The following is a 72,089-nucleotide window of genomic DNA, read 5'->3' on the forward strand; positions in this document are numbered from 1 at the left end:
TGTATCTTCGAGGTATCAGATCAACAATAGAAATGAAACAATAGGGGACAACGGTGTAACGATAGATATATTTGTTCATTTTTGTTTCAGAAACACCTAGCTTTTCAACATGGTACCTAGACTAATGTCATTCATTCTGTTACTTTATGTAGCAGCCCATGAAATCTCAGGATCCTATAGTAAGTAGACAATAATATAACAAGCATTTAAACTACTACTCAAAGATTTTAGATGTTATGTTGTAACAGTATATCTCTTCCTATCATATTGTTGATATAATATATTGAATGTATATCTGAATATCTAAGCATCGTAATAAGCATTTTCTGCATTATGTTTCAGTGTGTTGTGACTTATATATAAATGTTTAACTGTTGTTTATTTTGAAGTTCGGTTATTAAGTTAATCTACCATAAGATAGCAATCACAATTGTGTAGAATTATCAATTACTGACATATACAATACAGTATTGCATGGTCAGTAAGCTTACTTTTCTGGAACACATGGTCTTGTTATCCACCTACGTTTTTTATGGATTTTCGACTAATTTTTTAAAAATTTTTATATGAATATGAGTAAGAATTAAACTCGTGTTAACATGCCTTTATTTGACATATTTGAAGCAATTTCTATGAAGTGTTATATGTCTTCATTTATTTTCAGTTGATAACTTAAATTTGGACAACAGAACTTGCAACTACAAAATCTACGAACTGGATGAGCACAAAATGATTCAAGTTAAGTGGGACGGGCTTAAACTTCCATCTTTTTGTAAAATGTCCTTTATCGGTAGCAGTGACTCCCATGTTTTAAACAGATATGAAATCTGTGCTGAAGCGAAGACGTATGATATTAACAGGTGTGATTTCTCAATGAAATACTTCAATGGATTCAAGATTGAACCAACGAAGGTAATCATTTGACACTTGCTTCACATTTCTGATAAATATTAGACATGGTACCAGATGTTTAACGGAAGTGATATATCCTTCTAGATTATGCAATTTGATAGTTAAATTTAAATTTTAAGCATGATTCATTTCATTTCAAATAAACTTTTAAAGTATTTAATCAGAACATTCACATGATGAAAGAAAAAAAACCCGCTGTGATGGAGGCATGATCATGGTCTTTATAGCGACATTTCCGTCAGACTGCAGTACCGACTATGATGTAATGTTAAAGCTGATGAAACTGGTTCCCGAAATCTTTTTAACAGTATACCGGGAAAACCACGCTTCCGATTAAAAAAGCAATAAATGATTACTAATATGTTCTATTTATATTTATTTATTAATTAATATTTTTGTGAAAACAGTTTTGAATAATATCCGTACAATATAATTGATAATATTATGATCGACTTTGTCATTGAACTTATTTATACATTAAGAGATATAAAGAATATTTCAAAAACAATAAATAAATAAATGCCAATAGATATTATGTAATTAAAAGTAGTATTATGTTACCTGTTTAACATCGCTTTCTATAGCTTAGATTTATAATTTTATAATCATTTCATTTTATATTTCTTTTTTTACTTTATGATTGAGTACAGAAGTTTTTCTGTCGGGCTAAACATTTTTGATCTCTTATATTAGTTCTGGTTAACTAAATACATTTATTCTGCCATTATTAAGGAATACAGGTGCAATGGCGGATTACCTCCAAAATTCTGTGCTGGCGAAAACAACTATTTCGAAATCCAATTCGAAGCAGGCTCGTCCCCTACCTCTTCATTGATGCTGGAAATTACTGCAAAGTTGACGTGTAGGTACAATAAATAGGCTAAACCTTCCGTATGTGCTCATTCATGAGAAGTAATAAAACTGCACTTTATGAATCTTTAATATGACATCACCATGCATATAAAGTCACTACTATAACAATTCGGTCCTCCATCAGTCCAAGCTCTGTCAAGGTTTTATAACCCATGGTCATAATGCACTATAGGAAAAGGATGTTATTACACTGATGACAGTGTAGTTATGTGATAAATGTATAACATTTCCTCCTATTGCAAAAAGAAAATAATTGAGAGGCTAAAGCTATAAAAAATAATAATAAATGTCTGGGCTCCGAAATATGTTGAGACCCGTTCAACAAAACAAATTCTCACGACATCAACATAAATAGATATGCCTTTATTTGTTCTTACAGTAATTGTGTTGCATTTATTGAAATGTCTGTCTTGATAATTTCCGGTGTTTGTTTTACAGATGAAGAAAACAATACATTATTGTATGTCGGTTTAGGAATGGGTGCTGTTTCCTGCTTAGCAATTGTGTGTGTGATCCTGCTTCTGGTGTTTCGTAGGAAGAAACAACAAAGTAGCGAAGATGTGATCATGCGGCCACCCACAACTTTACCGCAAAGACCAACCGTAATGGCATCTGCTCCACCTCCGCAACCATACGGTCAACCTGTTCACGGTAAGGAACTTTGACACGTATAAACGAGTTCAAGAAATTTCAAAGGCGAGCTAAGATAAAAAATCAAAAGATAAATCACCTTTTAAGTGGAAACGAGTTGAAAACCCTTTTTATCACATAATTAATTATTCGGGAAACAGGGGATATTGAATGGTTTTCCTTATTATAACATAGATATTTCAGAAGTATGACATAATACTTTTTACTAGAGCGAAGCAGGATTAGGGCTGAAGTGATGGTAAGAAATATATTTCACCGTCAAAAATTAAATACAATATTGTAGAAATTTTTCAAAGCAATTTCAGTTTTGTATCTATGGTCACCATTGTTACGTCACAATGCAATCTGTGTGTAATGTCATTTCCTAATCTAAAGCTGATGTCAAAGTTAGTTACATAACACAAATGTAATGAAATTTATATAGATATATTGAATGAGTAACAATGCATTAAATATATCAAAGAAGATAAGGCAAAGACGCTAATGTACAAGATATTTAAACGATATAGTTATTTTCACTTTTGAAAAGTGAAGCAAAATGTTTATTGCTTCATATTTTTAGAAGTTTTGATGGAACAAAGTAACATATTAGAACTTAATTATTTTGGTTTTCAGGTATATATTCAACACCTATGGCTCTGCCGACGTATTCGGAGTCGCCCTATGCAGATCCCAAGTTTCCAGCATCGCAATAGAATCTATGAAAAACCAATCAGAAAACTTAAATGTTATGTAGAGAAATGAACATATTGATACCCTTTGAAATTTTTGCTTTTACATATATTATTTCTACTTTAGAAACAAGATTCTTCATTGAATCGGAGATAAATTTCCTAAAGGTTTTTTTATCATCAATGATCAGATAAAGCTTATATTTAAAGTTTAAAACAGCCTTGCAAGATATATGTCTTTGTATAGTATGACTAAGAAAAATTCGCTTTTAAAATCAGTTTTATTAAGTAAAACAAAAAAAAAAAAAAAAACAAAAAACAAAACAAAACAAAAACACTAAAAAACACCCAAGCTTAGCACAAAATTTAAGTGACAAATTAGCCATATTGAGGCGGCTACTGCATCGTTATAAAACGTAAAAAAATGATATGGCTATGGTAACATAGCTGAGATAGGCACACACGAGAGGTTTTACTGTATTTATCAAAACCTCCTGATAACCACATCGCCAGTGTTTGTGGAACTTGACGGAATTACTCAATCATGCACTGTTGTTTGGTATATCAGAGCAGCTTTATTCTTCTTCTAATAAATACGCTTTCCGTCCTTGCTATCTTTTATGGAATCCTCTGGAAAATGTTCCTTTTTAAGGTTTTGATCATTTCTATTAGACTGCTAGCGTCCGCCACCAAAATTCCAACTCCTACCAACACTAGAATCGTGCAGCCAACACAGCCCACAGCCTCAGCGGATGGTCGGCTGTCCTTAGCTGAAGTCTTGGTGCGGATATAACTACTTGTGGTATTTTTCAGGATTAGAAGTTCTGACCGCAGCTTTGTTATGATGGCCTGAAGCTCTTCAGTTGTATAATTAGAGGCACTGTAATTACCACAGCCACACTGGGATGACATCGTTACTTCAGGAGATTGTGTTGACGCCGTCAATGTAGCTGTACATTGGGTTGTTAACGTCAATGCGACTGTGGGAAGGGTTACATCCGTTAGAGGTGTTGTTAATATTTCGTCCGGCCATAACTGTTCTTGTTCGCTGGCCGTGACTGTCGCTGTCGGTGTGATGTTAATCGGCACTGTAGAAGAAATGTCTACACTTTATACTTGATATGTATGGCTAGCACTTAATTATTGAACACCAAGAAATACCATAAATCTATGCATATGAAATATATATGTATATGAAAATGTAATTCATGTATTTTATATAGAACGAACTAATATTCTATGGCACAAACATGGTTTGTGTAGAATCAGGGTGCACATTTCGTGTTAGAAATGCTCCAAATGAAAAATAAATCTTCCAAATGGTTGCTAACCACAAGTTACTCTGTGTAATTAGAATCTGATATATCCTGTACTAAGAAATGATCAGTTCCGTTTGCGGGTAGTTTGTCCTGAGGTGGACCTTCCACAGACGATGTACATTTTATTTTCATAATGTTTCCTGCTATCTACTTTATCTTTCTTACTCTGAAATTAAAACTGTGGTGTTCTGCTGACTCCGGTGTTTTCTTCAAATTATCTTCATGGCAATACATTGACTTACATCCAGATCTACAAGTTAATATAGACAATCGTCTACTCTCTTCCAAGTTATTTTTTTTCAGTCCAAAAGGATGATTGTTTAAGTAAGAAACAAATGTCCGCAACATATTTAAGAGAAGAATAATTCCCTAAATACAGACGAAGGATATCTTTTTGCGACATTAAAGATATGTAGTGTAAAACGGTACTTAAAACGTCCTGTGAACCTTTCATATTTCACAACAGGAAAAGAATGACATATTCAGGTATGTTTGAGTGTCCTCTAGAATACTACAAAGTTAAACAAAAAATGAGAAGGTGGCTGTTCTGGTTGTTTTTTTAACCAGATGCAATATAGCTCCATTATGACGTAAAATCCATCACACTGCTGTTCCGTCGTTCTAGGATTCCTCAATGATGCAAAGGGACTGTATTGTTGAATCCTGAGGAAAATACAATTAGTCAAATAAACGTCAAAACACAGACGGGGAGATGTAATAATTCTATTGGTCAATGATTTTTTGTATTCAAATAACTTAAAAGGGCATCTTATTTAGGGATTTATTACTTATCATTATTCAAATTAATAAACGTACATGCAGGTCACGGCAGATTTGTCCATCAACAGGTTCTAACACTTCAACACTAACAATTTCAAAGGATTGTGAAAGAGATAAACAGGTAAATAATACCTTTCAATAAATATTTAGAGTTATATATCAAAATTACGAATCTAACTATAATATATAACAACAATAACTTTCACTAGCACAAAATAACATAGTCTTGAAAGTGCTTTTTTGGCCATATTGACGTCAAATTCGTCCTTGTTATAATCTTGATATACCATGTGAACATTAACCTCGTATCGAATCCGGGAAAAATAAAGGAAATAAATGCTTTGTCATATACAGTATATAATGATAAATCTGCATCGAACAGTACTATTCGCTTAGGGTCTTTCAAACAATCCTAACAGTCCATAGCATTTGCTATAATTTACAGAAAGAACAAAATAATGACAGACTTTCTTTTCTGTTGATATATAACCTTCACCATAAGGTTGGATATAAAATGTATCTTCGAGGTATCAGATCAACAATAGAAATGAAACAATAGGGGACAACGGTGTAACGATAGATATATTTGTTTCAGAAACACCTAGCTTTTCAACATGGTACCTAGACTAATGTCATTCATTCTGTTACTTTATGTAGCAGCCCATGAAATCTCAGGATCCTATAGTAAGTAGACAATAATATAACAAGCATTTAAACTACTACTCAAAGATTTTAGATGTTATGTTGTAACAGTATATCTCTTCCTATCATATTGTGGATATAATATATTGAATGTATATCTGAATATCTAAGCATCGTAATAAGCATTTTCTGCATTATGTTTCAGTGTGTTGTGACTTATATATAAATGTTTAACTGTTGTTTATTTTGAAGTTCGGTTATTAAGTTAATCTACCATAAGATAGCAATCACAATTGTGTAGAATTATCAATTACTGACATATACAATACAGTATTGCATGGTCAGTAAGCTTACTTTTCTGGAACACATGGTCTTGTTATCCACCTACTTTTTTTATGGATTTTCGACTAATTTTTAAAAAAATTTTTATATGAATATGAGTAAGAATTAAACTCGTGTTAACATGCCTTTATTTGACATATTTGAAGCAATTTCTATGAAGTGTTATATGTCTTCATTTATTTTCAGTTGATAACTTACTCTTGGACAACAGAACTTGCAACTACAAAATCTACGAACTGGATGAGCACAAAATGATTCAAGTTAAGTGGGACGGGCTTAAACTTCCATCTTTTTGTAAAATGTCCTTTATCGGTAGCAGTGACTCCCATGTTTTAAACAGATATGAAATCTGTGTTGAAGCGAAGACGTATGCTATTAACAGGTGTGATTTCTCAATGAAATACTTCAATGGATTCAAGATTGAACCAACGAAGGTAATCATTTGACACTTGCTTCACATTTCTGATAAATATTAGACATGGTACCAGATGTTTAACGGAAGTGATATATCCTTCTAGATTATGCAATTTGATAGTTAAATTTAAATTTTAAGCATGATTCATTTCATTTCAAATAAACTTTTAAAGTATTTAATCAGAACATTCACATGATGAAAGAAAAAAAAGCTGCTGTGATGGAGGCATGATCATGGTCTTTATAGTGACATTTCCGTCAGACTGCAGTACCGACTATGATGTAATGTTAAAGCTGATGAAACTGGTTCCCGAAATCTTTTTAACAGTATACCGGGAAAACCACGCTTCCGATTAAAAAAGCAATAAATGATTACTAATATGTTCTATTTATATTTATTTATTAATTAATATTTTTGTGAAAACAGTTTTGAATAATATCCGTACAATATAATTGATAATATTATGATCGACTTTGTCATTGAACTTATTTATACATTAAGAGATATAAAGAATATTTCCACAACAATAAATAAAATAAATGCCAATAGATATTATGTAATTAAAAGTAGTATTATGTTACCTGTTTAACATCGCTTTCTATAGCTTAGATTTATAATTTTATAATCATTTCATTTTATATTTCTTTTTTTAATTTATGATTGAGTACAGAAGTTTTTCTGTCGGGCTAAACATTTTTGATCTCTTATATTAGTTCTGGTTAACTAAATACATTTATTCTGCCATTATTAAGGAATACAGGTGCAATGGCGGATTACCTCCAAAATTCTGTGCTGGCGAAAACAACTATTTCGAAATCCAATTCGAAGCAGGCTCGTCCCCTACCTCTTCATTGATGCTGGAAATTACTGCAAAGTTGACGTGTAGGTACAATAAATAGGCTAAACCTTCCGTATGTGCTCATTCATGAGAAGTAATAAAACTGCACTTTATGAATCTTTGATATGACATCACCATGCATATAAAGTCACTACTATAACAATTCGGTCCTCCATCAGTCCAAGCTCTGTCAAGGTTTTATAACCCATGGTCATAATGCACTATAGGAAAAGGATGTTATTACACTGATGACAGTGTAGTTATGTGATAAATGTATAACATTTCCTCCTATTGCAAAAAGAAAATAATTGAGAGGCTAAAGCTATAAAAAATAATAATAAATGTCTGGGCTCCGAAATATGTTGAGACCCGTTCAACAAAACAAATTCTCACGACATCAACATAAATAGATATGCCTTTATTTGTTCTTACAGTAATTGTGTTGCATTTATTGAAATGTCTGTCTTGATAATTTCCGGTGTTTGTTTTACAGATGAAGAAAACAATACATTATTGTATGTCGGTTTAGGAATGGGTGCTGTTTCCTGCTTAGCAATTGTGTGTGTGATCCTGCTTCTGGTGTTTCGTAGGAAGAAACAACAAAGTAGCGAAGATGTGGTCATGCGGCCACCCACAACTTTACCGCAAAGACCAACCGTAATGGCATCTGCTCCACCTCCGCAACCATACGGTCAACCTGTTCACGGTAAGGAACTTTGACACGTATAAACGAGTTCAAGAAATTTTAAAGGCGAGCTAAGATAAAAAAATCAAAAGATAAATCACCTTTTAAGTGGAAACGAGTTGAAAACCCTTTTTATCACATAATTAATTATTCGGGAAACAGGGGATATTGAATGGTTTTCCTTATTATAACATAGATATTTCAGAAGTATGACATAATACTTTTTACTAGAGCGAAGCAGGATTAGGGCTGAAGTGATGGTAAGAAATATATTTCACCGTCAAAAATTAAATACAATATTGTAGAAATTTTTCAAAGCAATTTCAGTTTTGTATCTATGGTCACCATTGTTACGTCACAATGCAACCTGTGTGTAATGTCATTTCCTAATCTAAAGCTGATGTCAAAGTTAGTTACATAACACAAATGTAATGAAATTTATATAGATATATTGAATGAGTAACAATGCATTAAATATATCAAAGAAGATAAGGCAAAGACGCTAATGTACAAGATATTTAAACGATATAGTTATTTTCACTTTTGAAAAGTGAAGCAAAATGTTTATTGCTTCATATTTTTAGAAGTTTTGATGGAACAAAGTAACATATTAGAACTTAATTATTTTGGTTTTCAGGTATATATTCAACACCTATGGCTCTGCCGACGTATTCGGAGTCGCCCTATGCAGATCCCAAGTTTCCAGCATCGCAATAGAATCTATGAAAAACCAATCAGAAAACTTAAATGTTATGTAGAGAAATGAACATATTGATACCCTTTGAAATTTTTGCTTTTACATATATTATTTCTACTTTAGAAACAAGATTCTTCATTGAATCGGAGATAAATTTCCTAAAGGTTTTTTTATCATCAATGATCAGATAAAGCTTATATTTAAAGTTTAAAACAGCCTTGCAAGATATATGTCTTTGTATAGTATGACTAAGAAAAATTCGCTTTTAAAATCAGTTTTATTAAGTAAAACAAAAAAAAACAAAAAACAAAAAACAAAACAAAACAAAAACACTAAAAAACACCCAAGCTTAGCACAAAATTTAAGTGACAAATTAGCCATATTGAGGCGGCTACTGCATCGTTATAAAACGTAAAAAAATGATATGGCTATGGTAACATAGCTGAGATAGGCACACACGAGAGGTTTTACTGTATTTATCAAAACCTCCTGATAACCACATCGCCAGTGTTTGTGGAACTTGACGGAACTACTCAATCATGCACTGTTGTTTGGTATATCAGAGCAGCTTTATTCTTCTTCTAATAAATACGCTTTCCGTCCTTGCTATCTTTTATGGAATCCTCTGGAAAATGTTCCTTTTTAAGGTTTTGATCATTTCTATTAGACTGCTAGCGTCCGCCACCAAAATTCCAACTCCCACCAACACTAGAATCGTGCAGCCAACACAGCCCACAGCCTCAGCGGATGGTCGGCTGTCCTTAGCTGAAGTCTTGGTTCGGATATAACTACTTGTGGTATTTTTCAGGATTAGAAGTTCTGACCGCAGCTTTGTTATGATGGCCTGAAGCTCTTCAGTTGTATAATTAGAGGCACTGTAATTACCACAGCCACACTGGGATGACATCGTTACTTCAGGAGATTGTGTTGACGCCGTCAATGTAGCTGTACATTGGGTTGTTAACGTCAATGCGACTGTGGGAAGGGTTACATCCGTTAGAGGTGTTGTTAATATTTCGTCCGGCCATAACTGTTCTTGTTCGCTGGCCGTGACTGTCGCTGTCGGTGTGATGTTAATCGGCACTGTAGAAGAAGACTGTGTGGTTTCCGTCATGGTGGCTGTTAACAAGACAGTTTGGGATATTGATAGACTAGATCGTGAATCATCAATCGATGTTAATGTAGATTGGATGGATTCATATAAGGATGCAGTGGAGAGTACAGTGTTAGTCAATATGTTTGTTTCTGCCAAAGCTGTATGGTTGTAAGGCGTACTCAAATACCCAGTGGATGTGACAGATGGCGCTACTGAAACGGTTTCGCTCTCTCTCGTCGGAGATCCGTTGCCACAGTTTCGTACAAAAGCATCGTTTCCTTCAGCCTATGAAAGGAAAATATTAAAAATCAATCTGATGGTAATTTCTGTAAATATTTCTTAAATGGTACCATTTTTAATGAATATTTCTAACTTTCAATACAGAGCACTACGGTAAGAAGATGTTATCAATAATATTTTCATTTCAGAACTGAAAAAAACAGGTAGAAGCGCTATACTGTTTTGTTGACATCTTAGGGAAGTAGGAGCAAGAAGTAGAGTCTTGTTTTCATTCTAATTGTATCTTGGTTTTGGTTGTGGTAGCTAGTGAAATAAAAATATGACATGTTTTTAACAGATTCATATGTGCAGGAATTAATTCAAATTAAGATGCATACAAAAACAATTCCCCTTGGTGAATTCTGTTACTTCCCAAAAACCTTCATAGTACATGTACAAATCATTATATCGACCAAAGATACCACAGACACCCTAGATTAATTTTCCTTTTTTTACTGACTAAATTTGCGAAATGCTATACCAACAGAATATCAGCTTAGCGTGAAGCTACAAGACAAGACTAACAGGAAAGGAACACGACTATTCTTTATTGACATGTGATGTATATTCTTGTCAAATGAAGAATCTGTATTGCTGTATTTCACATAACCCGGTGGACCTTATATATCTTATATTCCAATAGAGTACAATGTACATATTTAGAAATATTTCATTGGATATATTACAACAATTGATGCGATAACAAAGCACCATTTGTATAGGTTGTTATATAAATTATCTGTAAAAAAAATCTTTCATTAGAATATGACACTGTAAGAGTAAAAAGATACTAAAGGATAGCTTAACAATTAATATGATAAACATTTAGAGGTTATGCATATATATATATTAAGCTTAGTATGAATACCTTTTGGAAAGCATTCTGGATGTTCCGGATATCTGTAATTTGCAATGCTTTCCTATGGATTTAAAGATAAATATACCCGTTTATTGCTACTCACTCGGTGCCTCTTGTATATTCTTTAGTCAAAGATTATTTTTGAAACTGAAGCCGGATTTAGCAACAAATGGATAATTTATGGTAGCAATATGAAGGTAGCTAATCGAAAAGCCCATTCTTGACAACGGAAATTAACCAAAGATTGTCAAAAATAACATACCAAACTACTGTTAACAAGCAATGGGTAACTGAACGTAGAAGTGCCTTTCCATCCATGAATGTAACCAGTCAGTAGGACAGAATTGCCATTGGTCCTGATGATATGAACGCCACCTCCCACTGATTTATGACCGGAAGTCATACCATCTGCCGTCAACTCATCCACATCATCCCCATTGCCACATTCAACAGTTACATGCCCATAATCATGACTTTGTGTCGCAAATACAAATTCTGCTCCATCTGCATATTCTGGTACGTAAAACACGAGGTTGCCGTTAATAACTGCCAGTGGCTGCAGTATAATCAGCCACGGACTTGCATCAGTGCTTGGTGTAAACAATGCTATCATGACAGGGTTATTCGAAACGAATGTGCAAGTTTCGTTCTGAAATTCTAAGGTAGAATATGACCCTTCAATGTCCAGTGATACTGATTGCTTCACAGGATTATTAGAACACGCATAAGTGACAAGAGTGCCTGCTTGGTGTGCGACTATTTTACAAAAGTATGCCGCATACGTTGGAGCGACCGATACAAACTTTGTACCCCAGGTATTAACTGGTGGCAGCTGTTCCACCAAGTGGCTATCCATTGAACCAGTTGAGAAAAACTTATTTCCACTGAAGACGCTTACCGGTTTATCTGATTGAATTCTCATTCCAGTAAAATCGCCGTGTTCACTTTGAATTTGTAACGTTTCAAAACTGTTCATTGTGATGTTAAAATTCTTTTCATTTCCATAGAAAACGTTTTCTATTTCGACACCATCAGCTAAACCATTTTTCACATTTATCAGCACATTCACATCGGTTCCGGAAGTCAATGCCACTATAAGAATCTGAGGGTGTGTTGACATTCCGATTTGATCATTGAATGTTAATGCATAATACACGTTGCCGAGTGAAGTATCTTCTCTTGCGACAAACCCCGCCATGTAGGGGGTCTCATCTTTTCTGTTAAAACCTTGAACTAGGACGTTTTGATCTGACAGTATTCGAATGGCACGTGAACTCAGATCTGAATTTCTCACTGTGAAGTCCGCACCAAATTCTATACCAAGTGTATCTGAAGCATTTAACGCAGACATTTTTACAATTCCAGACTTTGAAACAACAGTGATATTTGCAACATGACTATCAATGTTAGCAACAGCTACAAAGTGGTAGGCGTCATTTGCATTCTCCATAAAGGCGATGGTATAGTTGAAACTTTCTGAAATTCAAAATCACAATATCAAAATACTTTCCCAGCAAATCACAAATATAATCTATTGTCATATAAATTCACGCAAGAAAGATAATGAAATTTGAATGTAATAACAATCGACCAAAATTCCAATTTACTACCATTATAAATGATAAATGCAAATAAAAAGGTGTAAGAACACTCTGGTCACTCGAACATTCTATTGGGTTGTCAGTATTGTATTCTCAATACTTCAAAAAGATGCCGCACAAAAATTCTATATAAAAAACACTGAATAGTCACCTGGACTGATATAAGATAAAATACAGGGTATTCACCATGTTAGATTTACCAAGAACAAATGAGTAAACAAACAAATATTACAATGTACATATCGCATAATTTTGGATACCCACCGGGACAGATAACAGTAGAATTACATCTGCGATAGTCTGTATTTGATCCTTTACATGGTCTTCCGTCGTTTGATGGAGCTGGTTCCGAACAGGTACGTGTGCGTGTTTGGGTTCCGTTGCTTGGAATACCATATCGACCACACGTCTCTGAACAGTCGGTGTAATTACCCCAGCTACTCCAGTTACCGTCCACTGACAAAATAAGGATAAACTTATTTTCTTTAAGGGTAATTAGAAATAGATTAAATCCATGATATGTATATGATGATCCATTTGATATAACTTCCCTATTTTTTTCTGATTAATTCTTCATGTTATCCATAACAATTCTTTTTTGTGCGGCTAAATCCTCTGCCTTTAAGTTTATATCTGTCTTAGCATGACTTAGTTGCTCATTCATACATATTCACAAAATCAAGATCAATATTACGACAGTAAAAGTTTCCAGTAATATTCACTAACACGAATTCTATGTCGGTTGGCGGCAAGTTGCAGGTCGTAATATTGGGAGCAAACCCTTAATATCTAATGATAATACCATAGGTAGGAGATTCAGGGCTGTTGCTACCCTGAATGGGAAAATTCACAATAGAGAAATCGAAATTATTATGCTTATCGTAGAGCTTGTTGGAAAATTGTCTCAGTTTGTTCCGTTGAAGGATATTTGTGAATCAAAATACCAATTTGAAATGTCATGGGAATTCAGTATTGCCATTTATTGTTCTTTTCTTTTGACTATCTACTGCTACATGTTTCATAATTAACATATAAGTCGGGGACGTTTGGATAAACAATACCTCAAGACACTAAGCACGTGCTACCTACTTAAGTATACTCAATTGTTCACGTAATGACGTTCTAGTTTTTTTCTATTTCCACTAACATGCCGCGAGATTCCACTTACCTGCCGCGAGGTTCCACTAACCTGCCACGAGATTCCACTTACCTGCCGCGAGATTCCACTAACCTACCGCGAGATTCCACTTACCTGCCGCGAGATTCCACTAACCTACCGCGAGATTCCACTAACCTGCCGCGAGATTCCACTAACCTGCCGCGAGATTCCACTTACCTGCCGCAAGTTTAGCACAGTCTTCATTATATAAACCGTCGCCGTCATCATCTGTAAAATACCAGTATTTCAATTTCTATTTTGCGATTTAATTTTTTTTTCGTTTATCTTATCGAAATATCAAGAAAACTAAAACCGAAATTTGAAAAAAGATTTTCATGAGACAGACTCTGTGTGGTTTGACATTGTCAACATGAACGGTTTTAGTTCACTCGCTGCATTAGGATAATAACAAATCGCCTGACATTAAACAGTGCTGCTACTTGCCTCTATGTCATACCACAAAGAACCATTCCAGAAGCTTGCCATCTTTCAGCGAATGACAAGTTTCAAACATCATAACCACGTGTGTGGTTTACCAGTGATACATGTGCAAATGCTGTTTTAAATAGCAAAGCAAACTAGTTTTTCAAGAGTAAGAAGCATCCTTGTTTAATCCGGGATACCGTTAGATGGGGGTTGAATTTCTTGTTGGCATACGGCACCAAACACCAAAGGAGTCACTGATAGGAGTTCGACAACGTTTGATTTTACGAAAGGTAAAATCAGCTTTGATTAAAATCATTATATTGATGCTCCCAAACTTATTGTCAAGTGTGTTTATGCACCGTGTCCGTTTAGAATTAGCTACCGAATATATTATTAACATCTCCAACATAGCTTAGGGTTTTATTACTTATAAGTTTAATGTAAAGCTTAAAAATCTTCTAGAAGTAGGTTTAATTGTTAAGGAACACTTCCATGATTATAACCATATGATATATATTCTAAGGTTAAGCGTCAGGAGAAAGTTTTCCGAGTGACCGTCCTGTGGGTTTTCAAACATATCAATAATGGTTGATGTCATTGCTCCATATTATCAGATGGCTCATTAATGTCCGGGTCATGTAGAGTTCAAAATGGTCGTCAGCGAAGCAAATTTTTCATAGATACAAAAATAAATATGTCTTGACCAAATGCAACAATAATTTTAAACATTGCTAAAGCGTCACATAAAGTATTACATTGCATTTAACCCCATTTGAGTGTAGACCTATGTGATATTGATATACAATGTGCCTTAATGATACACACAGGGGAGTCATGATGATGGAAAGTCCAGTAATCTCATTAATTATACAGAAGGATTCTAAACCCACTCTATTTACATCCATTAAATATAGATATATCATGATACTTCAGAATATCTGTAGATATAGGTTACTTTTGTTCAATGCATTATAGTTTCCAGGCCCCAAACTTCTGCATTTTTTCCTTATCAACAGGATAAAACTGACATTTCTTCCTTTTCTTCTCGAGATTTATGTAAAAGGAATGCTAACTCGCGATTGACATGATCGGTTCCACTTATATCGATGCGATGCATTTATATGACTTAACATTTTGACTTTAATTTCGGACCGTTCTGCCTTATCGCAGTCGTTTCCTCGGGCAAGACACTCTACTATAATTGTAGTGGATGATAGGCGACAAACCTGTCTCATATTGACCTTGGCTGTTCACGACACGATAGATTCATTTAAAACAAACAAAACTACTTCAACTTCATATCATCCGAAAGACTGCAACACCTTAAATACGAATTAAGTTGAAGTTTGAATTAATAAGAAAAGAAAGAACAAGGAAGATGTACAAAAAAAACCGTGAGGGCTAAAGAACACATTCGGTTCTAATGTGTGTTTTCAATCATTAACATAGACTTACTGTGAGGACAAACGTTTATCTTGTTAGATATTCTCCACCACAAATACATGATTTATTCCATAGCCTTATGGAATACGTTTGTTGTTTTCATGGTACAAGACAAGGTACAATTAAGATGATTATAAATATTATTTGTTCATTTATGTGCAACACCAACCTTTTGTCATGACCGAGCTGGTTTATATGTAACAGCATTGAAATGAGTGTAATGTAAAATTAAATATATATATAAGTACATTTTAATTGTATAATACACATGTACCACTATCCGTTAGATCTGTATGTATTCGATAGCCTTGATGAATAAACTGACATAATTAGAGAAAGAGCACGAGACCCACAACATCTTCCTCCACCTGAAATCTGAATTAATATCGCGTATTTAATATCAGTGATCGAGTTGTATTTATTTATTTTGTTTGTAGCGACCTTACCGAATGCCATTCTAGTGGTGGTTTCAACACAGAGTTCCTCGTCGATAAGACCATCACAATCGTTATCTAGACCATCTCCAGCTCTAATACTAGTGTTCTTGCATTCCTGGATATAAAACGTAGTTTTACTTATGCAATGAAAAACAATACCATAGAGTATACAATAGAAATACATGTATGTAGAGATATTATACATGTCTACACATACTTGAAAATGCTTTCCTGACATTCGAGTTTACGATTTAACTTCTCAATAATATTTCATATTTTAACATTTCAATGTCGTGAAATATCAGTTTTAAAACATCAAATGAAATCAAATGTTGTCAAACGTAATTCATTTTTGCTAACACCATGTCAAGATCTTTGGCAATTTCCCGTGGAAAAAGTTCTTTCACTGACATCATGCTCATGTTAAACCTTTAAAAACATTTTTTTTTTGTTAGGGTATATAATGATGTTAAGATTGGGATTATTATTGTTATTTATTTATTTTTCATATTCATAAGGTCGTTACAACCGTGGTATTCTGCCCGCTAAAACATGATAAATACATCAAGAAACCTGTGTTCATAACTTGACGAATTTCGAAGATGACATTCTAGTGATTTATCCTACATAAAGATACAATACAAATAGCGCTGAAATTTAATTTCTCGGTATAAATTATGATGTAAAAATTTATTTAGTATATCGCTATGCAGGTAAAATTCATACAAATGTTAAAAGTAAGGTACCATCAGAACACACTAAATTCAATTCACGAAGTGTTTGTATTAAGAATCTTACAAGATTGGATACAAGATGAACATCATTATTGCAACAGCGCGAAATCAAGGAAAAATAGCAAAATGTATGAAAAATAGATGTCCACTAGATTAAATGCAGATATTAAGTGAAAAATGCAATAACCTGGAGTGTGAAACTGATTAATGCATTGGCAGAAATCAATTAATTTAACCAACAGGATTATGCATTTGTGTTTTCTAAATGGTTCAATTATATTGATTGTTTTATTAATGACTATACTCACCGTGTTGATTGGAGAAACCCGAAAACCGGCACCTGTTGCATAAAGCTGATTGGGTGCCATACCGTATATGAAGCCACCGAAAGTAACGATAGGGGAGATGTGTCGTACGGTATGCGCTCCGTCTGAAACGCTGATGTGACATATCACATAGTCCGTCGCACTAACAGCTCCAATTACAATCGGAAACGGAATCACATCCCCGTCTATTCTTAATCCACTTTTTTCCTTATCATCAACAATTATCTTTAACATGCTTTCGAATGGGCCATCAATGGGGTTCGGGTTGGTGAAAGTAAAATCAGGGCCGAACTGTTCAACCGGAGGAATAAGCACCATAGACAACCTATTCTGTGAGCTTTGACAAATCTGAGCCACAAGAATGGGTTTGTCTGCCTCGATTGTACAGATTTCAGAATAGGGTATACCAAAGCTATGTGTTTCACCTACTCGTGTTAAATGAAACGTATCTGCCGGAGCGTCATTACATGTTTTGTGAACTGTTGTGTTGTCTCTACTGGCAACGAATTTTAAGAAATTGGTGTCAACTTGTTCCGGAATAGGAGATACTACAAAAATTTGCCCCCAAGATTTGACAGCAGATACTTGTTCTATGGTATGACCAAGATATTGATTAGAGCCACTAACAATCTGCTTATTTCCATTGAAAACAGAGATATTTTTATCTGCAATGATTTTCGTGCCACTGAGATCGCCTTGGCTGATAAAATGAAATGTATCAAATCGTTGTAATTTTAATCTGAAAGTTTCACCAGCACCGTAAGGTGTTTCTTCGTACGTGACAGTACTGCCTCCTATAGCCATACCTAAGGTAATGGTTACAATGGTTGGAGTAGATACGCCTACCAACATTACCTGGCTTTGAGACGACTCATCTGTTAACACGAAATAATTCGTACCAAGTACATCAGTTGGTAGAGCAAGGAAGAAATCACTTGATCCACCCGCAGAATCGAAACCCCAAACAGAAATTTCATCATCTGCAGTGATCAGGACGCCTTTCACATCAGTCTGGGTTCCTCTCATTCGTATATTTTGTGATATTGTTATTCTTTTGGTTTCGCCAGAGGATATTGTAAAAGCAGTCTCGCTTATTACTGCAGCTCCGTATATTGGTGCCGTGACCTGGACATTGATGGTAGAAGTTTTCACAGTCGTTATGTAAAGCAAAACATCACTTGAATCTTCTATCATTTCGGTGAATCCTAAAATGAACTCGGTGCCAGAATTGTCAGGCGCACCTGTGAAAATAAGGCCTTAACCATAATTATAATGTTTACAAACGTTTTTAGGAACAAACATTGAAGATTGTACAAAAGACACATAAGTGTAGAGCCAAACAATGAATTTAACTGTATCATACAGCTGTCAGTGATGCTAATATTTTGAAACCTAGAAGGCGACTAAGGAAAATTCAAAGTGGTCAAAAGAAACGTCAAAATCAAGACGGAGAGGTGCAGCAGGCATATAATAAAAGAAATTTCGTAATTTTTATACATCATATAATTTAGAAATATATTTTAGACATGAAAATGACAGGTTAACATTAGTAAAATCAAATGCCCATTTGAAGTATTCATTAACAGATCCTGATGATATGTTTGGAAACACGTAAGAAAATGTTTGTCATATTGATAACAAGCATTGTCACTAATATACTAAACAGAAAAAAGAAATGCACGAGATAACCTATACATAAGGAATGATCTCCTTTCTCCACAATTTATCCTAAAACCAGTCAAGTGTGACGATGTCATTGTATGACTTTGTGAGATTCTTTAGTCCAAATCACGCGTCGTGATCAAGCCATTCCATTAAAACGCATAATTTTAACAGATACTATAAGTTCTGTCACATTAATTTTATAAATAATTTTCAACGTAAGCAATTTAATTTCGCCATTGACCGAGATGCCACGCTTAACGCAAGTTCAGAGGAGTATAGCAATTGCGATGTTGATGGATGGTCATATCCAAAATGCTGTCGCACGTCAGTTTGGCGTTTCACCGTGTACAATTAACCGTCTCTATACACGTTTCCATGCTACTAGGTTAGTTTCCGATCGTCCCGAGGGCGGTCGTTCGAGTGTTTCGACCGCATGACAAGACAGGGCGATTAGATTGGCACACTTGCGCAACACATTCAAGACTGCTGTAGAGACTACGTCGCATATTTTAGGTGCTCATGGCAGGCCCATCAGTACTCAAGCTACCAGGAGCCGCTTGCGTGCCGAGAGAATCATTGCGCGCCCACCTTAAGTTTGGCCCCTATATGACACCACGGAGGCGGCAAGTGCGTCTTGACTGTTTGCGCAGATATGGCCCAAATAGATTTGGGATTCATCGGTGGAGGCGTGTGATGTTCACCGACGAGTCTAGATTCTGTCTGTATCGCTCATTAGGAAGAAAATGGCATATAGCAGACGCGGTGAGCGTTTTTGCCGACGCATGCGAAATATTCGGTAGAGCTTCTGTAATAGTTTTGGGAGGCATCTCCCATGAAGTAAAAATCCCGCTTAATGGTCTTTGATCAAAACCTCAGTGCCGTTGGATACAAAGACGAGATCCTCAAACCACATGTCCTTTCACTTCCAGACGTCATAAAATAATTTCCCATCAAGACAATGCTCGACCGCAAGTTGCCAGAGTCTGTCGTGGTTTTCTCACGGCAAATAACGTTCAGTCTCTGGAATTGCCCCCATATAGCCCCGACATTTCTCCCATTGAACATCTGTGGGATGAACTGTACAGGCGTATTAGGAAATGTCAACCCCCTACTAACGCCCAGTTGATCACAGCATTAACAGAAGAATGGAACAACATTCCCTTCAGCTGAATCAAATTTCTCATGAATCCTATACGTAGGAGAATCCGTGTAGGGATTCGTGCAAGAAATACCAACACCAGCCACTTAAGTGTCATTTTGTTTTTCGCGGGTATCACACTTTGAGTAACTACTGACGGCACAAGTGACATCACACAGACGTTTCTTCTAAAGTAAAGAGTAAATTTTCTCCTTCACATTGATATGAAATAATTGGTACAAATTCTCCAAAATATCATAGGTTTATAATTGCATAATTTAATTGTGCGTTCGTTTTTCTATTGAGTATATAATGCTACCTTCTTATGTTGAGAAGTTATCATCCAAACAATTCTAAGAGTTATGATTCAAGCTAGATACTTATTTGCCTTGAAGAAAGTTTATGAAATAAAGATAAGGTTTTAATCACCTAAATACGAAGTATTATCTTAGCGTGATAATAATTGTGTCATTAATTAGTTAACATTATATTTATCCGGGGTCAAGGTTGACTATTACATGTACCTATAGGTAAGAAATATGTAAACTGTAGTGAAATAGGTGGAAATTAAATTTTTAAAAATATGGTTACATTTTTTTAAAGTAATATCGTTTCGTGTACTCATCCTATGATATAGATTAATAACAGTTTTGTTTGCTTTCTTGCGAAAAATGTATGTGGCATTATCTGTTTAACACGATGAAGCGATAACTCAACAATGCAAGCTTTTGATAACCTAGGTATCATCACATTCATGAGCGTTGTTTAACCGAAACATTTTAATAAGAATTCATCTTTATGAATTTATTCACATTTTCACATCTGGTGTTTACAGTGATTCAAAAAAAAATATGATTTGCGTTTGGAGCTCTTAGAATTTATCAGATTTCTTGCACCTACAGAATAAATATGTGGTATTGCAATATGCATTATAACTCACCTGACCCTTGGCTTGGCATTATGGCCACGGTACAAAGGATGAGTAACCATAGATCAGCCATGATGCACTTAAACCTGTCTCACGCCAAAGTGTCGACTGCTTCATCAGTACCGTACCGCGTCATCTATCTGTGATAATGGCTGACGAAATTAATTATTTACCAGTGTTGTTACCGCTGAAACCTCAGAAGGATGGCCAGGCTATCGTCGGTCTGGATCTCATTTCAATGGGCAATCACCCGTTACGTCCGATTTATAAATCAAGATCAAATTGAGAAACATTTTCACTCCAAGTTCGAATCTTAGACCATGCCCATGTGTTTTAGTATACGTAAAATTATTGATGCTTTGATATCAACTTCAATGTCCTTTAACGTTAAACAACCACACCCTTCTCATCCTGTACTCGGATATTTTGTGTAATAGTAAAGAAGATAGGTAAGGAGTTATTTTCTAATTATAACTCAACTGTTCATACATAACATTCAATACCATTATCCTCAAGCGATTTAATATCACGTCATCTAAAGGAAGTTGTCTTATTTACAACCGAAAGCAGCGTGTTTGGTAAATCTAACGCAATAGAGTTTTTGGCTTTAGTTGAGTTCTCACTATAATCATGTTGCCATAGAATTGAATGAAAAGACAGAGGAAGAAAAAAGGAGGTAGGTGAAATTGAAATCATTTTGGTAAAAGTGAATGCATTTTTCTCTTGATAAATATTTAAACCACAGTAAAAAAAAAAAAAAAAAAGGGAAGAAAATGTTTTGACATCAAAACCATCACACCGTACCTGTAACGTATAATAGTGATTATATAAAGAATTGAAAGAAATATTTAAAAAGAAAAAAAATGTGCAACTACCCACAAAAATAGAGTGAGGTAATTATATCGAAACAAAAGACAAGAATAAGTAAGTTCCATGAGCTAATCGAAAGCAGCATTAAATTTTGACAATGACATCGAAGTTATTGCCACCAAGAGGGTAAGCAGCACAATAAGCTGTTTCAAGTTCTGTTTTTATTGCACGGTTAATATGATGTTTAATGAAGCGGAAAGTCGTTTACTTTCATAATACAATAGACGTATGTCTGAAATGACTCGGATGTATTTTCTTGATCTAATATAAAGAAGTGAATAACGCTTGACTTCCTTCCCTGATTACCGAATGATTCAGTTACTGATAAGTCATTAGTCAATGTCACGTCTCCAGAAACCGAAGATCAGATGTAATAAACCAATTTTTTTGATTACCTAACATACCTAACTGTATAAAGGCAGACAGCTTGCCTTTGTTTTCACATCAAAGTTCTAAGAATAAAATGTAAGAGAGAGAATTATCTCCCTTTGATTGAGAAAACTGTTCAGCATTAATTGTTTATTTCAGGATGATCTTAGTTATTGAAAAATAGTTTATGTAGACGATAACCCTGTATGGATCTATACAACCGCTGTACTGTTTATGAGTATACACACTCTCTCTCGTGATAAATTGATATGTAATGGTTCTGCTTCTCCACATCTCCCTGTGGAGCATTAACTTCTGGAACACGACTGGAGGTCATAATTAACTGGTCAAACGCTAGAGAACACATAACCACAACCTCAATTTATGACAAAATTAGAAACGACAGCTACACGAGATACTTTATATCTTTATTAAAGGTAGCCATGTCGGAATAGGCAGCGTTATCAATCCATTAGTCCGGAAAAGTCAGTATCCGAACAATATCCACGTTTTAAACGAAGAAAAATGTTGGTACATTTTCAGTTTTTGTATGCATTCGTTATTCAAAGAGCAGAATTTAAGCAAATGTAGTCATTTTATTTCGTGTGAATGAATTGTAAATACAGTTTGACTATCAATTCTGAATGGGATTTAATCACGTCATATCAGATGCGGCTTTACAAGAATCTCCATTCACAGTGTGGTGGTTTTGTTGGGGCTAAAATTAGTGGTAAACTTCAATTAAATTTTCTGAAAATGTTAAAAAAAAACATGAACTAAACTAAGTATATATATATATCAAATTTTAGTTGGCACTATATTCCATTAATCCACGTGACCATATGTTTATAATTATATTCTCTCTTGAAATTCAAAACAAATAGCTCAATAATAGACTGCGGTTGTCTCGACTTTGGCTAGTTCACGGTGATTAAATGTAGCGCATGTCCATACATTGGTGTCCATGTACCCATTACACGATATTTTGACTGTGGTTTGAAATTGAGTTCGTGTCATCTTCAAGAATTGGGAAATTTTACAAACTCTCTGCTAATATTACCAATTATACTGTAATTAAAAAAAATTAAAATAAAACTTTCATTATATTCTGGTATGGTAATGTGATCGTAAATAGCATATTTTCCGAGATTTCCATCAACAAAAGTAAAAATGTATTTTCCCCCTTTTTTCATTCCTTCCTTATATCCAGATGCATGCAGTTTAATACAAGAGGCATATAGAAGTTAAACTGTCACCAGTGCTTATCAACAACAATTGGTAATGGTAATTCTGAAGCGCAACGACGGACGTGTGTGTAAGGCACCAGTTCATGGCGGAGAACAAGGAAGTCAGAAGTCTGGCAGGAGGTGTTGATGGTCCGAATGTAAGAATACCAAGGCAGCTAAAGGTATCAATAACAAACCTGAAAATAGAAGGAAATTGCTTTAATTGATAAACCTCAATCAATAAATAGTATTTGACAGTTTCCCCCCCCCTTTTTTTTTTTACTAGGCACTGTACCTAAAAATCAAATAAATCATTTTTCAAGTAAATATTATTTCCTATCGAGGGGAGATTAGATTACACGAAAGTAGGGATATATTTACGATCAAGTTTGAATTATTTTAATGAAAAACTTTGTCAATGAAAAATCAAAATGAATTGCACTTCCCCGATATAGAATGACCTGGCATTTTTCTCAGGAAATATTTCAGCTAGATATACCAAGCATGGAGATCACCAGCTAAAATTATTGTACCCTTACATACAGAATTTAATGGTGATTCCACATGATTAACAAACCTTATTTTTGGCTATTATAAGGTTTTGATGTGATTTATGTATTTGAATCGTTGATGATATAAATTTAAATCGTTTCTAGACCACACAAGACGGACTATGCATCTTGATGTCAAAATAAAATTTTAGAATGCAGCTGTTAATTGATTTTTAATTATCATTAATTAGTTCCTGTCAAAACTGTGTTGTATGTCTTTAATTTTTTGTCTATTTTCCTCTTGTCATCCATACCAGGAAAATACCAAATTTAAAATTTTGATACTATCAAAATCTAACAATAGTCGACGAGGATCTTACTTGCTTTGGTGCGATCAGATTTAGTGAAACATAAATTTTGAACAAATAAACACAATGATGAATTCTCATTAATTGTTATATTGATGACACACAGAAACTGTAAATAGAACAGTCTTATCTTATTGTAATATCTCTACCGCGAAAAGCGGTAAAATAGGATCACCACTAAAAATATATGTTTTAAAGTATCACTAAACTATCTACTTCATAAGATTTAGATCGATAAAGAATTGACTGAATCTTTCATATCCTCTTGATTCTGGAAACAATTCAGTTCACTTAATCCTTTCATTCTCTATAGTATACTAACAGCCATATATCTATCAAAAGCCTCTCGTCTCTTTATTTCTTATTTTAATAGTTTTTAAGTTTACGTTGTTAAAGTATTTTTATAGTTCATCATAATTAAGATAATTAAATGTAAACACTGTAAGCACATACTTAATATCTTTATTCTCATCACAAAGTACTACATTTTAGTAGTTTTAACAGTTCAAGGACGTTTATAGCTGTTTGAGGTAATACGTCCAAGCTGTACTATTAGATTATGAAATTAGATAGAGATTACATGAAGTTTAGGAAATGGCGTGTATGTTTAAAGGTCAGATGTGCATCATGACTACAATCAGCCCAACAATCCATGTAATTCAATTGAAAAGAATCCAGCAAGTAATCTACCAGTAGGTACCTTATTGATTTTGTTGTGTTGCCAAATTCTTTTCACACGACACAGTTGCCATGTTTCATTGCGACGTACATGTAGGGACCTTTAACGGTATCCCGGCCATAAATACACCCCAACGAACTAAGCTGGACAGTGAAAATATCGGTGATACGGTGCATCACATGCATTGTGTTTTATGGTTTTGCTATATGCTAATCCTGTCATGTCTGTGCATGCAATGCTGTGACTAGCACTGGAAGTAGGAAAACAACTGAATGATAAAGCATCACTGATGAGTCCTAGAAGAATGAACCAGCTGTATAATGCAACATTACTGAATATTCCTAGAAGGACGAAGCTTAGAAGGATGAAACAATTGTATGATACAGCATTGCTGGCGAATTCTAGAAGGACGGATCTTAGAAGGACAAAACAGCTGTATGATATAGCATTACTGACGGTTTCTAGAAGGATGAAGCTTAGAAGGATGAAACAGCTGTTTGATACAGCCTCACTGCCCTGTCCTTGAAGGACGAAGCTTAGAAGGACAAAACAGCTGCATGATACAGCATCACTGACGGGTTCTAGAAGGATGAAGCTTAGAAGGACGAAACAGCTGTTTGATACAGCCTCACTGTCGTGTCCTTGAAGGACGAAGCTTAGAAGGACAAAACAGCTGTATGATACAGCCTCACTGACGGGTTCTAGAAGGATGAGGCTTAGAAGGACGAAACAGCTGTTTGATACAGCCTCACTGACGGGTTCTAGAAGGATGAAGCTTAGAAGGACGAAACAGCTGTTTGATACAGCCTCACTGACGGGGGTTCTAGAAGGATGAAGCTTAGAAGGACGAAACAGCTGTTTGATACAGTCTCACTGACGGGTTCTAGAAGGATGAAGCTTAGAAGGACGTAACAGCTGTTTGATACAGCCTCACTGACGTGTCCTTGAAGGATGCATCAGCTGTGTAATTCAGCGTGATATTTTGTATTAATTCCAGTTCTAAATCTGTACTTAACGTAGCTAGTCATTTGTTTCAATCATTCACCGAGTCGTACCTTAAACCTCCGTGAAGCCTCTGTGATTGTTATTATTTTGAATAAGTCTGTAACCAATTTTTTTCTAGTTTCATAGTGTCCATTAACCATAAAACGTACATTATGTGTTTTAATTGATCTATTGTTATAGAGAATCTTCCTAATTTAATTCTTCTACTAAGTAAAATGAAGTCATTCAATATCCATTGTTTACTCGTAGTAACACAGAATCCCCATTTAACCACGTTTATAAATAGTTATATATAATATAATATGATCCTCGGTCGTTATACTTTTAGCCTAATTCCCTTCATGTTGCCAAAATATATGAATTTTATCGATTTTCATATTACCATGTCTTTTATCTGTCGTTATGAGAAAAATTAACAAAAATCTTTGTTTGATATCTTGGATGGGAGGATCTGATCTGGTCAGGAATTCGAGATATGTTGAATGTGTATAAATATTTCATGTAATAATGTTCCCAACTTAAAACCCAAAAAATTAGAGCATGCTGTTGAATTGAAATCATTTAAAAATAACTCGACAATAAAATCGCCTTAAAGAATGTAACATCTGAACAAAATATCTCCACTGTGTTCAAATTCAAACAATACATACTACACTGATAAAATCAGATTTAGATATTGCCGCCAACATGCCAAGGCCAAAAGTTATCGTTAAACATCATTTACTCCTAACTTCTTCATTCGTGTTTGATTACATGTGTGGTGACTGTGTTTACTGTAAATATATTCATCGCTGCTGGGCCAGGAAACTAGAGAAATAGCTTATCCTGCTACCATGGTTTAACCCCAGGGCATAAGAAATTACCAAACAGAAAAAAAGTAGCGAGAATGTTTAAACCATTTCTAATCCATAATATCAAAAGCGGAATGATTATGTTTAAAGATACCAAAACTCCGTGAAAACTCATGCTTTATATAGCATTCATTGCAATATAATATTGATACAGGGAGTGTTCGCTGCTGTCAGTGGTTCTGACGAGTAGGTATATTCCTGTTGATTAAAACCAATGATAACACATATCGATACATGTTTCTGGTTCCAGTGTAGTAACTAGGCACACTGATAATGTGATAGAGTCAATATTTATCGGTCGAAGTAATTTTTTTAAAAAGGGACCACATTTAATTCGTATTTCGTGAAAACTCTCTAGCGACATTAATGATTTTGCAAACTGACTTTGTCAACAAAGATGTTAGCCTAAGTAGTATTAACCAGATATCAGATATATTTGATGGTAGGAGCAGATTTAATGTAAGTCTACAGTTTTCCAGCCACAGCAGCATTTTGTACCGTGTATCGATAATTCTGCTTCTTCTTGGGAATTCAAATTTTATCGTCACTGACAATAACGCTTACCAGTAATGGCAACCTTACGCAATAAACGGAAGCATATATTTCTGTGAATGACATAACATCGTATAGAGTTTGTATGTGGTGTTACAGACTGACAAACCGGGGAACAGTTTCATAGTAAACAATGTGATCTTGACTTTCTATCAAAACACGTTATGCAGTCATTATTGAATTAATGCGCCACACGAACAATAAAATGGAGGATGAAGCAGACACAAAAATATGAATTCTCTTTTTTATCAATAAAACATGAAAACCATTATTTTATGACTGGTTTGATTTACGACAGCTGACCACCTAACTGAAGTACAACCTGTATTGTCCTGTGTGAGATTGCGCGTGATGCACATGAATCTTACTGAGGCCATAATAAATACATAGAGCACTTTGTTTACTGAATTCATATTTTAAATTGGTTTACGAGTTCTATACACACAAGATGGCTTGATTCGTTTTACTGTCGCTCGTTGTAGTTAAACGTTACCAGCATATGCACTTTTGGTTTAAAATTGTTCCCTAATGACCCATAAAATCTATCAACTCCGTGGCCTAAAGAACTATCATCACCATCGGCATGCTATGTTCTAACTCATCAACTACGTAAACATTTACAATATCGTTCAAGTTCAAAGAAATCTTCTAAACTTGGCAAGTTGCCGAAATCGTGAAAAGTTAAAGGCAAATTCAATTTTGATTACGTAAAATCTTTTCCACAGATCCAAAATCTAAGATTTAATGTAATCATATTTAGGTTGAGGATTTTTTTTTTATTTTGAATGTAGCCTGTAAAAAACACTCATTAGTTATGCAAGGCATGCTAGCTATCATCCTTACGTTAAATTTGTAGGCAGCTCCGTGTGTATATTGAAAATCATGTTTCTAACATCTGTTAACACCACCTTAATCATGTATACCATAATAAAAAAGATTCTATCAACAGTAATATCTGTTAGAATTCCATAATTTTTCTTACTTATTTGAATCTTATAAGACGGAAGGTACATTCAAATGCAATACAAACAAATATAGTGGGTTTTTTTTCAATTTATCATACGTGTGCTCAACAAATGGAATCTGGGGGGTCGGGTGTTGCAGTGGTAACGCACTCGCCTTGCATCTAGCCGTCCGGGGGTTCGATTCCCGAAATGGATGTGAGAAGGTAAGGGTCACCTGCCCGACCACGTGGGTTTTCACCGGGTAGTCCGGTTTCCTCCCACACTAAGACCCCTCGCGCGCATCCATCCGAGCCAACAAGAGTGATCAATATAAAAGTTGGAAAAGACTTACTTCGAAATTGTTGTAAAATAAATAAAGATTATTTATTTAAATGGGATCTACTTTCATGTAGAATATAAACAGTACATATTGTTTACATTTTGGTTTTTACAGGAGTAGACGTGTGTGATAAGGTATCGACAGCAAACACAGGCCAATGATATATAATGAAGCAAGCTCCATTTTCTTTGCAATATCGCCATTATGATGATATAAGCTTCACAACAACTAAGGAGACGAGAGAAATCGAATATGTACATAGACAAAGGAGACACTCCAGAGATCAACTTATCTTGATATACAAGTTTATAACTTCCGGTTTCGCATGCGTGAATGTTCTGTGCGTGTAGGTTTCCTTTTGGGAAAAGCGGGATATCTGTCTGTGACCGGAAGTGTGGATATTTTTGCCATTAGAGTAAAACCCCATTGGACATATCGACTTACAGAAAGTTGGTACATTTGAAAAATAGCAACAGTGAAATCGTCATACTTATTGGTGGAAGAAACCGTAGAAATACCTGAAGGCAGCTCGTCACAATGAACTGTAGGATAAATACACGTAATATTATCACACACTGGCACCAGAAATAGAACATAGATCCTTCATACACATATGAAAAAAATAGAATGGGCTAACTTTTAAAAAAAAGTTTGAGTCAAAGAAGAAATTGCAGAAAGGGAAAACCCAAGAGACTAATATACAAGAAAAATAGATTCCGGGACATCGAAACTTTGTTTTACAGAAAGGACAAACAACGACATCTAACACAGCGGCATCGATGATCTTCGCAGTGAAATACATCGATAATTATAAACTTGAAACACCACGGCAAATAAGATAGGAGAATTGAGAGCCGACGTGCACCTCCCATAATTATCACTTTATTGCGTAACATATCGACGGTGTCTCGCTCCAGACACCTCGGTGCTTGTCATGAAACATAATGTAGAGAGAGGGATTCATAATGCATAATGTAATCACATTGCAGCCCCAGCATTTTATTTCTTAACGTACCGACAGTGGCTCGCCACAAACACCTCAATACGTGGTTATGAAACAAGTTAGTCATGCAATGTCTCCGTGAATACTGCTAGCCATTTTTCATAGTGCTAACCTATGAATGGAATATTCAATTGAGCAATTATTGGCGAGCAGATACGTCATTGAGTTTTTCAATTGTCATCATAAGTTGTGATACACTTTGATATTACCGTCCTATGAATCAAATCGTCTCGATACCATTCTTACACAGTATCGTCAAATCAGAGTCAGAGTCTTATAGTATTATTGTTTACTCGTGAAATGGAATCAAAGGTAATTTTATAAAGAGTTTAAAGAACATCAAAGAGCTTCAGACTAATATAGAACATCCCTTTTTAAATGTTTTATTTTTCTAATCAGCGGACTATCATACCCAATTCTAAACTAAAGGAACGCCTTTGTCCTCTTGTAGGTTAATGACGCTACATATATGACAATACTGAAACCTGTTTCTTAAATATCAGAATTTCCGTGCTAAATGAAGACAAATGACAGTTAAACACATGGTTTCTAGAGAAGCAAGTTGATGAGATTATGAGGAAGTTTTACTGTCGTCATAACGATTCCTTTGAGATATATACTATTGCATTGTGCAATATGAATTTCGGATGTCGTCGATGAAGTAGAAGACGCCTACTCTTTCGGAACATCTGGATTTCCCTTTGTATTTTTTTCAGGATTCTTTAAATTTTTCTTAAGTTCATATTTGGACCCAGTTTTATTGTTTTTGAGTTTGAAGTTTTCATTATTTTTTGTTTGTTTGTTTTTTTTTTTTTTACTTACCTAACATGATAAGAAGACTTTTTTGTATGGTGTTGGAACTATTTATATATGGCGAATCATCTAAATTTTGCACATCCGGACATTCATCGGCGACGAATCCGGCTGGGACCTTGTATACACCGAAGAAGAGTTCGTCGTCATTGGTATATTGTATGACGTCAAACTTGATGTTGATTGTGTTGACGCTGCAGCACCAGCGAGGTTTTATATGTGTATGACAAGACAGCGTCTGGAAAAAATAAACAAAACATTCAGGTTTTTGTCCAGAAATGACCAAATGATGACTGGAAAATGTCAGCTTACAGTTTTTGCTATCTATTGCCAAATACTCAACGTAAAATTTCTGGTAAAAACAAAATGAGCGGTGGCATGCTTGCATCCGATAAACAGAGAGTTACACCTTGTGGTTTTCGTATAAAGCTTTCAGAATAATAAAATACATTTTAAAATAACTTTCAATGATATTCTAAAATGAGTCATACAGGATTACCATTATGGTAATCCCTTTATTAAGACGAAAAGACGCTCTTCGTAGGATTATAATTGTCTAGAAAACATGTGACAGCTTGATACATTGCTGTCTGACATCTTTATAGGGATAGTTTTCACTCTGTTATTTTCATCTATCATTGTAGAGTCTAACAGTTTCGGATTAATTCTTTTATATGGTACAAATGTGATGGTTAAACAGACAATCATTGATTCACGTCATCTCAGAAACTATAAGCGAGATCAAAGGGAACACCGGAAATTGCTATTTCTCGAAGCGGAAATAATTTGACTGATTTGTCCCTCGGTCACCGTATAGTCGTTTGTCATGTAAGATATCTGTTGTATACTGACTGTCGTATAAATAACTGTTTATCGCTGTTTTGAAAGGGATGCTTGATTAAAATGTCACGGCTAAAGTTTTTCAGGAAATCCTTTAAAGCTTAAGTCTTATTTAGAATAGTATAACAATGTTTGACGGCTCATTTTCGGATAACCTTTATTCACGTCATATCAAACGTGTCCTAAGCCTATGTCAAAGAACAGGAAAGAAAAAAAGAAAAACCTGATGTTACATGAGATATCTGAGGGTTTTTTCCCGGAAACTCGAAAAAAAACCCTTGGAATTGTGGATCATTGGACTGTGGTGTTACTATAAAAAGTGTCCCATAACTTTTCATTTGGAAGTGGCAATTTCTCAATGTTCTATATCAGATCAGTTGAATAATTGTTGAAATCTTTCATTATGTCAACGCTACAATTTAAAACACATCATGCTGTTGAAACAACACGCTTATCCGGTAAGTGTTTACCTTAAAGGGTCGACCTGACGTTGTAAGTCCGTAGAATCGGATACGTGTAGAACAGTCGTGGATAGCGATGTTCAGAATCTCTATACACGTTAAAGAATCGCTATATATGTCTGGTTTCTTATGAAATCCAACTGTGCAACTATTAGACCACATTCCCTTCCATTTGAAGTATTTCAGCTGTGGGCCGACCATATTTACTCTATTCGCTTTACATGCAGGAATATCAGTCAGCACTGAAAAAAACACATAAACAAAACTCGTGACAAATCATTTACCCGAATTATAGAGTAATGCTCTGGTGCAGTTATGGTAGATCCAGAAATTTTATCTACAACAATTTGTGGTGGCTAGATATTGGTTCTTGACTTAAAGAGTTCAGCACTTTCCAGATAGGATAGTGGAGAATTTGTCCAAAATAGTTTTTTCCCGTCACTTTCTCAACAAAAAATGCATAGTGCTTGTTCATGTAGAAAGAATCTTTTCTGAAGCACGTCTATCAGAAATTCTAGGAAAAAACATCAACATCATCAACTTATGTTTTCATTTCCTGTGTAGACACTATTTATATCCGGTTAGGAATAACTCTTTACCCGTAAAACATGCTCCGAATCCTGATAATGTTAATGGTACCTGATATGGAGGTTATGACGTCACAAACATACCTACTGCGTTGAAAGGGTCTGTGGTTGTAGTGGTTGTCGTCGTTGTAGTGGGCGGAAGGCAGTCGTCGTAAACACTTCCGGCGGTTATCGCAAAAACCCGGAAGAAGAAGTTACTGGTCGTCGATCGATTATTGTTAAGTTTGATTTGTATTGCATCAGTATTACAGCACCATCTTGGTGTATTAGGTTTTGTATGACAGTTAAACGTCTGTAAAATGTAAATATTTATTTTTAAAACAAACGGAATCAGTATTAGAACAACGGAATAAAAAATGGAAACATACAGAATCTGTATTCGTACTCGCTTTTGCACACGTTTACACACAAAGACCAATACATGCGTATGTGACGTTACTCCACGTAACATCAAGGTATCATCATTGAATTAATTGTATTCAGATGATAGCCTGATAGTTGTCGTTAGTATCAGGTATAGGTGTGTTGTGACAACTTTTTTCAAAAAAGCATAAATGAAGCAGACCAATATTCAAAAAGTAAATTCTTCAAAATTTTACATTAAAAATGGGTCAGATATGGTCTGACATAACATTCCTAGATGTTTGGTTAAGACAAGCAAAGTTAATGGAATTAAGAAAAGTCTTGATTAAGCAAAAATACAAAACAGACATTATTCTAAAAATTAGAAAACGATACACGAAACATCCCAACCATTAAGCATTGACCACGCAAAAGATAAATCCCATCTGACTTTTGCCTCAATTGGACTCAAAATTCCAGTTTTTTCTAGAAAAGTGGCCTTTCATTTGTAGCCTGTTCAATTTTGCATGTTTACATCAAGGAATTGTTCTCTTGGGATAACTAATAGCTTCGAGATCAATGGTACATAGAATATCAGTTACATACGTCTTCTTTCTTCCCGGCCTCTCTTTGCCAGAGGAGGTTTAAACGAAATTCACACTCTCCAAAGTCAATACCCTTTCGAGAAAATAACTTGCATACTTAGACGTTTTGTTGCCATCAGCATTTCAGACCATCATGCTACTTCGTGTCTCGCCATGTCACACGACCAGAACTAGATTAATTTGGTCTACAAATTGAGACTTATCCAATCTGATAGAACATAGCTTAAAAACGCAATCATGAACCGGATATACGTCAGCAAAGCGGAAATACGTGTATAGACCCAATATCTGTAGTGCTTTTCAAAAATCCCGACCCTGAAATACATTTCCTGATATAAAGCATTCAATTCAATTAGGATCAGACACATCCATTGCAACTCTGACGATTTACTCACCCTGGCAGGAGCTGTGAGGTTAATTCCATAGTACTCTACATCCGCAGAACAGTCAACAAATTCAAAACTAAGTATTTCCACACAAATGTAATGATTCCTTACTGATGTCCTTTTGCTGAAGTCCGTAATGCAATTCCGGATAGTTGATCCATTCCATCGGTAGTACGTTGGTTTTTCGTTGGCGAAATTAGATCTGTAGGCTGCACACGATTGACTGTCGTGTAATATAGCTGTAACAGAACATTATTTGAATAATACATAAAATGATAAATATTCATATCAGGAAATTTTGGTAAAGATTAAATGATAAGAAAACAGAATAAATAATTCGTTTTTATTCAAATCATTCCCGGAGATTTTAATACAGCCATAAAATATGAACTGACGATACGCCATTCCATAATATCACTGATCTGATCCACATACAGATATCCAGTTAAATATCATTGTATCACGATACATGTAATGCATGTGTTTAATATGTCTTTGTTAAACATTATCTTGATATATTTATTACTATATGGCCGTTTATAAGATGAAATATCACCAGTCATTTGCGTATTATCAGCTTATGAACTGCCATTGGTGTAGGAATATTGCAAAAAAAAAAAAAAAAAAAAAAAACAAAATGTAAAAATATTGAGTTTGCTAAATTTGAGGACTATATGAAAACTGAAAATAGTGAAAATATCCATTGAACTGCTGTTCATATTGAATACCAGCTGATTAAAGGAAAATTCAACATGCAATAATCCTGTTGTCATTCATATGCCAATAAATGCCAACGAATGCAATGTAATGCTTAAGTATGTGTGCACTGCATAATACATCATGATAACTGGCAAGCAATGTTACAGAATAGTTAGTGATATAAATCTATATCAATAATAAGTCAAAGTACGGGAAATATAATTTTATTTCAAAATTGATTACACTGAAACGAATCTAAGAACATTAAGCTGATTGTCATATATGTTTCCCAATAATATTCACTTAAAGGTAAATAGTTTCAATTTATAAATTGAAAACCGTTACTAGCAACCAATATCGTAATATTGTGTGTTTAAATACGATCTCTCTTGTGACTTACAGAACACGCGCTGTCAAAATTTGGATGGAAATATATTGTCTCAAACACAAATGAAATAAAGTCGACGCTCATGAATATATTTTTATGATAGAGCCGCTGATACTTAATATCATGCGGTGGTTTCCTAACGTAATGTCGGAATGAGATTGTCCTTGGGGTAAACACATTTAAGTTAATACTCGAAGTATTCGCTTTAATTCTCAAATGGGACTTTTTTCTGTAAAAAATAAATTAGGGAGGCTTGTTTCCTCAGGGGCGAGGCAATGCTATAAAAAACGAAACAGCAGCGACTCAAGTGTCATTGAACGGGTATGACCTATTTATAAATGACCGTAAGGTGTAAGTATTAGTTGGTCTTTGACTTTCTAGAATAATTTTTATCAAAGTCCCAACTGTTATACTGATATACTGTTACAGTGAATGACACTGCCCTAAGAATGCAATCTAGAAAACTAACCGCGAGTCTCACTTCCATGCTTGACCCATGAATAATCGATCCATAATTACAAATATGATCAGTTAATAAACACAGGAATCCTTTGTCAGAAACAAAATTCATTTGTTTTGTTTAGACGTAACGACGTCGTTAATTATCGGAGGCCAACATCCAATCGATGAGATCCGTCCTATGGGAGACCAATACTGCCAACTCACAGGCACCGCCAACGATAACATTGCTTCATCAAACACGGGCACCGATTTCAATAGTTCCCTTTTTTCAGATGATCAAAGAAAGAATTTGAAAAAAAACCCACACACAACTGAAATATCTCTCACGTGTGTTTAAAAACGCTTCGCTCATGAATCCGTCAAACTTCAGAATGATTGAAATTATTTTTATTTGAATCAACTTTTTTCCCCGCGTCATTGTATGAATCGCAAGCATCAATAGTAAGACACTTTAAGACAGACATAAGTCATCTTACTTCGGTTTCATAAAAAAAACCAAAAAACAAAAAAACAACGCATTCTGTGATATTTCTCACCAAAGAGAAATTGTTCTGCCATAATCTGACCCCAGTTTCACGAATTTTAACTTTAGGAAATCTTAACTATCATAGAAAATGATTACATCAGTTGAGGAAAAACTTAAATCAGAGAAGATCTTCTAAACTTATATAATGTTTTTTTCTGTTGTGAATTTAAAGTTAAAGAAAAATCCTTAAGTTAAGGAAGATTGATAAAACTTGGGCCCAGTTCTTAAGTATTCTTCTCAGTCGTGTTACGACTTACAACACTTTTCAATGTTATATCTGATCAACTAGTCAAATATAAGAACACGTGACTCCATCTAAACTTGTCATTGAAGAGGTGGCATGACTCCTTAACAATACATGTATTAGTATTTTCTATCCTTTCGCGTAACACGTTATGTTTTTACCCGTGTAAAGTTCACACCTCACACGACAAAGGTGTACAGAAATAACACATGTGGGAGTCCTCTTCCAAGAGAAATTTTGGTCGCTACTGTCAACTATTTATTTTGTCGAACATCTTTTTCGATTGTATAACGTTCAAGTAAGTGTACGTCTGTGTTTTTTTTTCTTTCGTGAGATCCCTATAAATTTTGAACAAAATCACAAAGTTCAAGTGTTACTACATCAAACACCTTCTAAAGATCTTTTAGACCAAGAGTAATTCCGTTTTATATAACGGACACAGTGATACGGGTTTCGTTGGAATTATCCACGTCTAGAGATCATATCTGTATATTAATTATATCTGGTCGGTAGTTTGATAGTATGAAGGCCTTTTATGTTGTCCGCTTAACATTATAGGTTTTTCGAAATCGTAGCAGTCAAATGTATTAAGCGCTTCGTCTAAAGATCTATGAAGCCTAGTTCAATTATAAATTCCATGCACTTTGCTAAGATTGGTTGCTCAAATACGTTCAGCAGAGGTTTCCCATGTTAAAATGATAATGAAATATGAAAGGAGTTATGATATCGTGGTCACAGATATTTAATATGAAGCATATGCATATTGTTTAATTTTGTTTATCTACGAATAAAGATCAGCTGCTAAAATCGACCATGTCTATGTCTTCCTGTCAAAAACAACACAGACATGTGAGCCCAATCTTAATTCAAACTCAAGATCGATGAAACGAAACAAAGCATAGACAAAAGAAAACAAATAGACTCGTTGAAGAAGTGCTCCAAAGTGTAAACGCATCTACTTCACCGAAGACAACCGCCAAGTAAATCTAGGCCAACAAGCCATGTCTAGGTGTTAAATTCGCTTGTCATACCAACGTGCACAGAATTCATTCCCATAACTCACTTGTAATTTTAAAAAAATATTTAAAAAATCAAATGCAATGTTTATCGTTATCTGATATTTAAATTCAAATTGGACAACACGACAGAGAAGACGACTGTTGGTACTTAAGATGAAAAAGTCACACACATATATGAAAAAAAATATATGAAGGTTATTTTTCAAAATTAATATCCCTGTATACAGGCTTATTTTGAAGGTACGTTTTCTACTGCCGAGACAAACATCCACGTCATGAAGACTTGGCTAGATGTATCAACATATTTGTCTTTTGATATTATGTCATATCCATGTGCCATAATTCAACAGCCCAGAATAATTTGACTTTTTTTTTTTCATATTTTTCAGTACACCCCTGTTCACAATAACAGCAATCGTCGTCAATCATATTTGTGAAAAGAAAAAGAGCCACGTCATAAATTTTCTTATGAAGAACAACACGTATTCAACACTATCACCCATTTGAAATATATACCCATACATTGCAGTCCGCAATTTGAAACAGATACATGTAAGCTGTATTTATCTGTAGATGTAAAGACATTTCAGTGTGATATCACTTGAAACTGACCATTGATTACTTCCCTCTCTCCCCCGTGGATACCGTCTTCATAGATTTTTTCTAGTTGCAACGCTCTTAATCACATTCCACCGTAATGGAATTTTATCAAAGCATTCACGACATAGAACGTAAAAGCCAAGTGTGCAAGTGCTGAAAGCAGATATGTAAACCCAACTCCAGAGCAGTCTAGAATAGCTCAGTATCTATCGTAAAAACGTACTCTAATATCATCACAACATTAGTGATTCTGGAGCTGTACACAAACTTTAGGCTGAATAAAGGAAGTATTTGAACTAATCATTTGGCTCCACTTCATCTAATTCTGGATTTGTGTTGAAATAGTCTATCCTCGTTATGTCCTTTGTACAATCTTAGATGATGAACCACAATTTGTCTATTCATTCACTATATTACATAACATTGGCTTTAACAACACTGCTACAACAATTAAAACTGTATTGGTATTATGAAAAGATTCTTAAAATTTTCTGCAAAAAACATAATGTAAATGAATTGATACAATATATGAATTGGCGATATTCTCACTCTCTAATATATTTTTTCATCGATGACGCAACAATGCGTATGACGCCACGAAAAGGTCACGTCTCCATGGAAACCTTTTGCCAAACAACCCCACTAAGTTATATCATACAAGTATATAACAAGTTGTAATAACAAAAATATATGTAAAATATGTCATCATACTTGCAAGTCAGAAATACCTCGTAGTATCTACTCAAATCGAAATGTTTTTGAAATATCAAGATGAAACTATTGTATCTTATATCTTTCAATTCATAGAGCAAATTGAAACATCTCTAACCGAACAAATAGTTTAAGGAAAAATTGGGAGAGAAATTCTCAATTGTAAAGTATAACTTACCTTCACCCGCTACAATAATTGGTCTGATACTCAACAGTATATAAGATACAATCACATACAGAAACTGGACACTGTCCATCATTGGCAGAATACCATCTCGTGAGGCACGTCCTTTCGCCGAACCACCCATCCTTGTGTAAGAAATTCACATTTCGTGTTCAAGTAAGCCACTCGACCGCCAGCGCGATGCATGCCATCACAACGGTCCGATACACGTCGAGGCAGCTTCATCACGTGACCCGAGACATAAAGAAATTTCCCCGTCCCAACCGTTGTCCCTATTTTACTCATTCAAATCATTACAATAAAATTAAGATGGTAGAAACATCCCCCACGATTCAATATACTGATGTGACATACATCTCTAACATAAAATATGATCACTGGCGCAAATACCAAGTCATGTTTTCAATGGAAGTTTTTTGGAAAAATGGATTTTCTGCAATCCCTGGCGGGACACTTTGTCTAAGACCCTAGCCTCGTTATATTGTATACGTTAGCTAATTCAATCTAATATCACACTTTATTAGTTTGTATGCATTTTCATCTATCATATTGTGATTAATGAAATAAGGAACTCCCCGCAGTGAGCTATCTGCATTAGCAAGGGCCTCTCCAGTCTCTTGTGTCCCGTGTTATCTCGTGAAAGTATTGACGAAACCCGACATAATGTGTGCTAATGTTCGCTCCATAGTACTCTTGAGGGCGCCATTGATTATGATGACCCGCTCGTTACGTCACTTCCTTTCTTGTTTCATCAACATATGGTCAGGTTATCCTTGAGTGTGAGCAATTGGTCTCTTAATGATCGCGTTTATTTCGTCGATACTTAGCAAGTGTTTCCTTCTAAATTAACCATCTCAGTGAGAGGTTCTACGAACCAAACCGAGGTTGGAACGAACTTTTCTTTCACAACAGCAGTAAAATGGATTCCCGACTTTTGTAGAAATGATCTTACATTTTTATACCTCAGAGTGTGCTTTCATCTACACCACGGTTTACTTATAGATTGAAACCAAACAGTATCAATAACAGGGTATCGTAATAATATGATTCAGAACTTTTATCTCCCCGTTTCCAAATTTGACGTTATATGTAACATGAAGCATCGCTGCGGATTCTTTAACAGACATTAGTGACATAAGAGGGATATTTGATGAATATTACACATATTATGTTATCAACTTTCCATTTCTGGTAGTAACATTCAAGCTTCTCCGTTAAAGCAGATATACGAGAAACAATATCCGTTTTGTAATTACGTAAACTGGACATACATTTTATTTCATAAATTAGACGTATAAATTTTCTTTTATCTAAAACTTGGAAGATGTGGTACCCTAAAGAGGGTTTACTATATATCATTAGTCTATTTATAGTTGTTTTTTTTTTCGGTCGACGATAACTAATCGTTGGAAGACTATTTTCCGAAAAGGCTAACACTACATCTGTTTTAGAAATGTAGGTATTACGTGTTTGAGCTTTAAGAAATACTATGTATATGATGCACATTTATTTCGCATACAGATGTAAATATGTGATATTCTTAACAATTCGGAGATGAGCGTAACAACTTGAAAAAGCCAAGTTATCATTAAACTGTGGAGTGTTATGTAAAGATACATCCATCATACATGTAGGTCTACTATCTGATAAAATATTGATTGTTTGGACTCTTTTTAACAAAGCGTTATTGTAACGAATATTGTGATCATTGAATGTTTGTAATGTTTCCAATTGGTCAGATTTAATAAGAATAATCTAAGGTAAATTCTGATGCAAGCGGTGATTTTACCAATACCGACGTGTTAACTATGGCGGTGTACAGTACTGATGGTACCAATACCGACGTGTTAACTATGGCGGTGTGTACAGTGGTACCAATACCGACGTGTTAACTATGGCGGTGTGTACAGTGGTACCAATACCGACGTGTTAACTATGGCGGTGTACAGTACTGATGGTACCAATACCGACGTGTTAACTATGGCGGTGTGTACAGTGGTACCAATACCGACGTGTTAACTATGGCGGTGTACAGTACTGATGGTACCAATACCGACGTGTTAACTATGGCGGTGTGTACAGTGGTACCAATACCGACATGTTAACTATGGCGGTGTGTACAGTGGTACCAATATCGACGTGTTAACTAAGGCGGTGTGTACTGTATGATGGTACCAATACCGACGTGTTAACTATGGCGGTGTGTACAGTACTGATGGTACCAATACCGACTTGATAACTAAGGCGGTGTGTACAGTGGTACCAATACCGACGTGTTGACTATGGCGGTGTGCACAATGGTACCAATACCGACGTGTTAACTATGGCGGTGTGTACAGTGGTACCAATACCGACGTGTTGACTATGGCGGTGTGCACAATGGTACCAATACCGACGTGTTAACTATGGCGGTGTGTACAGTGGTACCAATACCGACGTGTTAACTATGGCGGTGTACAGTGGTACCAATACCGACGTGTTAACTATGGCGGTGTGTACAGTGGTACCAATACCGACGTGTTAACTATGGCGGTGTGTACAGTGGTACCAATACCGACATGTTAACTATGGCGGTGTGTACAGTGGTACCAATACCGACGTGTTAACTAAGGCGGTGTGTACTGTATGATGGTACCAATACCGACGTGTTAACTATGGCGGTGTGTACAGTACTGATGGTACCAATACCGACTTGTTAACTATGGCGGTGTGTACAGTGGTACCAATACCGACGTGTTAACTATGGCGGTGTGTACAGTGGTACCAATACCGACGTGTTAACTATGGCGGTGTGTACAGTGGTACCAATACCAACGTATTAACTATGGCGGTGTGTACAGTGGTACCAATACCGACGTGTTAACTATGGCGGTGTGTACAGTACTGATGGTACCAATACCGACGTGTTAACTATGGCGGTGTGTACAGTGGTACCAATACCGACGTGTTAACTATGGCGGTGTGTACAGTGGTACCAATACCGACGTGTTAACTATGGCGGTGTGTACAGTACTGATGGTACCAATACCGACGTGTTAACTATGGCGGTGTGTACAGTGGTACCAATATCGACGTGTTAACTAAGGCGGTGTGTACTGTATGATGGTACCAATACCGACGTGTTAACTATGGCGGTGTGTACAGTACTGATGGTACCAATACCGACTTGATAACTAAGGCGGTGTGTACAGTGGTACCAATACCGACGTGTTAACTATGGCGGTGTGTACAGTGGTACCAATACCGACGTGTTAACTATGGCGGTGTGTACAGTGGTACCAATACCGACGTGTTAACTATGGCGGTGTATACAGTGGTACCAATACCGACGTGTTAACTATGGCGGTGTGTACAGTGGTACCAATACCGACGTGTTAACTATGGCGGTGTGTACAGTGGTACCAATACCGACGTGTTAACTATGAATACACAAACAAAAAGAGCAAGACAGCCTAGAAAGGAAAATATCAAGATACTTAGTGTTGCAATGGTGCAGTAGATTTATTTCTTCGATGTCGCTTAGAAGAAAACTTCCGATTTTACTTTGGGGCCCACTTTTATTTGACTTATACGAACATGCCATGGACCTTGTTCTTGGGCTCTCCGATGTCCGAGGGCATCGGAAATCTACCTCCAATTTACAAGAAGTGTTCTTCTATCAGTCGACTCTTGTAGCACGTAGTATTACTGCAGTCATATTCATATTCCTCTCAGTTGCACGGATCTCGATCAATCAATGAATATCGTGCTATTTAAAGATATCATCAAAATATCAGAAGGTAAGTTGTAGGACTTGTTAACGTCTTTGTTAAACGTTTGATCAGCTGTTTGATTGTTTGATGATGATGATGATGATGATGATGATGATGATGATGATGATGACGTTGATGATGATGTTGATGATGATGATGATGATGATGATGATGATGATGATGATGATGATGATGACGTTGATGATGATGTTGATGATGATGTTGATGATGACGATGACGTTGATGATGATGTTGATGATGATGATGACGTTGATGATGATGTTGATGATGACGATGATGATGATGATGATGATGATGATGATAATGATGATGATGTTGTGATTGATATAAAGATGATGATGACGTTGATTATGATGTTGATGTTATTATGATGAAGATGATTATGATGATGATGATAGAATGATGTAGATGTAGTTCGATGATGATGATGATGATGATGATGATGATGATGACGTTGATGATGACGTTGATGATGATGATGATGATGATGACGTTGATGATGATGTTGATGATGATGATGATGATGATGATGATGATGATAATGATGATGATGTTGTGATTGATATAAAGATGATGATGACGTTGATTATGATGTTGATGTTATTATGATGAAGATGATTATGATGATGATGATAGAATGATGTAGATGTAGTTCGATGATGATGATGATGATGATGATGATGATGATGATGATGATGATGATGATGATATAATGATGTAGATGTAGTTGGGTTGTCGGTACGTCTCATCATCAGGTATTAATGTAAATAATTGTAACAATGAAAAAATATAACTGACTGTTTGTGTCTAAATAGTGGATATGTTGTTGTTCCAGTGTTTGTACTATGTATTATATATATTTTTATGTGTGTTATCATATGTTACCGATACGTTGTATAACTTAAGGAAATAAACTTGATTGATTGATTAATCCAGTATTGTGTGACAGCGAAAAATGTCAGCTACGAAAGGGAAACAGTTATTTCCCACGGGTACGCTAATAGTCGGTTTGAAAAACGTATCTCGGACCTTAAAGAAAACGTTGTCAAACAGGTAGACTAGCATTCTTGCGATTTCTTCATCGGTGAATTTCGTTTCGACATGAGACGTACTTTTCGCGAAATACGCTCCATCATAGCACACAACCATGTATTTGTATCCCCTTTCACCTTTTTCATCACCAGAGAATGAAGGCATTCTTTAGCATAAGATGTGATGTTGTGATAGTGAACAGAGTGGAAAATGAAATGTTCCAATAGAAAAGGTGTTTTTCAGCGAAAGATATTCAAATTGGATAAAAAGCTCTGTAGAACTCATCAAAAAAATCACATTAATTCATGTCTGTTGCACGCATATACAATATCAGAATTGACATGTAACCCAAATTTGAAAATGATAAAAATGATCGGAAGCAACTTGGACAACCAGAACGAAACTAAGCTTTTAGGGGAAAAAAGTGTTTCAGAACCACCAAAACACCTAGAGACTACATACCTCTCTTTATTAGCAAATGTGTGCTTTGTAGTAGGTTGGGTGTCGAAGAACAAAATTAAGTAAAATTTTGATGTTCTTATTCACCAAACATTGTGTTACTGTTTACATTGTAGGTAAGGTTTGGTAGAGACAAGTAGCCGGATGAGTCATATATAATATATAATATATATATAATATCTGATATATATGTCTACATAGAACTGCACTTCGTCAGTGGACAATAAAAACAGTTTAAAAGTGGTCGCTCGGACAAGATATCTATGGGAAAAGTATTGCACTTCGTCATCGGGTGATAAAGGTGTATAGTAGCTTTCATGACTACATCGAAATCATTTAAAAGTGATCGACCGGACAAGATTATTACAGGGAAATGAGGGACACTGGTTCTACTCTGCTGGTCTTGTCATTTCTATATTCTCCTGCTACATAGCGACACTCCGGTTGATTTATTTGTTAAATTAAAGTCATTAAAGAAATAGATTTGTTTCATTTTGATCATTCTGGTTCATAATGTCATTGACTAATTATTAACCAGTAAACCAAAATGTGATCTTGACTTTAAACTTTGATAGCTCTTTCTTTGGTTATGTATACTTTGCTACTTATTGTTGTAATGAAACATCAATCATAAAAAAGCATCTATAACTCGAGATCTTCAACTGACCTCTCATTCGATTCTTGTCTTTTTTGCTTCAAACTTCATGACAAAATATTTACCGGTAAAACATTGAAAAATTTAACTTGGACAGTTTAATTTGTCATCTTTCTTCAACATGTCATAGCAAAATTTTTTACCTCTAAAATATTAAACTTTAAACTTTTATATTTGACCTGGTGATCTTGACATGCAGATTGGCAACTTCTCATTTGATTCCGGCAAAGTTTGCTACCTAATATCATGCCATAAATTTTACAGTTAAAACGACCCAAAAGTTGATTTTGACCTTTGACCTAGTGACCTAGAGCTGCAATTTGGCAACTTCTCTTTTGATTTTGCCTAACTTTGCTTCAAACTTTTATGTGAAAATATGCCAGTGAAATATTTTAAATTTCACCTTAATTTTAGACCTGGTGACCTTGGTTTATGGTTAACTGGTTCCTCGTTTGATTTCAGTCAATGATGTTTCAGTATGGCGAAAATAGATATTAATCGGTAATATTCAGATATACATGTATATGTTTATATTCATTTCTTTTGATAGAGGAAGCAATAGAGAAAGTCTGGGTATAATTCCAGACAGTACCGAAAATATTTCGCAGAAACCAATTTTCTTTTAACAACAACATTTGCTTTGACCTCTGACCTCATACTTCGAGAATGACAACCACGTAAGGACTTCCTTCAACTATTGAATGCAGTTGATACAACAGATCTTGCAATGTTGTGCCGGAATAACCCCCGATCCCTCCAAAAAAGATCCCAGATCTTGGCGCCCACTAATAATGTTCGATCTATATTTGTTCTTTAAAAATTTCCCCCTTCTTTCCTCTTTTTTCTGTCTTAACTATACATCAACTGAGTACCTTCATACAGCTTTAAAAGAACATCAACAGAGTACCGTCATACAACGTTAAAGGAACATCAACGGAGTACCGTCATACAACGTTAAAGGAACATCAACAGAGTACGTCATACAACGTTAAAGGAACATCAACAGAGTATCGTCATACAGCTTTAAGTAACACCAACAGAGTACCGTCATACAGCTTTAAGTAACATCAACAGAGTACCGTCATACAGCTTTAAGTAACATCAACAGAGTACCGTCAAACAGCTTTAAAGGAACATCAACAGAGTACCGTCATACAACGTTAAAGGAACATCAACAGAGTATCGTCATACAACGTTAAAGGAACATCAACAGAGTATCGTCATACAACGTTAAAGGAACATCAACAGAGTACCGTCATACAACGTTAAAGGAACATCAACAGAGTATCGTCATACAGCTTTAAGTAACATCAACAGAGTATCGTCATACAGCTTTAAGTAACATCAACAGAGTACCGTCATACAGCTTTAAGTAACATCAACAGAGTACCGTCATACAGCTTTAAAGGAACATCAACGGAGTACCGTCATACAACGTTAAAGGAACATCAACAGAGTATCGTCATACAGCTTTAAGTAACATCAACAGAGTATCGTCATACAGCTTTAAGTAACATCAACAGAGTACCGTCATACAGCTTTAAGTAACATCAACAGAGTATCGTCATACAGCTTTAAGTAACATCAACAGAGTATCGTCATACAGCTTTAAGTAACATCAACAGAGTATCGTCATACAGCTTTAAGTAACATCAACAGAGTACCGTCATACAGCTTTAAGTAACATCAACAGAGTATCGTCATACAACGTTAAAGGAACATCAACGGAGTACCGTCATACAACGTTAAAGGAACGTCAACAGAGTACCGTCATACAGCTTTAAGTAACATCAACAGAGTACCGTCATACAACGTTAAAGGAACATCAACAGAGTACCGTCATACAACGTTAAAGGAACATCAACGGAGTACCGTCATACAGCTTTAAGTAACATCAACAGAGTACCGTCAAACAGCTTTAAAAGAACATCAACAGAGTATCGTCAAACAGCTTACAGAGTACCGTCATACAACGTTAAAGGAACATCAACAGAGTACCGTCATACAGCCTTAAGTAACATCAACAGAGTATCGTCAAACAGCTTTAAAGGAACATCAACAGAGTACCGTCATACAACGTTAAATGAACATCAACAGAGTACCGTCATACAACGTTAAAGGAACGCCGACAGAGTACCGTCATACAACGTTAAAGGAACGTCAACAGAGTACCGTCATACAGCTTTAAGTAACATCAACAGAGTACCGTCATACAACGTTAAAGGAACATCAACAGAGTACCGTCATACAGCTTTAAGTAACATCAACAGAGTATCGTCAAACAGCTTTAAAGGAACATCAACAGAGTACCGTCATACAACGTTAAATGAACATCAACAGAGTACCGTCATACAACGTTAAAGGAACATCAACGGAGTACCGTCATACAACGTTAAAGGAACATCAACAGAGTACGTCATACAACGTTAAAGGAACATCAACAGAGTACCGTCATACAGCTTTAAGTAACATCAACAGAGTACCGTCATACAACGTTAAAGGAACATCAACAGAGTATCGTCATACAGCTTTAAGTAACATCAACAGAGTACCGTCATACAGCTTTAAGTAACATCAACAGAGTACCGTCATACAACGTTAAAGGAACATCAACAGAGTACCGTCATACAATGTTAAAGGAACATCAACAGAGTACCGTCATACAGCTTTAAGTAACATCAACAGAGTACCGTCATACAACGTTAAAGGAACATCAACAGAGTATCGTCATACAGCTTTAAGTAACATCAACAGAGTACCGTCATACAGCTTTAAGTAACATCAACAGAGTACCGTCAAACAGCTTTAAAAGAACATCAACAGAGTATCGTCAAACAGCTTTAAAGGAACATCAACAGAGTACCGTCATACAACGTTAAAGGAACATCAACAGAGTACCGTCATACAGCTTTAAGTAACATCAACAGAGTATCGTCAAACAGCTTTAAAGGAACATCAACAGAGTACCGTCATACAACGTTAAATGAACATCAACAGAGTACCGTCATACAACGTTAAAGGAACGCCGACAGAGTACCGTCATACAACGTTAAAGGAACGCCAACAGAGTACCGTCATACAACGTTAAAGGAACATCAACAGGGTATCGTCATACAACGTTAAAGGAACATCAACAGGGTATCGTCATACAACGTTAAAGGAACATCAACAGAGTGCCGTCATACAACGTTAAAGGAACATCAACAGAGTACCGTCATACAACGTTAAAGGAACATCAACAGAGTACCGTCATACAACGTTAAAGGAACATCAACAGAGTACCGTCATACAACGTTAAAGGAACATCAACAGAGTACCGTCATACAACGTTAAAGGAACGCCAACAGAGTACCGTCATACAACGTTAAAGGAACGCCAACAGAGTACCGTCATACAACGTTAAAGGAACGCCAACAGAGTATCGTCATACAACGTTAAAGGAACGTCAACAGAGTACCGTCATACAGCTTTAAGTAACATCAACAGAGTACCGTCAAACAGCTTTAAAAGAACATCAACAGAGTATCGTCAAACAGCTTTAAAGGAACATCAACAGAGTACCGTCGTACAACGTTAAAGGAACATCAACAGAGTACCGTTATACAACGTTAAAGGAACATCAACAGAGTACCGTCATACAACGTTAAAGGAACGCCAACAGAGTGCCGTCATACAACGTTAAAGGAACATCAACAGAGTACCGTCATACAACGTTAAAGGAACGCCAACAGAGTACCGTCATACAACGTTAAAGGAACGTCAACAGAGTACCGTCATACAGCTTTAAGTAACATCAACAGAGTACCGTCATACAACGTTAAAGGAACATCAACAGAGTATCGTCATACAACGTTAAAGGAACATCAACAGAGTGCCGTCATACAACGTTAAAGGAACATCAACAGAGTACCGTCAAACAGCTTTAAAGGAACATCAACAGAGTACCGTCATACAACGTTAAAGGAACATCAACAGAGTACCGTCATACAGCTTTAAAGGAACATCAACAGAGTACCGTCATACAACGTTAAAGGAACATCAACAGAGTACCGTCATACAGCTTTAAGTAACATCAACAGAGTATCGTCAAACAGCTTTAAAGGAACATCAACAGAGTACCGTCATACAACGTTAAATGAACATCAACAGAGTACCGTCATACAACGTTAAAGGAACGCCAACAGAGTACCGTCATACAACGTTAAAGGAACGTCAACAGAGTACCGTCATACAGCTTTAAGTAACATCAACAGAGTACCGTCATACAACGTTAAAGGAACATCAACAGAGTATCGTCATACAACGTTAAAGGAACATCAACAGAGTGCCGTCATACAACGTTAAAGGAACATCAACAGAGTACCGTCAAACAGCTTTAAAGGAACATCAACAGAGTACAGTCATACAACGTTAAAGAAACATTAACAGAGTACCGTCATACAGCTTTAAAGGAACATCAACAGAGTATCGTCAAACAGCTTTAAAGGAACATCAACAGAGTACCGTCATACAACGTTAAAGGAACATCAACAGAGTACCGTCATACAACGTTAAAGGAACATCAACAGAGTATCGTCAAACAGCTTTAAAGGAACATCAACAGAGTACCGTCATACAACGTTAAAGTAACATCAACAGAGTACCGTCATACAACGTTAAAGGAACGCCGACAGAGTACCGTCATACAACGTTAAAGGAACGTCAACAGAGTATCGTCATACAACGTTAAAGGAACATCAACAGAGTACCGTCATACAGCTTTAAGTGACATCAACAGAGTACCGTCATACAACGTTAAAGGAACATCAACAGAGTACCGTCATACAACGTTAAAGGAACATCAACAGAGTGCCGTCATACAACGTTAAAGGAACATCAACAGAGTACCGTCAAACAGCTTTAAAGGAACATCAACAGAGTACCGTCATACAACGTTAAAGGAACATCAACAGAGTATCGTCATACAACGTTAAAGGAACATCAACAGAGTGCCGTCATACAACGTTAAAGGAACATCAACAGAGTACCGTCAAACAGCTTTAAAGGAACATCAACAGAGTACCGTCATACAACGTTAAAGAAACATTAACAGAGTACCGTCATACAGCTTTAGAGGAACATCAACAGAGTACCGTCATACAACGTTAAAGGAACATCAACAGAGTACCGTCATAAAACGTTAAAGGAACGCCAACAGAGTATCGTCAAACAGCTTTAAAGGAACATCAACAGAGTACCGTCATACAGCTTTAAGTAACATCAACAGACTACCGTCATACAACGTTAAAGGAACATCAACAGAGTACCGTCATACAACGTTAACTGACTGGTATACACAATGTGACCTGATCCACATATAGAACACGATGTTGTTTGATGAATGATGTATTCCGACAACATAATCGACCTGAACACCGAGTTTTTTTCATGTTAATTTCTCTGCAGGCAGAAACAAAACAAAAACTTGCTAAAAATGTATGAAAATAATTTATTGTTCATCCTATAATGTTTATTTTCAGTTTCATATACTAATCCCACGTGTATCACAGAAGTCTTTGTATGGTAAATATCAAACAGTTTTGACTATAAACTTTTCAAAATACATGTACCTGTAATTGCTATCTAGTCTTAATAAGCTCCATTTCAGCTAATACTAATCTACTATTTATTTGTTCTTTTCTTTATAAGCTAATTACGTCATATTGATTTTTTTTCTTAATTTCATTTTCTCACTAATTACGTCATTTTCATTTTATTAGCTTATTGTAAAGGACATTTACCGTACTGACTTCTAGATACTGACATGAATCGATAAAAATATTATAATGATATGCAGTTTTATTACTGAGGTGAACATCTGGTCAAGAGTAACCATATCACAGACGAAATGTGTCATGTATATTCTTACATCATAAATAGGTCACTGTAACCTCTACAGATAATACAAATAGTGAGGCATAAATAATTAGAATTAGGATAGTACAGCACACCACGGGTGTTATTGACAATGACTGTGCCAAAGTTAAGATAAATTCCCAGGATGAATGTGGTGATTCAGTTCCCCAAGTTACAAGTTGTAACTTCTAATTTGTGAATGTGACCAGGAATAATACCAACCATGTAGGTGTTAAAGGGAGGCAACTCTGTCATTTCCTCTATTTTTCATACTAGTAGTTAAATTCATCAAAACTATATTCCTGCTTAGTAATGAAGAATAAGAAAAATTACTGAATTAATTAATGAATTTGGTTATTTTGATGTAAACACAATGAACCTACACATATAATGATAACATTCACTAATTCTCCTTCACAGTTGTTATTTTGATGTAAACACAATGAACCTACACATATAATGATAACATTCACTAATTCTCCTTCACAGTTGTTATTTTGATTTTTGGAAGAAACATGTAAAATTCAACTTGTAAAATGATATACAATCATAAATATTTCAAGAAATAATGATATTAATCATTATATAACCATATAAACATTGAGATGATTTACCTACAAATTGTTTTTTATTATTATCAAAAAAATTGAAAAGAAATTGCATATCTCTAAATTCTAATGATGACAAGTGAAAAAAAATACAACAAAAGGACAAATAATAAGTGCTTAAAATTGCTGTTATAAATGAAGACTGAAATGATTATAATTAATTCATTTACAAACTAATTATCAAAATGAAAGAAAGTGTAAAAATATAGAGAAAAAGTTTCATGACAATTATGAATATATACAAAATAAATAAATAAAAACTTCTATACATATTACTGTAATCGACCAATGTTATATAATGTACTTACTTACCCAAAAGTTTACAAAGTTGATGGACAAGGGGGTGTATCTCATACTAAGCTGTACAAGCAACAGGACGACACCACCGATTGAAACTATATAACCTTTACATTTTATTGTTCCAAAGGATAATGTAGATAAATATAATGACAATATCAAACAGATTTAAATTAAAAAAAAAAAAAAAAAAATTAACAAAAATGTTAAAGAAATTATCACAGTGCATTACCCTACTATCACAAAATTGTATCACAGTGCTACACCTTGAGTTTACGAAACAGAAATAATGTATAATATACTTGTACAATAGAAATTTTACATCTGCTGTTTCTCAACTCTGTGTCAATTTCATAGCCACATTTTCCCATCAATTCCAATATCTTGTAAACATATTTTGTAGATTTTTGTTTTTCAAACTTATCATCAACAACAGGCACGTTCATACATTATTTCTTTCATTAATCAATCCTTTAAATGTGATATTTCATATCTATATCGTAACAATTATATTTCTAGTCTAAATCAATAAAGGTTATGTTTAATGAAGCCTATTCAACCCACTAAGAACCTCACATATAAAGTTATTTAAATCAGAAACTATCAAACTGTATAAACAGTGAAAGGATTGCTTTCCCCCAGGAATTCAAAACTTTTAGAGAAGAAGGACACCATATTCAAACATTTTTGATTTAATGTCAACAAAATGTTTCCTAGAATCTTTTGATGGCTACACCTTGTTTCTATTGTTGGAAACAGATGAGACACGCCCATAAATGTCGTCGCAATGTACCAGAGTCTGATATGAAATTAGTTTTATGTTACCAGATATTCTACTGATGTTTTCAATATATAAAAAGCTTGAATGTCATTAATCTGAAGCATCGTTATAATTTCTAATTTCTATAACTTACAGACAAAAAAAATAACGTGAATTCCTTTTTTTGATAGAAGAGTACTAATGGAAATATAGTACATTTCTTTTTGGTATCTATATATCTATATATAATCAAGATGTTTAAGCGAGGCGTAAATTCCCTTGCTCCCATACACTGAGGGGATCTTCGTACACAACTTTAATTCGTAGCGAGACGCAATGTGAGGCGATATTGTTCCTCCATAAAATGGCAGAGACAGAAGAATCCATTGGTTCAGAGAATTCCACACAAGCTAAGCATTATCTTATATTTTGATTTAATTTTTATCAATGGTGCATTATGATCAGAATGTAAATAAATTATTGTTATAAAAAGTAATCAGATATATAGAATATTAAACATGGCCACAAACAATTATCAGGTGCCCAAGATTAAACAAAGATAAAAAAAAAAAAAAAAAACCATTTTACACACAATTATTTCACCAACAATGAATAGTTGATAATTTCATATCCATCACAGTGCACTGATGTAAAGAATAATATAAATTATAAATAAACTTTCTGATATATAATTTCATTATAAAGTTTTACAGCACATTACATAAAAAATCAGTTTAGCTGAATAAATAACATGTTCCTGTGTAAGTATTAAGTTACCACAAAAAGCACACATGAAAGACTTGTGTAGGGGTATATAATACTATGTATAGTTTATACATCAAAAATGTTGACAGCATCAGTACACTTCTTCATTAAAAAAAAAAAAAAAATCAATATTTCAAAAGTTTCCTTGGATGGAGAAAATCAGAGAAAAGTTTAATGATAAATACAGACAACAAATTCTGTCTACCACAGTAGTCAGTTTAAAATGTTAAAGACAATCACAGACTTTGGTATATAAATAATTTCGTATTTAATTAATACTTCATAGATAAATACTAACTCAGGTTATATATGTATATCATAACCTTTCCTTAAATGACTTTATCAAAGACAAATAAAACCCATTAGACATCCCTTTAGCTTACCTCTTAAAAATTACAGTGAATATTTCAACCTGTCTATAAAGACCATGTATGTTATGCTTTATACACAGGATAAGTATAAATATTACTTCATATCCAATTTTCTTATGTAATATGTACAAAAACTAAGACCAAATTATGGTCTTAAATATGAATAATCATTCATGGAAGTATATAATGTGTACATTCATGTAAAAATTAATTATAGAGTAATTTATACACATAGTCATTTCCAGGCATGATACATACAGAACGTCACAAATCTGTTAAAATCTTACATTAATTTAATGAGTGGTTCAACAGTAAAATATCAACAAACTCGAGACGGACATTTTCTGTGGAGCTTGATCTGTTAATATTCTATAACATATCCAAAATGATAGTAGATAGAGCCAGAATGACTGTCACTCTGACTTTAACCTAGAATATTACAATTGGGCAATACATAGATATTTAGGTAACGTCAGGGATGTTATCAACCCTGGATAAGCCCACTAGTTATCTGTAAATTATATACCAGCCCATGTCTAAGTCTGATGTTCAGTTTCTATGTTCCTTAACTGAACATTGGCCCGCAGGTAATCAGTATCACTAAGGTTGATGAACAGAACAGGTTATTTTTTTTACACAATACAAATACTTTGCACCAATCCATTAATTTTACAAATACGGTAAATACATCAAAGACAATGATTTAACATTCAATGAAATGTATATACAACTATCAGAAAGATACTAATTTCTCAATATATCTACATAAGTTATGATTGCACTACACATTGTCCAGATCAAGTTATTCTAACTGTACAAGCAATTAAAATAACACAGTTTTGTTTTAATGGTCTCCAATGCACGCTGAATAAGTTGTTGTCGACGGAGCATTGAACAAAAGCAGGCTCTACAATTGTCCCAGAATTACCATGTCAGGAAAAGATATACAGCACATTGTAAAGTGTTGGCATACAGCACTATGTATGACAATTACGATTCATTGTATATAGCTACATAATTATAGTGCGCAAAAAAACTGCCACCAGCTAAACGGGGCTGTTATGGTCAGTTTTCTACATACGCTAAAACAAAATCATGTCAAACATCACCTCCTATATCTGAAAGGCTGTATGAATTCCTCTTCCACAGTGTCAAAGGAAAAGCCCTCAGTCCTAGAAATCAGCACCCCTATTGCACATCTTTATATCAACATAGTGTCACTAGGAGATGACACTGAAGCAAAAGTGAAAGGTGACCTAGTCGTCTTAATTAGTAGAGCTTGGTTGACCTTGAGGCGAGTCCAGTTAAAGGTGACCTAGTCGTCTTAACTAGTAGAGCTTGGTTGACCTTAAGGCGAGTCCAGTTAAAGGTGACCTGTCTGTCTATCTGAAAGAGTGGAGTCACACCATGATAAATTTTGAGGCAAGTTGAGATAGAGGTTATCTAGACATCTAACTGACATCCCAGTTGACCTTGAGGTGTGTCCAGTTAAACGTGACCTAATCATCTAATTGACAGAGCAGAGCCACACCTCGGTTGATCCAATGGTTGTCCTCCATATCTATTGGTAACATAATGGTCAGAACAAAGTTGGTGGAATGACCAGTAGTGGACAGGGTCCCACGACGAGCACTTGTCTTGTAAGCTGGGGAACAAAGGGAAATAACTCCATCAACAGAAAATTTGCATATATGAACAAAAAAATTGTATTTTCAAACAATCAGGATTATCCCACCTTTTTTCCGTTTCACATTAGACAAGAGATTAAGTCTGTTTATGTACGTCAGAATTTTGGAAATACCTCTGAGGTATTTACAAATACTTCATTGAGCAAGAGAAATGAAAATAAAATTTGCTTTTTAAAACATTTTTTTGCTTTAACTCACTTGGACAGGCATACATGTCCCTGAGGTCAAACTCGGCCTTGTTCCCAGGTTTCAGCTGTATCTGTGTAGGTCAAGGGTCACCAATACCACAACACATAATCCTATACACACAATTCATTTTAATGTTTTGATGCAAAAATATTTTTCAACAAATATTTTCCCTTCAATAAAGACTTCAATTGGAATGGTAAACACATTAAATCTGGCTCACCAATTGAATGACACTCAGCTCAAGGCCTCTGCATTTTTTAAAATGCTTCTATTATTGAAGACCTAACAACAATTAACTATTTTTCAAAACCTGAACATAGCTGACATAAATCAAACTTTCCTTACCAGAAACACCTGTCAAGGTCAAATTTCTGATATACCTGGTAATCAAAGTATTCCTAAAGGTCTTATCCCAGAGGACTAGATCTAACAACCAACCTGTCTCACTGTTTAACTTGCTACATGGACTTCTGATATAAACACGTTTTTCATTATCAACCAAACAACAGTAAAACATGTAGTAAGAATATCAAAGCTATTATCAACAAATATGATAAACGTAATTTTAGAACCAAAATAAAACCCAGACGAGTCAATATCTGAAATGATGGTGAGATTTACGTCACAATCAGCTGATGAAAGGATACAATTGGCATGAGGTCATATAGAATCTTGGGAAGGGATTCAATGATGACCTTTCTGGTTCGACACCAACGGGCCCCTTCCATAAACAGCCCCTTGATATAGGCACCATCAGACTGAAAGAGAAAGAAAGCGTGTAACATTTCAGATTCTACATCCTGAAATCTAAAACCAGTAAAAATAAAATTCCTAATTTCCTGTCTGTATGTCGTTATAGGAAAATTAGGTATGTTTATGATATTGAGTCACAACATGATACATAAATTCACATGACATAACATTTGACTTGATTCATATTATATTTCATATAAATACAAATTTGGCAGTATTTGCAGTTCTTACAGGTTTGCTCGCCATGTTTGTTTCTGACTTTGTAACTTCAAACTCAAAGCCAAGGTGATCTATTGGAATCTTGTACTTGCGGGCGTAGTTCTGCATCACTCCTGTCAGGAATGACTGGGTGAAGTAAAATCCAGATATCCAAAAGACAACAGGTGGCCCTCCATAGATCCAGTCCTATAAAGGGAAAAGTTAACATCATCAGGGGGCAAAGGTCACATCATTGGGGGAAAAGGTCACATCATCAGTGGGTTAAAGTTCAGAACAAGGTCAAGTTGGGAAAAGGTCATATTAGGCTGTGTAAAGGTCAAAAACTAAGGTCAAAGTCTATATGTAAGTGGCATTACAGAGGTTAGATAAAAGTTATACATGTACTATACAACCAGAATGACCTGTAAAGGAGAAACAGTCACAATATTGGGGTGGATAGACATGCATTTAACTTGTATGGGAATAAAGGTCAGTGTAGTTGAGTAAGGAGGACCTGTTAAGGACCAAAGATTCTGCAGAGGAGGATCAGTTGAGAATGAAAATTAAATCTTTACCGCAATGGAAAATGTGAAAGGTCACATAGAGAGTAAAGAATGACCAGTAAAAGTCAAGTCTAATGAGCAAAGGGCAAAGGTCAGAACGACACTAGTGGTCACACTACAAAACTGGGTACATGTAACATCATTGTATACAAGGTATGTAGTAGGTGAAAAGTCAATGATGTCAACAGGGCAAACGTCATGGGTTACAGTTATAGCTCTATAGTGTTTCATTGCAAACCTATAGTGAAAGGGGCAGAGAGGAAATAATGGTGAAGAAAAGCTACAGATGCAATAGAATAAATGTAGGAGGCTTCAGTAGAAATACAGTAGAGGTATAGGGGAAGACTTTAGTAGAGATACATATATAGCAGTAGAGATACATATGTAGCAGTAGAGATACAGTAGAGGTAAAGGATGAGATTTTAGTAGAAAATAAATAGCCATTCTAAAACATAAAAAAATGTTGCAAACAGCTTTACCTTAAAGAATGTCAGCCTTGCTAAAAGGTCAGTAACATAGCTCCCTAAGGGCTTCAAGGATGGGTAGGATTTTGCTGCCCACATGGCTGGCACCTGAAACAGTTAAAATAAACAATAATGCAAAATTCAACCACAGAAAGTGAGGAGATTCTTAGTGAAATAAATCATCCTGTTGTCGAGACCTGTACAATAAGTATTGATTTGAACAGCTCAATTATCTTTTTCCCCAGGGATAATACACTGAAAAAGAAAAACTGTTGACATGTTACCTATACCAACTGACAGAATAATAATGGCAGATTTTGTTCATTACCTTGCCGACCATCATGCTATCAAAGACATCCTCTAGTTCTGAGGACATGACGACGAGACCTTTGATGGCCTTCCTGATATCCTGGAGGCTGGTCCTCACAACATGGATCAGGCGGTTGAACCGGATTAGTTCTTGGACTAACACTGTGTTCATGGACTCTTCATAGCGTACTGGATACTTAGTCTACAACAACAAATCAATCAAGTGATTAGTCTAGTACCATTCATATAAATCTCTACCAAGAAAGGAGGTCAACTAAGCTCAGATAGATTCAACCTCAGAATATCCCAGCTGTGTTCAGCTTTGATCCAAACTAGGGAAAGTTTGTTTATCAGGAAGCTGAGATATCACAACCATTTGGTGCTGTCCTGGTTATATCCTTGAGGGTAAATGACATTAACTTCATTTGCTCAGGACGGCATGTGATGGGCCTCCTGAATGTTGTTCAGTGAGGTACCCACCCACTGCTACAAGGGGACATAACCCTGTTCACCAGCTGCTACAAGGGGACATAACCCTGTCCACAGGTGATAAACCCAGGAAACAAACAAGGAAAACAGATATCTTTGTATATTTTTTTTTATACTTTTGGAGGTAGAAACACCTACCTTGACCTCCTCCAGGTTGAAGTCTGGAGGTATCTTTGTGAGGATGTCACTAGCCAGCTCCTCAATGATTTCTTGAGAAGACTTCCCACCTCCACTTGTCTGAAGGAAAACAGACACAGCAAATGATGACTAAGGATAGAGATTGTCACACAGCCTTAAACAATGTTTAAAATTAATTCAACAAACAGTACACAGACTCTCTTCTGAATCAGAATAAATATTAAAATGATGATCACAAATTCTTCAGAAAATATTAAAAGTTATCGATACAGATTGTTGTGGGACTGGAATGAACAGTTAGAATGGTGCTTATAGTACAAACTCAGGTATACAATATATATTTAGAATATATCAGATATATAAAGGGGAAAGATGTTTGATTACAAAGGACTAATGGTAAACCTTTATATATATAAAGACACAATATGTTTGCTCTGTTAGCTAGAAAACCTTCTGACCTGTTTCACATACCTGGTATAATGATATACATTTTACTTACAGGAAAGGTACACACATCAAATAACCATTGTTATATAAGCAGTATATACTGATATAAGTTAATATAGGTATAATATAATTCATTTACTGTTATTTCATATATATACAAGTTGTTATGTATATAATCCTTTAATTATAAATTCTTCTATTTGTAAATATTAACATATTATTAAGACATTTGAGAAATAGCATCAGATGTTCATGTTGATAGCGCGAGTAATTTTCAATGAATTTATTCCGTTGATCAATACCAGTGTGTGTTAATCCACCGGTATTAACCTTCACCTTGGGTTAGAGAGTATAAATTTTGGGTTAGAGGGTACAATATTTGTTAATTTTAACCTCATTCCTCAAACAAGTCGGGTTTGTACAAACACATGCTAAGCACTTCCCAATCCCAACAAAGGCATGCTCCGATACAAAATTTCATGGTTTTAAAATGTCAAGTTGTATAGGTTGGTGATTTCTAGGATATCATCTTTCAACATCATCAAACGGAAGTAAAAACACAAACTGATCAGTCTATTTTGAGTTTAACAGTACTAGTCATCCTCAAAATCAGGAAGACCAAAGATAAGCCTGGTCAAACTCCTGGTAATATCACATGCACGTCACTGGTTACAGTCAACCAATCAAATGTCAGTTAAGGAAAGTTACTGGTGTAAATATCACAGGAAAAATAGGTCAACTTATTGTGAGTTGGGAGTTTTTATGAACTACAATTTGTGATTTAACATGTTTTATCTTTTTGAGATAATAATAATGACACACAATTTTAAATATTCTCCAGCATCTTCAATTCATGAATTCAAGTAAGAGATAAAAGCCCAGGAGATAACGTGTATCAGCATTGCCTGCTTGTCCTGGTTATACACTGTTAGTTACAAAATTTTGTACCAAAAACATTTAAATCTAATTACAAGATGTTTCTGAACGATACAAGCTGGTCTCAATCAATAGTTTGTATACTGTTGTATATCAAAGTCCTGGCTGCAGCCAAGAGGAGGCTTCAGCAGCTGACAGCCATTAGATCATGTGGCAATAAATACTATGTATGTATGAATTAATGCCGTATAAATGTGATATAATAGACCTATCCATTTAAATTTACTATCTTTCCCTGTATAAAAATTTCACGAAACTTTAATTTTTATTTCATGGCTCTTCAGTTTCACAAATTTCTACGTAGTGTTGAAGACGTTACCAGCAGGTTGCTCGGTTATCAATATTTGATGCACAATTTCATTACAAATTGCTTTACCTTAACTATGTGCCAATTAAAACATCATTTATCATGATAAATTGAAAAACATATGAAAATATCAAATCAACAGATTTCTAGTGATTTGTCATATGTAAAGGAAACATAAACAAAGAAAACAAAATGTCAAGGGTTAAGCTATGTGTAAACAAAAATAAAAATTTTTAATCCACACAAAATCTGTTAATTTAGATCTTCAGCTTGTGTACAAATTATTTTTATGATAAGCAATATCCAATGTTGTGTCTACAAGACAATAAAAGTGCAAATTGTTATTTATTGTACCAAGAAGACTGAAATAAATATCTTTATTAATTCACAAAATAATAAAAATGTGCAAAATCATGGTAAAAAAATGTGATCTTTAAAATATCGTCTTCTGAATTATGAAAGTATAAAAATGAAATTTTATATTAAATGTCGGTGCAAAAAAAAAAAAAAGAGAAATGTTATCTAGCACTCACTTTAATGTATTGCTTTTTGGGTTGAATATCAATCTGAATCAAATATGCATGACAATCAAATCAAATCTCAGATAAGTTTAAAATCCAAATGATATTTAAACTCAATCATTAAGTTAATTAAATTCCTTACCTTTATTTCAATCAGTACAAAACTTTCTTTACCCCAGGTTTGTGGTTAGTATGTAAAAATTATCTACTTATAATTCTACCAATAAGTCCTCCCTAAGGATACCAACAGCTGATAGTGTTCATCCATTGCTCAAATGTAAATAATCCCCCAGGATATATATAGAGATTCTAAAGTTTCAAATATATTCTAATTTGACAAAAACTTAATACACATTTATAACAATTTGTCTTTTATTCTTATATAGCAATAAATCTTTTTTCTTAATTTCTGATAGAAATTTTTAATAATGTTCTCTAAATTGTAATAAAAGTACATTTATTTTGTCTCAAAGGAGAAATGTGTGATTGTTTGGTCATGAAATTTACTATTGTGGTGAACCCCCTTAAGACCCTTCCATCCATGAAGAGTATTTGATTCTACCATATCCTGATCATGAGGAGAAGACTTTTATAATTCAGTCAATATAACCACTTTTGGCCCTGTTCCTTGGGCCTCTGTGGGCTTAGGACTGTAAAATTCACAACTGTGGTTCACATTTGCCATGGAAGACTTCAGCGTATTTAATCAAAATCTGTTCAGGGGTTTCAAAATTGTTCAATATTGTGTTATGGAAAATATCAATTGTTTAAAGATGAACGATGACGAAAAAAGGCGATTGCAAAAGGTTACAACATGACTTTGTCTCAGCAAAGTGCTCTAAAATTGATATCTCCATGTTTTAATTAACCTAATCTGGAAGACTATATTTCAAACAATTTTCACCTTCTTTCATTCTAAAATTGAATTTCTTGTCATATGACAAATTATTTATTGAAGAAACAGACTGTAATTAACGAGAGAATTGATATCCAATCTTGCACAAAATTCCTGCCACTGTCTACATCAATTTTCAAACCAAGTTAATTGTTTCAATGGAATATCTCATTCAGAAGCCTGATTGAAAGCACCATCAACCTGTAAACACCATACTGAAACTAAAAGATTACAAAAAAGGATTTCTGCTTAATAAAACCGTGAACAGTGATCCAAGCACCCCACACTGAAACTGACGTGAAATAATGATCATACATTTCAAACATGTGGGGATATATCAGTGATATTTCTGGGTACATAAATATATATATAGTTAAAACGCCATTGCAGTGACAGAAAGGTTATATCATACTGATCAATTTTGCTCGGTTACAAATTAAGGCTTAATGTTTGAGGTTCTCTTTAAAAGATTACAATTTCCTACAATTTTGTTGTTATTTTTTTTACCTAATTCAAAAAAAGCACTAGTAAAGGAAATTATTTTCATAATAAACTTTTATGTCAAATTCATAAAAACATTTTATAACCAATCTATCTTCTTTGAATTCTCAAATATTACATTTTGAAGCTATTATCTTAAAATGCTTTTTTTTTTTTCTTAATTCTAAGAACATCCACTCATCTGTAGAAAGAGCCATAACCATTTCTGAATATATTTAATTCTAATTAATTAAGCAAAACCAGAATAAGAATTGCACAAATGATTTACTTTCCCTTTCAGCACACAAAGAGTTAAAGAACACCTTTCTCATGAGACAGATCACAAAATCCAAACTAGGTTACTTCACCCCAAAAAAAATACAATCAGATTCACACTGTTCTACCTCATCCTGTGATGTCGACAAAGACAGAGGTCAAAGGTCAAGCCATGCAAGGTCATCCCAATCAGAGAAAAAATTCAAATGAATATCATTGAGATATTGGTGTAGTCCAGGATACAGTGAATTATATAAAAATACAATCATTAACGAATCACATGCAATAGTAATGAGAAAATGCTTTACATGATGGTACAAGAATTGTGAAATGTTTAGCGGAATCCAGTTCTGAAAAAAGAACAACAACACAAACATTTCAGTATACACAAATGACAGCAATCTGACGTGTGATTAGTGCGATATGAAGCAACTAGCGATCATTACTTCTAGTTTTACACAATTCGGGATGAGTTTGTCGTCCTCTTTACTAATGGTTTGTAACAGTATCATTTAGTATCTTAAACCTCTTGTGATCTAATATCTGGTTGTATCCCTTCAAAGTCAACTGTGAAAAGGTGTATCATAGGGTCATCGAAGAAAAAACTTTATAATCAGACTGTATGTATTTAGATGATGTTCTATGTTATGTATGTATTGTATAGTTATCATATCTGTATGTATTGTATAGTTATCACATCTGTATGTATTTAGATGTTCTATGTTATGTTTGGACACTATTTTGACAAAATTTGATCTAAAAATTGATTTGAAATTTTTCAAATACTGTACAAATGTCAGTTGATACCAGGTGATTTTAACTTTTTTTCACAATTTGAGCAGGTAAATTGTATGGCTAATATCAGGCTGACCTGATTACTGGGATAGAATGTAGCTGATTCTGTAGTCTTGTTACCATGGCTTTAAATTCCAGCATAATACTAAGTTCATGAAGCAAGTGATTATACATTTTTTTACTGTAATTTAGAGTTATTTTGATAAGATAATTTTACTTCATTTACATAAGTAAAACACTGTCTTATACTCATCAATAATAATTATAGTTATCCAAATAGTTCATGTAAAGATCAGTTAAGAACTGCTACTTATGAAAATCTTCCATTGTCGACAAGTCTATAACATAACTGTATTTAAGGACAATAGAAGGATTGCTCTGCTGTCTAACTATTTACTGTTAATATTTATTCCAGACAACTTAAAACAAATCTAGTAATTCTCACCAGTCACACAATAACTAACAATATAGAACATTACTGACCACAATATTTAACCACTTTCCACACATTTAATGTGAACAACAACATTTAATCATTATTGTGATTAAATCATTATTGTGATTAAATCATTATTTGTGATTAAATCATTTCAACAGATCACATCTAGATAAAACATTGAATTCATCAAGTGCATATCAGACATCGATGAAAATAAGTTACTAAAAAAAATTGATCAAATATATTATATACTGAAATAAAACAGAATATTTAAATAGTTATAATTCATGTCTATATTAAATGTCATTCTCAAGGCAATTCATTATAATATAGCCTTAGTAGGTTGATGTAGATGAAATCTGTGACTACACTGTATACACATGCATTCTCTAGCCAAAACATTCAATGGCCTTTGATAACAAGCGTTTATCTAAAACAGCAACATAAGTATCAAAGCAAGGCCTTTCATATTACAGTTTCTGAATATCTATCACTTTAACATAAAGCACACAAGAATTGACACTAAAAATACTGCATCTGTCACTGTAAAAGTGCTTTCCAGCATCGCATACACATTCTGTCAAGCTTAGCTACAAGACAGTCTACAATGCAGAGTAACACAAAACACGACTAATAATAGCATCAAGGTTTGCAAACTTCGCTTAAAACATTTTAGCTATGGGAATACCTAACTAATCTTATTTCGTCTTGTGGCTTATAAAAAAGTTCACCAAGGGGAGATAACTGACCTGTCTAGGAAGTGTCAGTAGAATGCCGTCAAACAGCTGTTGGGTCTCTTGTTGATCTTTGGATATATCTGCGTTCTCATGGAAACCATATACCTGTAACATATAATCAAAAGTTATAAATACCACGCTGATACTTATTATAACTATGACCATTAATTTGTAAATTATTGATGATAAAACAAAATTACTACACCAGTAATAATAGTAGCAATGAAATTGATAAATGTTTCAAGAAAAGTGTTTTCATGGACAAAAATTTTAAGAAAGATAAATAATTATGTATTTTAGGGGTTTTAGGCCCTATATTTAGTACACTGCACATCCTTTTGGTATGATCAAAGAATGCATTAAGTTTCAATATCCTAGCTTTAAAGAAAGTGAAGGTATGCTCGAGACCATGCAGTTTTAACAAAGGGAAACATGTCTAATTATGAGGTTTCAGGTCCTGACTTTGGTACAATGTACATCTACTAAGGGTGATGAACGTATAAACCAAGTTTGCAGGATATTTGTTTAACTGAGGGCAAATTTATGCTCTGGAAAGGAAAGGATGGACAGAAAGACAGACAGACTGAGCGACAAAGCAACTCCCCCTAAAAATTCAGGGTGTGGTGTGAGAGGGGATGTACGTATAACTCACCTCAGGGTGTGGTGTGAGAGGGGATGTAGGTATAACTCACCTCAGAGTGTGGTGTGAGAGGGGATGTAGGTATAACTCACCTCAGGGTGTGGTGTGAGAGGGGATGTAGTTATAACTCACCTCAGGGTGTGGTGTGAGAGGGGATGTAGTTATAACTCACCTCAGGGTGTGGTGTGAGAGGAGATGTAGATATAACTCACCTCAGGGTGTGGTGTGAGAGGGGATGTAGTTATAACTCACCTCAGGGTGTGGTGTGAGAGGAGATGTAGATATAACTCACCTTAGGGTGTGTTGTGAGAAGAGATGTAGGTATAACTCACCTCAGAGTGTGGTGTGAGAGGGGATGTAGGTATAACTCACCTCAGAGTGTGGTGTGAGAGGGGATGTAGTTATAACTCACCTCAGGGTGTGATGTGAGAGGAGATGTAGGTATAACTTACCTCAGGGTATGGTGTGAGAGGAGTTGTAGATATAACTCACCTCAGGGTGTGGTGTGAGAGGAGATGTAGATATAACTCACCTCAGGGTGTGGTGTGAGAGGGGATGTAGGTATAACTCACCTCAGGGTGTGGTGTGAGAGATGCAAGTATAACTCACCTCAGGGTGTGGTGTGAGAGGGGATGTAGTTATAACTCACCTCAGGGTGTGGTGTGAGAGGAGATGTAGATATAACTCACCTTAGGGTGTGTTGTGAGAAGAGATGTAGGTATAACTCACCTCAGAGTGTGGTGTGAGAGGGGATGTAGGTATAACTCACCTCAGAGTGTGGTGTGAGAGGGGATGTAGTTATAACTCACCTCAGGGTGTGATGTGAGAGGAGATGTAGGTATAACTTACCTCAGGGTATGGTGTGAGAGGAGATGTAGATATAACTCACCTCAGGGTGTGGTGTGAGAGGAGATGTAGATATAACTCACCTCAGGGTGTGGTGTGAGAGGGGATGTAGGTATAACTCACCTCAGGGTGTGGTGTGAGAGATGCAAGTATAACTCACCTCAGGGTGTAGTGTGAGAGAAGAGATGTAGGTATAACTCACCTCAGGGTGTGGTGTGAGAGGAGATGTAGGTATAACTCACCTCAGGGTGTGGTGTGAGAGGAGATGTAGGTATAACTCACCTCAGGGTGTGGTGTGAGAGGGGATGTAGGTATAACTCACCTCAGGGTGTGGTGTGAGAAGAGATGTAGGTATAGCTCACCTCAGGGTGTGGTGTGAGAGGAGATGTAGATATAACTCACCTTAGGGTGTGTTGTGAGAAGAGATGTAGGTATAACTCACCTCAGAGTGTGGTGTGAGAGGGGATGTAGGTATAACTCACCTCAGAGTGTGGTGTGAGAGGGGATGTAGTTATAACTCACCTCAGGGTGTGATGTGAGAGGAGATGTAGGTATAACTTACCTCAGGGTATGGTGTGAGAGGAGATGTAGGTATAACTCACCTCAGGGTGTGGTGTGAGAGGAGATGTAGATATAACTCACCTCAGGGTGTGGTGTGAGAGGGGATGTAGGTATAACTCACCTCAGGGTGTGGTGTGAGAGATGCAAGTATAACTCACCTCAGGGTGTAGTGTGAGAGAAGAGATGTAGGTATAACTCACCTCAGGGTGTGGTGTGAGAGGAGATGTAGGTATAACTCACCTCAGGGTGTGGTGTGAGAGGAGATGTAGGTATAACTCACCTCAGGGTGTGGTGTGAGAGGGGATGTAGGTATAACTCACCTCAGGGTGTGGTGTGAGAAGAGATGTAGGTATAACTCACCTCAGGGTGTGGTGTGAGAGGAAGACTTTTGATATAAGCCACATAGCTATCATACGTCCCCTTGGGTGGAGCAAAATAGATTCCTGATGAGGAGAGTTTATAGTTATCATCCATGATAATATCTTTGCAGTAAAATATCTTCAGGATACTCAAGATGAGGCGTCGATCATTGTCGTCTGTTACCCGGCCACCATAGTTACATTCACCAGTCAGGTAGGACAACGCCTCTAAGGGGGGATCTTTATAGTCGCTGATAAACATCTGGCAGACAAACCAACAAGTATGATTAAAGTCAAGGAAAATTAGAAAATAAATAAATTATTTATGACAGAATTAATTCAATAAATCATAAGAATAAGAAAAACAGGTATCATTTTAGTAAAAATGTTACAGTGACAAATTTTAAACATTATTTTGAAGTTCTCGTGCTTCCTTTTCTACATACAAGAAATTAAAATTTGAACTGTAAATGGACATAACAATGATACAACTCCTTACCTCCAGCTGTCGGACTGATATCCGAAGGTCAGACTCGTTAAATTCATATGGAATGTTCCATCCAAGTGGTCCAAATTTCCTTCTTTCTTGAACCAGAGCGTGGAAGAAACACAGGCCAAACAAGAGTTTTTCAAACACCTACAGACAAAGAACAGCAAGTGTATTACACTCAACAAAACAGTCAAATTCATCAAAGGGAGTTTGGAATTAGCTCCCTGGAATTTCGGAAACACTTCTGGAACAATAGATAAATGTTGAGGTAACAATGTTGAGAAAAATCTTCTATCTGTGACAAAAAAACCAAAGTTTGATATAAATAATAATGTGACAGAAGTTTTAGGTATTATCAAGTATAACATTTGTAATACATTGTACACTATTACTGTTTATAATACATACAGTGACACACTGTCAGTCTTATAACAGATACAGTGACACACTGTCAGTCTTATGTTAGATTAACTGACACACTGTTGTAGTCTATAACAGATACAGTGACACACTGTCATAGTTTATTCTGTGATGCAAACAGGTACACTAACACACTGTTAAATAACAGGTACAATGACATACTGTTAAATGACAGGTACACTAACACACTGTTTAATGACAGGTACACTAACACACTGTTAAATGACAGGTACAATGACATACTGTTAAATGGCAGGTACACTAACACACTGTTTAATGACAGGTACACTAACACACTCTTAAATGACAGGTACTCTGACACACTGTTAAATGACAGGTACAATGACATACTGTTAAATGGCAGGTACACTAACACACTGTTTAATGACAGGTACAATGACATACTGTTAAATGGCAGGTACACTAACACACTGTTTAATGACAGGTACAATGACATACTGTTAAATGGCAGGTACACTAACACACTGTTTAATGACAGGTACACTAACACACTCTTAAATGACAGGTACTCTGACACACTGTTAAATGACAGGTACAATGACATACTGTTAAATGGCAGGTACACTAACACACTGTTAAATGACAGGTACACTAACACACTGTTTAATGACAGGTACAATGACATACTGTTAAATGGCAGGTACACTAACACACTGTTAAATGACAGGTACACTAACACACTCTTAAATGACAGGTACTCTGACACACTGTTAAATGACAGGTACACTAACACACTCTTAAATGACAGGTACTCTGACACACTGTTAAATGACAGGTACAATGACACACTGTTAAATGACAGGTACTCTAACACACTGTTAAATGACAGGTACATTAACACACTGTTAAATGACAGGTATACTAACACACTGTTAAATGACAGATACATTAACACACTGTTAAATGACAGGTACACTAACACACTGTTTAATGACAGGTACACTAACACACTGTTAAATGACAGGTACACTAACACACTGTTAAATGATAGGTACACTAACACACTGTTAAATGACAGGTACACTAACACACTGTTAAATGACAGGTACACTAACACACTGTTAAATGATAGGTACACTAACACACTGTTAAATGACAGGTACAATGACACACCATTTCATACTTACATCAGGTTTATTGCACGATTTGAAGAAGGTAGGGTCAGAGATTGGATCGTTTAGGTATGACCTGAGCAGGTTGGCCCTCAGCCCTTTTGGTGGTTCGTTGGTCATCTTTATCCCATTTTGAAGGACGGACACAGGAAAGTCAGGTGAAGGGTAGCTGGTCAGCCAAAGACGGAATGTAGATTTGGTCTTTGTGGGGTCATTTATCACCTATAAATAGACCAATAATACACAAGTTTGTAATACAAAATATTTATGATACGGATAATAAGGATATATATTACTATGAGAGGGGGGAGGGGGAGAGGGGAGGGGCTATTAGCACAGAATGAATAAGAATGACATCTCTAATAACTATTTATAAGCATATAACAATGAAAAAGGAACATTCAAACTTATTTGCCTTCATCATTTTTACTTCTAGTAGTATTTTATCTTCAGGGACAATATCATTTACAAGAGCTCCAAAAGAGATTTTGGTAGTCACCAATGTCTGGTCTTCAGCTGTTCTTTAAAAGTTGGAACTTTTCCCTTCTTTTCACTTATTTGCCCTTAATAATATGAAATTAGACTCTAGAAAATAACAATAATAATTTTCAACTATTAAATCAAAGATGGTTGTCTGTCAGCCATTTTGGTTTTTTTTTCAGTCCTAAAATCATACAGGCACCATTACGGACATATAGAATTTGAAGAAGATCTATACAGTGCTTTTAAAGAAATAGCAATAACAAGAATTGCTGAAGGTTGGACAGTGGACCAATGACAACGGACAGATGGCCAGACGAAGGACTGACAATGGATGGATGGCCAGACGGACTACTGACAATGGACAGATGGTCAGACGGAGGACTGACAATGGATGGATGGCCAGACGGATCACAGATTCAGATTTACTACCGATGAAGGGAAGGTGTGAACGTTTCAAGTACTGTAGTACTGAACAAAGTATTGATAGTATTGTACTGAAGTACTTCACCAATCGAATTCCTTAAATTTATGCAACAAGCTCTCTGATTGGCAGAGCCAAGTCTAGATCGATTGTGGGTGGAGCCAGGTGAAAAAATACTGTGCAGACATCGGCATTTTACAAACACTCGACTGTCGCGAGAGGTTAATTGGAAGAGTCCAAGTCACAGGTGGCTTCAGATCAGACCTAATTGGGTTGTCCCATTTGTTTCGTTCTACACCCAATGATACCTTGCTTTTCCATCGATGGTACAACGAGAAAACGAAAGTTACTCAGTACTAAACTAATTTACGTACAAAATATATATCAACAGGTTAGATCACTGGGACCGGAGAATTCATAACATCTTAACAGTGAATATAGTCATATAGTCATTCTGTCCTAGTTTTATTTATTTATTTTTTTTTTTGAAAGGGGGGGGGGGGGGGGGGTGGGTGGGTTGGCTCAAAATATTTCAGTTTAAGCCCAAGCTCTATTATATGTAACAAAGAATTACGATTTACCTGGGACCTCCTGATATATGCCGATAATTCATACTGCATTAAAAAATAAAGGAATTCTGTGGTCCCATATATTTTTTATTTTATTTTTTATCTTTCCATCGAAAATTATACATATCCGCAACATGTGAAAAAACTTTGAAGTTGGTTGGGCGGAATATCTAGAGCATTTACTACTGCAAGTTCCAGAAATTCTGACACAAGTCGGGTATTTGCCCGAAGCCTCTGTCTCATGACATTGAATACATGTTCAGTTACGTTGTATTCAGGGGAATAAGGCGGCTGAAAAACCAGGGACACGCCATATTCTTTCAGCATATTTCTTCAAATGCGCTCTCCCTGTCTATGGTGATGGAATCCACAATTATCCATCACAACCACATCGCCTTGTACAAAAACAGGATTCCCCATATCGTTCGTATCGGACATAATTTCGTCGAAGAAAATTTTGCGTACTGTTGCCGTCGTCGGACATTTTTCCAGCGATTACTTTGTAATTGTTATGTAACTGATAGTGTACAATAACTCCGCCTACCGGAACAAATTGGGTGTCAGGTCAACTATTCAGGTTGTCTAAACTCCGCCCCCGACCAATCACAGAGGTCGTTGTATACTTGACTCGATTATTTGAATACTTCAATACAATAGTATCAATACTTTGTTCAATACTATAGTAAGTGTGTCGTTCACACCTTCCCTTCATTGGTAGTAAGCTGCTGTTTGTCTGATGATGTTGAGCTAATAAACAGTTAATCTTTAATGTTGTATTGTTGTGTGTGATTCAGTAAGGGAGGTAGTTCTGGTGAGGTAAAAAGTCACTATACTTACAGTCTCACAGATCCTCTCTAACTCTCCTAGCCAGGATGCTGCCAAGTGACAGTTCTGTAACACCACCCATGTACCTGCTTCTATTGCCTGTGAAACAAATCAACAAATACAATGTAGAGGTTAACAAACAAAATGTAAAAGTAAAAAAACACGATGTAGAGATCAACAAACATGATGTAGAGGTCAACAGACATGATGTAGAGGTCAACAAACATGATGTAGAGATCAATAAACATGATGTAGAGGTAAAAAACATGATGTAGAGGTCAACAACCATGACGTAGAGGTTAACAAACATGATGTAAAGTCAACAAAACATAATGTACAGGTCAAACAAGAGGCCCATGGGCCTTTACGGTCACCTGAGTTCTTCAGGTCTTTGGACAGTGTTAGAACCTGTCCATAAATCCCTACATTTTTGCAGGCAGAACAAAATTGATAGCATACATACAAGGTTTTTATTGTTGCTATTTGACAACTGTGACCTCATTTCAGCAAACCTGAGAGACCTTCTTTAAAGCATGCTACTGGCTCAATATCAGCACCCTGGGACTTTTGGTTATTGAGAAGAAATGATTTTTGATTTTGACATATTTGGTACATATGATCTTGAAAGCAAGTCAAGGTCAACAATATGAACAAACTTGGTAGCCCTACATACCTGTATACCACAGGTCCAATATCAGCACCCTGGGCCTTTAGATTATTAAAAAGTTGTTTAAAGACTTCAATATATTTGGCCCCTGTGACCTTGAAAGTATGTTAAGGTCAGTAATATGAACAAACTTAGCATTTTATCACAGCATGCTACTGGCTCAAAATCATCATCCTGTGCCTTTTGTTATTGTGAAGAAGTCATTTCAACACATTTTAAATGAATGACCTTGAAAATGGGTCAGGGTCATTCACTTTAAAAACTTGGTAAGCCTTCATGCCAGCAAGCTGCAAGCCAATATTAGCACCCTTGGCTGTTTAGTTATTGAGAAGGAATTGTTTAAAGATTTTAATGCATTTGACCTCTGACCTTGAAATTGGGTCAAAGGTTATTAATTTTAACGAACTTAATTCCAGCATGCCACAGGCCCAATATCAGCCACTTGGCATTTTGGTTATTAAGAGGAAGTAAAAAAATGTCAATTCTTTAATTTGGATGATGCACGCTGGACGTTGGACGATGCCAGACAAAAGGCGATCGCAATAAGTCATCTAAGACTTTGTTTCAGATGACCTAAAAACATGATGTAGTGGTCAGCAAATATGATGTAGAAGTTAACAAAAAAGATGTAAAGGTGTAACATCAGTATATACATAGAAGAAAAACGATTTCTTCCTGCTGACAATCATAACACAACTGATAGTCATGACTTACCTCAGTAATCATCTTCTCTGCAATAGGACCTTGACCTTGACCCAGAGATATGGTGGTCAATCCCTTCCCACCAGATCCTAGAGATAAAACAATTGTGTTAAAGCCAAACAACAAAATGCAGTCTTGGAACTTACATGAAATTTTGTTAATTTTTATAGCAAATTTAATTGTATTTCAATTTTTTTATAACAAAAAAGCACTTTAACTTTGAAGAACTGAATTGATAAGATATGAAAGTAAT

General features: G+C 35.4%; 4 protein-coding genes across 4 annotated transcripts in view; 1 reads left to right on the forward strand and 3 right to left on the reverse strand.

Annotated features, from left to right (window-relative positions):
- The first annotated feature begins 5,820 nt into the window (after window positions 1–5,820).
- LOC132558595 (uncharacterized) lies at window positions 5,821–8,845 on the forward strand. The gene is made up of 5 exons (XM_060223183.1): window positions 5,821–5,890; window positions 6,377–6,624; window positions 7,358–7,487; window positions 7,937–8,149; window positions 8,766–8,845. The coding sequence occupies exons 1-5, from the start codon at window positions 5,821–5,823 to the stop codon at window positions 8,843–8,845; spliced, it is 741 nt and encodes a 246-aa protein (XP_060079166.1).
- A 593-nt stretch (window positions 8,846–9,438) lies between these two features.
- Window positions 9,439–20,989, reverse strand: LOC132558596 (uncharacterized). Its single transcript, XM_060223184.1, has 8 exons — window positions 20,929–20,989; window positions 18,875–18,895; window positions 17,168–18,426; window positions 16,135–16,240; window positions 13,997–14,047; window positions 12,925–13,116; window positions 11,322–12,535; window positions 9,439–10,206 (listed from the first exon to the last, which is right to left on the reverse strand). The coding sequence occupies exons 1-8, from the start codon at window positions 20,987–20,989 to the stop codon at window positions 9,439–9,441; spliced, it is 3,672 nt and encodes a 1,223-aa protein (XP_060079167.1).
- A 2,509-nt stretch (window positions 20,990–23,498) lies between these two features.
- LOC132558597 (uncharacterized) lies at window positions 23,499–38,605 on the reverse strand. Its single transcript, XM_060223185.1, has 6 exons — window positions 38,476–38,605; window positions 33,658–33,887; window positions 32,400–32,607; window positions 31,738–31,970; window positions 30,437–30,665; window positions 23,499–23,578 (listed from the first exon to the last, which is right to left on the reverse strand). Exons 1-6 carry the CDS (start codon window positions 38,603–38,605, stop codon window positions 23,505–23,507), a joined length of 1,104 nt encoding a protein of 367 aa, XP_060079168.1. The 3' UTR covers window positions 23,499–23,504.
- A 15,990-nt stretch (window positions 38,606–54,595) lies between these two features.
- Window positions 54,596–72,089, reverse strand: part of LOC132558598 (dynein axonemal heavy chain 3-like) — a gene marked incomplete at its 5' end in the record, with an annotated part of 92,681 nt that continues 75,187 nt past the window's right edge. Inside the window, 14 exons of the mRNA XM_060223186.1 lie at window positions 54,596–54,741; window positions 54,983–55,043; window positions 55,621–55,731; window positions 55,958–56,131; window positions 56,967–57,059; window positions 57,280–57,462; window positions 57,888–57,986; window positions 61,878–61,883; window positions 63,733–63,825; window positions 66,128–66,388; window positions 66,626–66,763; window positions 68,185–68,391; window positions 70,480–70,566; window positions 71,849–71,925. Coding sequence (XP_060079169.1) covers window positions 54,596–54,741; window positions 54,983–55,043; window positions 55,621–55,731; window positions 55,958–56,131; window positions 56,967–57,059; window positions 57,280–57,462; window positions 57,888–57,986; window positions 61,878–61,883; window positions 63,733–63,825; window positions 66,128–66,388; window positions 66,626–66,763; window positions 68,185–68,391; window positions 70,480–70,566; window positions 71,849–71,925 — 1,736 coding nt within the window. The remainder of the gene's footprint in view (window positions 54,742–54,982; window positions 55,044–55,620; window positions 55,732–55,957; window positions 56,132–56,966; window positions 57,060–57,279; window positions 57,463–57,887; window positions 57,987–61,877; window positions 61,884–63,732; window positions 63,826–66,127; window positions 66,389–66,625; window positions 66,764–68,184; window positions 68,392–70,479; window positions 70,567–71,848; window positions 71,926–72,089) is intronic.

The sequence above is a fragment of the Ylistrum balloti genome, unplaced genomic scaffold (genome assembly GCF_031769215.1).
Source record: "Ylistrum balloti isolate Yb309-2 unplaced genomic scaffold, AGI_CSIRO_Ybal_v1 Utg370800, whole genome shotgun sequence".
Classification (NCBI taxonomy): Eukaryota; Metazoa; Mollusca; class Bivalvia; order Pectinida; family Pectinidae; genus Ylistrum; species Ylistrum balloti.

Coding starts and splice junctions, on each gene's coding strand:
- LOC132558595 (XM_060223183.1), top strand. CDS start 5,821: ATGGTACCTAGACTAATGTCATTCATTCTGTTACTTTATGTAGCAGCC. Junction 6,625..7,357: donor TCAAGATTGAACCAACGAAG/GTAATCATTTGA, acceptor GCCATTATTAAG/GAATACAGGTGCAATGGCGG. Junction 8,150..8,765: donor ATACGGTCAACCTGTTCACG/GTAAGGAACTTT, acceptor TTTGGTTTTCAG/GTATATATTCAACACCTATG.
- LOC132558596 (XM_060223184.1), bottom strand. CDS start 20,989: ATGGCTGATCTATGGTTACTCATCCTTTGTACCGTGGCCATAATGCCA. Junction 14,048..16,134: donor CACCACTAGAATGGCATTCG/GTAAGGTCGCTA, acceptor GGTATTTTACAG/ATGATGACGGCGACGGTTTA. Junction 13,117..13,996: donor CTGTGCTAAACTTGCGGCAG/GTAAGTGGAATC, acceptor TTATTTTGTCAG/TGGACGGTAACTGGAGTAGC.
- LOC132558597 (XM_060223185.1), bottom strand. CDS start 38,605: ATGGGTGGTTCGGCGAAAGGACGTGCCTCACGAGATGGTATTCTGCCA. Junction 32,608..33,657: donor ACCTCACAGCTCCTGCCAGG/GTGAGTAAATCG, acceptor TACATTTTACAG/ACGTTTAACTGTCATACAAA. Junction 31,971..32,399: donor AGACCCTTTCAACGCAGTAG/GTATGTTTGTGA, acceptor TGTTTTTTTCAG/TGCTGACTGATATTCCTGCA.